The sequence below is a fragment of the Coturnix japonica genome, chromosome W (assembly GCF_054131305.1).
Source record: "Coturnix japonica strain WE chromosome W, WE-NBRP24, whole genome shotgun sequence".
Taxonomy (NCBI): domain Eukaryota; kingdom Metazoa; phylum Chordata; class Aves; order Galliformes; family Phasianidae; genus Coturnix; species Coturnix japonica.
Window position 1 is genome coordinate 7525313 of NC_140701.1, and position 68796 is coordinate 7594108.

Genomic DNA, 68796 nt, shown 5'->3' on the forward strand with positions numbered 1-68796 from the left:
CTAGCAGCAGTAGATTCCGAGTTGAGACGTAGCTGCAGTAGATTCCGAGTTGAGACGTAGCTGCAGTAGATTCCGAGTTGAGTCCTAGCCGCAGTAGATTCCGAGTTGAGACGTAGCCGCAGTAGATTCCGAGTTGAGACGTAGCTGCAGTAGATTCCGAGTTGAGACGTAGCCGCAGTAGATTCCGAGTTGAGACGTAGCTGCAGTAGATTCCGAGTTGAGTCCTAGCCGCAGTAGATTCCGAGTTGAGACGTAGCCGCAGTAGATTCCGTGTTGAGACGTAGCCGCAGTAGATTCCGATTGGAGACCTAGCCGCAGTAGATTCCGAGTTGAGTCGTTGCCGATGTTGATTCCGAGTTGAGACGTAGCCGCTGTAGATTCCGAGTTGAGACGTAGCCGCAGTAGATTCCGAGTTGAGTCGTTGCCGCTGTAGATTCTGAGTTGAGACGTAGCCGCAGTAGATTCGGAGTTGAGACGTAGCTGCAGTAGATTCCGAGTTGAGTCCTAGCCGCAGTAGATTCCGAGTTGAGACGTAGCCGCAGTAGATTCCGAGTTGAGACATAGCAGCAGTAGATTCCGAGTTGAGACGTAACCGCAGTAGATTCCGAGTTGAGTCGTTGCCGCAGTAGATTCCGAGTTGAGTCCTAGCCGCAGTAGATTCTGAGTTGATTCGTTGCCGAAGTAGATTCCGAGTTGAGTCCTAGCCGCAGTAGATTCCGAGTTGAGACGTAGCTGCAGTAGATTCCGAGTTGAGTCCTAGCAGCAGTAGATTCCGAGTTGAGACGTAGCTGCAGTAGATTCCGAGTTGAGACGTAGCTGCAGTAGATTCTGAGTTGAGTCCTAGCCGCAGTAGATTCCGAGTTGAGACGTAGCCGCAGTAGATTCCGAGTTGAGACGTAGCAGCAGTAGATTCCGAGTTGAGACGTAGCCGCAGTAGATTCCGAGTTGTGGCGTAGACGCAGTAGATTCCGAGTTGAGTCGTAGCTGCAGTAGATTCCGAGTTGAGACGTAGCCGCAGTAGATTCCGAGTTGAGACGTAGCCGCAGTAGATTCCGAGTTGAGTCGAGGCCGCAGTAGATTCCGAGTTGAGACTTAGCAGCAGTAGATTCCGAGTTGAGTCGTAGCTGCAGTCGATTCAGAGTGGAGACGTAGCCGCAGTAGATTCCGAGTTGAGACGTAGCAGCAGTAGATTCCGTTTTGAGTCGTAGCCGCAGTAGATTCCGAGTTGAGACGTAGCCGCAGTAGATTCCAAGTTGAGTCCTCGACGCACTAGATTCCGAGTTGAGACGTAGCCGCAGTAGATTCCGAGTTGAGACGTAGCTGCAGTAGATTCCGAGTTGAGACGTAGCTGCAGTAGATTCCGAGTTGAGTCCTAGTTGCAGTAGATTCCGAGTTGAGTCGTAGCCGCAGTAGATTCCGAGATGAGAATTAGCCGCAGTAGATTCCGAGTTGAGACATAGCAGCAGTAGATTCCGAGTTGAGACGTAGCCGCAGTAGATTCCGAGTTGAGTCCTTGCCGCAGTAGATTCCGAGTTGAGACGTAGCCGCAGTAGATTCCGAGTTGAGACGTAGCAGCAGTAGATTCCGAGTTGAGTCGTAGCCGCAGTAGATTCCGAGTTGAGACGTAGCTGCAGTAGATTCCGAGTTGAGATGTAGCCGCAGTAGATTCCGAGTTGAGTCGTTGCAGTAGTAGATTCCGTGTTTAGTCGTTGTCGCTGTAGATTCCGAGTTGAGACGTAGCCGCAGTAGATTCCGAGTTGAGACGTAGCCATAGTAGATTCCGAGTTGGGTCCTAGCTGCAGTAGATTCCGAGTTGAGACGTAGCCGCAGTAGATTCCGAGTTGAGACGTAGCTGCAGTAGATTCCGAGTTGAGTCCTAGCCGCAGTAGATTCCGAGTTGAGAGGTAGCTGCAGTAGATTCCGAGTTGAGACGTAGCCGCAGTAGATTCCGAGTTGAGTCCTAGCCGCAGTAGATTCCGAGTTGAGATGTAGCCGCAGTAGATTCCGAGTTGAGACGTAGCCGCAGTAGATTCCGAGTTGAGTCGAGGCCGCAGTAGATTCCGAGCTGAGACGTAGCCGCAGTAGATTCCGAGTTGAGTCGTTGCCGCAGTAGATTCCGAGTTGAGTCCTAGCCGCAGTAGATTCCGAGTTGAGACTTAGCCGCAGTAGATTCCGAGTTGAGACGTAGCCGCTGTAGATTCTGAGTTGAGTCGTAACCGCAGTAGATTCCGAGTTGAGTCGTTGCCGCAGTAGATTCTGAGTTGAGTCGTTGCCGCAGTAGATTCCGAGTTGAGTCTAGCCACAGAAGATTCTGAGTTGAGTCGTTGCCGCAGTAGATTCCGAGTTGAGACGTATCCGTAGTAGATTCCGAGACGTAGCAGCAGTAGATTCCGAGTTGAGACGTAGCCGCAGTAGATTCCGAGTTGAGTCCTAGCCGCAGTAGATTCTGAGTTGAGTCGTTGCCGCAGTAGATTCCGAGTTGAGACGTAGCCGCAGTAGATTCCGAGACGTAGCCGCAGTAGATTCCGAGCTGAGACGTAGCCGCAGTAGATTCCGAGTTGAGTCGTTGCCGCTGTAGATTCTGAGTTGAGACGTAGCCGCAGTAGATTCCGAGTTGAGACGTAGCCGCAGTACATTCCGAGTTGAGACGTAGCTGCAGTAGATTCCGAGTTGAGACGTAGCTGCAGTAGATTACGAGTTGAGTCCTAGCCACAGTAGATTCCGAGTTGAGACGTAGCCGCAGTAGATTCCGAGTTGAGACGTAGCAGCAGTAGATTCCGAGTTGAGACGTAGCCGCAGTAGATTCTGAGTTGAGTGGTTGCCGCAGTAGATTCTGAGTTTAGTCGTTGCCGCTGTAGATTCTGAGTTGAGACGTAGCCGCAGTAGATTCCGAGTTGAGACGTAGCCGCAGTAGATTCCGAGTTGATATGTAGTTGCAGTAGATTCCGAGTTGAGTCCTAGCCGCAGTAGATTCCGAGTTGAGACGTAGCTGCAGTAGATTCCGAGTTGAGACGTAGCCGCAGTAGATTCGGAGTTGAGACGTAGCTGCAGTAGATTTCGAGTTGAGTCCTAGCCGCAGTAGATTCCGAGTTTAGACGTAGCTGCAGTAGATTCCGAGTTGAGTCGTTGACGCAGTAGATTCCGAGTTGAGACGTAGCCGCAGTAGATTCCGAGTTGAGTCGTAGACGCAGTAGATTCCGAGTTGAGACGTAGCCGCAGTAGATTCGGAGTTGAGACGTAGCCGCAGTAGATTCCGAGTTGAGTCCTAGCCGCAGTAGATCCCAAGTTGAGCCGTAGCCGCAGTAGAGTCCGAGTTGAGACGTAGCCGTAGTAGTTTCCGAGTTGAGACGTAGCCGCAGTAGATTCCGAGTTGAGACGTAGCCGCAGTAGATTCCGAGTTGAGTCCTCGACGCAGTAGATTCCGAGTTGAGACGTAGCCGCAGTAGATTCCGAGCTGATACGTAGCCGCAGTAGATTCCGAGTTGAGTCGATGCCGCTGTAGATTCTGGGTTGAGTCGTTGCCGCAGTAGATTCCGAGTTGAGACGTAGCCGCAGTAGATTCCGAGTTGAGTCCTCGACGCAGTAGATTCCGAGTTGAGACGTAGCCGCAGTAGATTCCGAGTTGAGACGTAGCTGCAGTAGATTCCGAGTTGAGACGTAGCTGCAGTAGATTCCGAGTTGAGTCCTAGTTGCAGTAGATTCCGAGTTGAGTCGTAGCCGCAGTAGATTCCGAGTTGAGACGTAGCCGCAGTAGATTCCGAGTTGAGTCGAGGCCGCAGTAAATTCCGAGTTGAGACGTAGCAGCAGTAGATTCCGAGTTGAGTCGTAGCTGCAGTCGATTCCGAGTTGAGACGTAGCCGCAGTAGATTCCGAGTTGAGACGTAGCAGCAGTAGATTCCGAGTTGAGTCGTAGCCGCAGTAGATTCCGAGTTGAGACGTAGCTGCAGTAGATTCCGAGTTGAGATGTAGCCGCAGTAGATTCCGAGTTGAGTCGTTGCAGTAGTAGATTCCGTGTTTAGTCGTTGTCGCTGTAGATTCCGAGTTGAGACGTAGCCGCAGTAGATTCCGAGTTGAGACGTAGCCACAGTAGATTCCGAGATGGGTCCTAGCTGCAGTAGATTCCGAGTTGAGACGTAGCCGCAGTAGATTCCGAGTTGAGACGTAGCTGCAGTAGATTCCGAGTTGAGTCCTAGCCGCAGTAGATTCCGAGTTGAGAGGTAGCTGCAGTAGATTCCGAGTTGAGACGTAGCCGCAGTAGATTCCGAGTTGAGTCCTAGCCGCAGTAGATTCCGAGTTGAGATGTAGCCGCAGTAGATTCCGAGTTGAGACGTAGCAGAAGTAGATTCCGAGTTGAGACGTAGCCGCAGTAGATTCCGAGTTGAGTCGAGGCCGCAGTAGATTCCGAGCTGAGACGTAGCAGCAGTAGATTCCGAGTTGAGTCGTTGCCGCAGTAGATTCCGAGTTGAGTCCTAGCCGCAGTAGATTCCGAGTTGAGACTTAGCCGCAGTAGATTCCGAGTTGAGACGTAGCCGCTGTAGATTCTGAGTTGAGTCGTAACCGCAGTAGATTCCGAGTTGAGTCGTTGCCGCAGTAGATTCTGAGTTGAGTCGTTGCCGCAGTAGATTCCGAGTTGAGTCTAGCCACAGGAGGTTCTGAGTTGAGTCGTTGCCGCAGTAGATTCCGAGTTGAGACGTATCCGTAGTAGATTCCGAGACGTAGCAGCAGTAGATTCCGAGTTGAGACGTAGCCGCAGTAGATTCCGAGTTGAGACGTAGCTGCAGTAGATTCCGAGTTGAGTCCTAGCCGCAGTAGATTCTGAGTTGAGTCGTTGCCGCAGTAGATTCCGAGTTGAGACGTAGCCGCAGTAGATTCCGAGACGTAGCCGCAGTAGATTCCGAGCTGAGACGTAGCCGCAGTAGATTCCGAGTTGAGTCGTTGCCGCTGTAGATACTGAGTTGAGACGTAGCCGCAGTAGATTCCGAGTTGAGATGTAGCTGCAGTAGATTCCGAGTTGAGTCCTAGCCGCAGTAGATTCCGAGTTGAGACGTAGCTGCAGTAGATTCCCAGTTGAGACGTAGCCGCAGTAGATTCGGAGTTGAGACGTAGCTGCAGTAGATTTCGAGTTGAGTCCTAGCCGCAGTAGATTCCGAGTTTAGACGTAGCTGCAGTAGATTCCGAGTTGAGACGTAGCTGCAGTAGATTCCGAGTTGAGTCGTTGACGCAGTAGATTCTGAGTTGAGACGTAGCCTCAGTAGATTCCGAGTTGAGTCGTAGACGCAGTAGATTCCGAGTTGAGACGTAGCCGCAGTAGATTCGGAGTTGAGACGTAGCCGCAGTAGATTCCGAGTTGAGTCCTAGCCGCAGTAGATCCCAAGTTGAGCCGTAGCCGCAGTAGAGTCCGAGTTGAGACGTAGCCGTAGTAGTTTCCGAGTTGAGACGTAGCCGCAGTAGATTCCGAGTTGAGACGTAGCCGCAGTAGATTCCGAGTTGAGTCCTCGACGCAGTAGATTCCGAGTTGAGACGTAGCCGCAGTAGATTCCGAGCTGAGACGTAGCCGCAGTAGATTCCGAGTTGAGTCGATGCCGCTGTAGATTCTGAGTTGAGTCGTTGCCGCAGTAGATTCCGAGTTGAGACGTAGCCGCAGTAGATTCCGAGTTGAGATGTAGCCGCAGTAGATTCCGAGTGTAGACGTAGCCGCAGTAGATTCCGAGTTGAGACGTAGCTGCAGTAGATTCCGAGTTGAGACGTAGCTGCAGTAGATTCCGAGTTGAGTCCTAGTTGCAGTAGATTCCGAGTTGAGTCGTAGCCGCAGTAGATTCCGAGTTGAGACGTAGCAGCAGTAGATTCCGAGTTGAGTCGTAGCTGCAGTCGATTCCGAGTTGAGACGTAGCCGCAGTAGATTCCGAGTTGAGACGTAGCAGCAGTAGATTCCGAGTTGAGTCGTAGCCGCAGTAGTAGATTCCGTGTTTAGTCGTTGTCGCTGTAGATTCCGAGTTGAGACGTAGCCGCAGTAGATTCCGAGTTGAGACGTAGCCACAGTAGATTCCGAGTTGGGTCCTAGCTGCAGTAGATTCCGAGTTGAGACGTAGCCGCAGTAGATTCCGAGTTGAGACGTAGCTGCAGTAGATTCCGAGTTGAGTCCTAGCCGCAGTAGATTCCGAGTTGAGACGTAGCCGCAGTAGATTCCGAGTTGAGTCCTAGCCGCAGTAGATTCCGAGTTGAGACGTAGCTGCAGTAGATTCCGAGTTGAGACGTAGCCGCAGTAGATTCCGAGTTGAGTCGAGGCCGCAGTAGATTCCGAGCTGAGACGTAGCAGCAGTAGATTCCGAGTTGAGTCGTTGCCGCAGTAGATTCCGAGTTGAGTCCTAGCCGCAGTAGATTCCGAGTTGAGACTTAGCCGCAGTAGATTCCGAGTTGAGACGTAGCCGCTGTAGATTCTGAGTTGAGTCGTAACCGCAGTAGATTCCGAGTTGAGTCGTTGCCGCAGTAGATTCTGAGTTGAGTCGTTGCCGCAGTAGATTCCGAGTTGAGTGTAGCCCCATGAGATTCTGAGTTGAGTCGTTGCCGCAGTAGATTCCGAGTTGAGACGTATCCGTAGTAGATTCCGAGACGTAGCAGCAGTAGATTCCGAGTTGAGTCGTTGCCGCAGAAGATTCCGAGTTGAGACGTAGCCGCAGTAGATTCCGAGACGTAGCCGCAGTAGATTCCGAGCTGAGACGTAGCCGCAGTAGATTCCGAGTTGAGTCGTTGCCGCTGTAGATTCTGAGTTGAGACGTAGCCGCAGTAAATTCCGAGTTGAGACGTAGCCGCAGTACATTCCGAGTTGAGACGTAGCTGCAGTAGATTCCGAGTTGAGACGTAGCTGCAGTAGATTACGAGTTGAGTCCTAGCCGCAGTAGATTCCGAGTTGAGACGTAGCCGCAGTAGATTCCGAGTTGAGACGTAGCAGCAGTAGATTCCGAGTTGAGACGTAGCCGCAGTAGATTCTGAGTTGAGTCGTTGCCGCAGTAGATTCCGAGTTGAGTCGTTGCCGCTGTAGATTCTGAGTTGAGACGTAGCCGCAGTAGATTCAGAGTTGAGACGTAGCCGCAGTAGATTCCGAGTTGAGACGTAGCTGCAGTAGATTCCGAGTTGAGTCCTAGCCGCAGTAGATTCCGAGTTGAGACGTAGCTGCAGTAGATTCCGAGTTGAGACGTAGCCGCAGTAGATTCGGAGTTGAGACGTAGCTGCAGTAGATTTCGAGTTGAGTCCTAGCCGCAGTAGATTCCGAGTTTAGACGTAGCTGCAGTAGATTCCGAGTTGAGACGAAGCTGCAGTAGATTCCGAGTTGAGTCGTTGCCGCAGTAGATTCCGAGTTGAGACGTAGCCGCAGTAGATTCCGAGTTGAGTCGTAGACGCAGTAGATTCCGAGTTGAGACGTAGCCGCATTAGATTCGGAGTTGAGACGTAGCCGCAGTAGATTCCGAGTTGAGACCTAGCCGCAGTAGATCCCATGTTGAGCCGTAGCCGCAGTAGAGTCCGAGTTGAGACGTAGCCGTAGTAGTTTCCGAGTTGAGACGTAGCCGCAGTAGATTCCGAGTTGAGTCGTTGCCGCTGTAGATTCCGAGTTGAGACGTAGCCGCAGTAGATTCCGAGTTGAGACGTAGCTGCAGTAGATTCCGAGTAGAGTCCTAGCTGCAGTAGATTCTGAGTTGAGACGTAGCTGCAGTAGATTCCGAGTTGAGACGTAGCTGCAGTAGATTCCGAGTTGAGACGTAGCCGCAGTAGATTCCGAGTTGAGACGTAGCAGCAGTAGATTCCGAGTTGAGACGTAGCCGCAGTAGATTCCGAGTTGGGTCCTAGCAGCAATAGATTCCGAGTTGAGTCATAGCCGCAGTAGATTCCGAGTTGAGACGTAGCCGCAGTAGATTCCGAGTTGATACGTAGCCGCAGTAGGTTCCGAGTTTAGTCATAGCCGCAGTAGATTCCGAGTTGAGACGTAGCAGCAGTAGATTCTGAGTTGAGTCGTTGCCGCAGTAGATTCCGAGTTGAGTCCTAGCCGCAGTAGATCCCGAGTTGAGACGTAGACGCAGTAGATTCCGAGTTGAGACGTAGCAACTGTAGATTCCGAGTTGAGACGTAGCCGCTGCAGATTCCGAGTTGAGACGTAGACGCTGTAGATTCCGAGTTGAGATGTAGCCGCAGTAGATTCCGAGTTCAGACGTAGCCGCTGTAGATTCTGAGTTGAGTCCTAGCCGCAGTAGATTCCGAGTTGAGATGTAGCCGCAGTAGATTCCGAGTTGAGACGTAGCAGCAGTAGATTCCGAGTTGAGACGTAGCCGCAGTAGATTCCGAGTTGAGTCATTGCCGCAGTAGATTCTGAGTAGAGTCGTAGCCGCAGTAGATTCCGAGTTGAGACGTAGCCGCAGTAGATTCCGAGTTGAGACGTAGCCGCAGTAGATTCCGAGTTGAGATGTAGCCGCAGTAGATTCCGAGACGTAGCCGCAGTAGATTCCGAGTTGAGACGTAGCTGCAGTAGATTCCGAGTTGAGACGTAGCTGCAGTAGATTCCGAGTTAAGACGTAGCCGCAGTAGATTCCGAGTTGAGACGTAGCCGTAGTAGTTTCCGAGTTGAGACGTAGCCGCAGTAGATTCCGAGTTGAGACGTAGCTGCAGTAGATTCCGAGTAGAGTCCTAGCCGCAGTAGATTCTGAGTTGAGACGTAGCTGCAGTAGATTCCGAGTTGAGACGTAGCTGCAGTAGATTCCGAGTTGAGTCCTAGCCGCAGTAGATTCCGATTTGAGACGTAGCCGCAGTAGATTCCGAGTTGAGTCGTAGACGCAGTAGATTCCGAGTTGAGACGTAGCCGCAGTAGATTCGGAGTTGAGACGTAGCCGCAGTAGATTCCGAGTTGAGTCCTAGCCGCAGTAGATCCCAAGTTGAGCCGTAGCCGCAGTAGAGTCCGAGTTGAGACGTAGCCGTAGTAGTTTCCGAGTTGAGACGTAGCCGCAGTAGATTCCGAGTTGAGACGTAGCCGCAGTAGATTCCGAGTTGAGTCCTCGACGCAGTAGATTCCGAGTTGAGACGTAGCCGCAGTAGATTCCGAGCTGAGACGTAGCCGCAGTAGATTCCGAGTTGAGTCGATGCCGCTGTAGATTCTGAGTTGAGTCGTTGCCGCAGTAGATTCCGAGTTGAGACGTAGCCGCAGTAGATTCCGAGTTGAGTCCTCGACGCAGTAGATTCCGAGTTGAGACGTAGCCGCAGTAGATTCCGAGTTGAGACGTAGCTGCAGTAGATTCCGAGTTGAGACGTAGCTGCAGTAGATTCCGAGTTGAGTCCTAGTTGCAGTAGATTCCGAGTTGAGTCGTAGCCGCAGTAGATTCCGAGTTGAGACGTAGCCGCAGTAGATTCCGAGTTGAGTCGAGGCCGCAGTAGATTCCGAGTTGAGACGTAGCAGCAGTAGATTCCGAGTTGAGTCGTAGCTGCAGTCGATTCCGAGTTGAGACGTAGCCGCAGTAGATTCCGAGTTGAGACGTAGCAGCAGTAGATTCCGAGTTGACTCGTAGCCGCAGTAGTAGATTCCGTGTTTAGTCGTTGTCGCTGTAGATTCCGAGTTGAGACGTAGCCGCAGTAGATTCCGAGTTGAGACGTAGCCACAGTAGATTCCGAGTTGGGTCCTAGCTGCAGTAGATTCCGAGTTGAGACGTAGCCGCAGTAGATTCCGAGTTGAGACGTAGCTGCAGTAGATTCCGAGTTGAGTCCTAGCCGCAGTAGATTCCGAGTTGAGAGGTAGCTGCAGTAGATTCCGAGTTGAGACGTAGCCGCAGTAGATTCCGAGTTGAGTCCTAGCCGCAGTAGATTCCGAGTTGAGACGTAGCAGCAGTAGATTCCGAGTTGAGACGTAGCCGCAGTAGATTCCGAGTTGAGTCGAGGCCGCAGTAGATTCCGAGCTGAGACGTAGCAGCAGTAGATTCCGAGTTGAGTCGTTGCCGCAGTAGATTCCGAGTTGAGTCCTAGCCGCAGTAGATTCCGAGTTGAGACTTAGCCGCAGTAGATTCCGAGTTGAGACGTAGCCGCTGTAGATTCTGAGTTGAGTCGTAACCGCAGTAGATTCCGAGTTGAGTCGTTGCCGCAGTAGATTCTGAGTTGAGTCGTTGCCGCAGTAGATTCCGAGTTGAGTGTAGCCACATGAGATTCTGAGTTGAGTCGTTGCCGCAGTAGATTCCGAGTTGAGACGTATCCGTAGTAGATTCCGAGATGTAGCAGCAGTAGATTCCGAGTTGAGACGTAGCCGCAGTAGATTCCGAGTTGAGACGTAGCTGCAGTAGATTCCGAGTTGAGTCCTAGCCGCAGTAGATTCTGAGTTGAGTCGTTGCCGCAGTAGATTCCGAGTTGAGACGTAGCCGCAGTAGATTCCGAGACGTAGCCGCAGTAGATTCCGAGCTGAGACGTAGCCGCAGTAGATTCCGAGTTGAGTCGTTGCCGCTGTAGATTCTGAGTTGAGACGTAGCCGCAGTAGATTCCGAGTTGAGACGTAGCCGCAGTACATTCTGAGTTGAGACGTAGCTGCAGTAGATTCCGAGTTGAGACGTAGCTGCAGTAGATTACGAGTTGAGTCCTAGCCGCAGTAGATTCCGAGTTGAGAAGTAGCCGCAGTAGATTCCGAGTTGAGACGTAGCAGCAGTAGATTCCGAGTTGAGACGTAGCCGCAGTAGATTCTGAGTTGAGTCGTTGCCGCAGTAGATTCCGAGTTGAGTCGTTGCCGCTGTAGATTCTGAGTTGAGACGTAGCCGCAGTAGATTCAGAGTTGAGACGTAGCCGCAGTAGATTCCGAGTTGAGACGTAGCTGCAGTAGATTCCGAGTTGAGTCCTAGCCGCAGTAGATTCCGAGTTGAGACGTAGCTGCAGTAGATTACGAGTTGAGACGTAGCCGCAGTAGATTCGGAGTTGAGACGTAGCTGCAGTAGATTTCGAGTTGAGTCCTAGCCGCAGTAGATTCCGAGTTTAGACGTAGCTGCAGTAGATTCCGAGTTGAGACGTAGCTGCAGTAGATTCCGAGTTGAGTCGTTGCCGCAGTAGATTCCGAGTTGAGACGTAGCCGCAGTAGATTCCGAGTTGAGTCGTAGACGCAGTAGATTCCGAGTTGAGACGTAGCCGCAGTAGATTCGGAGTTGAGACGTAGCCGCAGTAGATTCTGAGTTGAGTCCTAGCCGCAGTAGATCCCATGTTGAGCCGTAGCCGCAGTAGAGTCCGAGTTGAGACGTAGCCGTAGTAGTTTCCGAGTTGAGACGTAGCCGCAGTAGATTCCGAGTTGAGTCGTTGCCGCTGTAGATTCCGAGTTGAGACGTAGCCGCAGTAGATTCCGAGTTGAGACGTAGCTGCAGTAGATTCCGAGTAGAGTCCTAGCTGCAGTAGATTCTGAGTTGAGACGTAGCTGCAGTAGATTCCGAGTTGAGACGTAGCTGCAGTAGATTCCGAGTTGAGACGTAGCCGCAGTAGATTCCGAGTTGAGACGTGGCCGCAGTAGATTCCGAGTTGAGACGTAGCAGCAGTAGATTCCGAGTTGAGACGTAGCCGCAGTAGATTCCGAGTTGGGTCCTAGCAGCAATAGATTCCGAGTTGAGTCATAGCCGCAGTAGATTCCGAGTTGAGACGTAGCCGCAGTAGATTCCGAGTTGATACGTAGCCGCAGTAGATTCCGAGTTTAGTCCTAGCCGCAGTAGATTCCGAGTTGAGACGTAGCAGCAGTAGATTCTGAGTTGAGTCGTTGCCGCAGTAGATTCCGAGTTGAGTCCTAGCCGCAGTAGATTTCGAGTTGAGACGTAGACGCAGTAGATTCCGAGTTGAGACGTAGCAACTGTAGATTCCGAGTTGAGACGTAGCCGCTGCAGATTCCGAGTTGAGATGTAGACGCTGTAGATTCCGAGTTGAGATGTAGCCGCAGTAGATTCCGAGTTCAGACGTAGCCGCTGTAGATTCTGAGTTGAGTCCTAGCCGCAGTAGATTCCGAGTTGAGATGTAGCCGCAGTAGATTCCGAGTTGAGACGTAGCAGCAGTAGATTCCGAGTTGAGACGTAGCCGCAGTAGATTCCGAGTTGAGTCATTGCCGCAGTAGATTCTGAGTAGGGTCGTAGCCGCAGTAGATTCGGAGTTGAGACGTAGCCGCAGTAGATTCCGAGTTGAGACGTAGCCGCAGTAGATTCCGAGTTGAGATGTAGCCGCAGTAGATTCCGAGACGTAGCCGCAGTAGATTCCGAGTTGAGACGTAGCTGCAGTAGATTCCGAGTTGAGACGTAGCTGCAGTAGATTCCGAGTTAAGACGTAGCCGCAGTAGATTCCGAGTTGAGACGTAGCCGTAGTAGTTTCCGAGTTGAGACGTAGCCGCAGTAGATTCCGAGTTGAGTCGTTGCCGCTGTAGATTCCGAGTTGAGACGTAGCCGCAGTAGATTCCGAGTTGAGACGTAGCTGCAGTAGATTCCGAGTAGAGTCCTAGCCGCAGTAGATTCTGAGTTGAGACGTAGCTGCAGTAGATTCCGAGTTGAGACGTAGCTGCAGTAGATTCCGAGTTGAGTCCTAGCCGCAGTAGATTCCGATTTGAGACGTAGCCGCAGTAGATTCCGAGTTGAGACGTAGCAACTGTAGATTCCGAGTTGAGACGTAGCCGCTGCAGATTCCGAGTTGAGACGTAGACGCTGTAGATTCCGAGTTGAGATGTAGCCGCAGTAGATTCCGAGTTCAGACGTAGCCGCTGTAGATTCTGAGTTGAGTCCTAGCCGCAGTAGATTCCGAGTTGAGATGTAGCCGCAGTAGATTCCGAGTTGAGACGTAGCAGCAGTAGATTCCGAGTTGAGACGTAGCCGCAGTAGATTCCGAGTTGAGTCATTGCCGCAGTAGATTCTGAGTAGAGTCGTAGCCGCAGTAGATTCCGAGTTGAGACGTAGCCGCAGTAGATTCCGAGCTGAAACGTAGCAACTGTAGATTCCGAGTTGAGACGTAGCCGCTGCAGATTCCGAGTTGAGACGTAGATGCTGTAGATTCCGAGTTGAGACGTAGCCGCAGTAGATTCCGAGTTCAGACGTAGCCGCAGTAGATTCCGAGTTGAGACGTAGCAGCAGTAGATTCCGAGTTGAGACGTAGCCGCAGTAGATTCCGAGTTGAGTCGTTGCCGCAGTAGATTCTGAGTAGAGTCGTAGCCGCAGTAGATTCGGAGTTGAGACGTAGCCGCAGTAGATTCCGAGTTGAGACGTAGCCGCAGTAGATTCCGAGTTGAGATGTAGCCGCAGTAGATTCCGAGACGTAGCCGCAGTAGATTCCGAGTTGAGACGTAGCTGCAGTAGATTCCGAGTTGAGACGTAGCTGCAGTAGATTCTGAGTTAAGACGTAGCCGCAGTAGATTCCGAGTTGAGACGTAGCTGCAGTAGATTCCGAGTTGAGACGTAGCAGCAGTAGATTCCGAGTTGAGACGTAGCCGCAGTAGATTCCGAGTTGAGTCGTTGCCGCAGTAGATTCTGAGTTGAGACGTAGCAGCAGTAGATTCTGAGTTGAGTCGTTGCCGCAGTAGATTCCGAGTTGAGACGTAGCAGCAGTAGATTCTGAGTTGAGTCGTAGCTGCAGTCGATTCCGAGTTGAGACGTAGCCGCAGTAGATTCCGAGTTGAGACGTAGCAGCAGTAGATTCCGATTTGAGTCGTAGCCGCAGTAGATTCCGATTTGAGTCGTAGCCGCAGTAGATTCCGAGTTGAGACGTAGCAGCAGTAGATTCTGAGTTGAGTCGTTGCCGCAGTAGATTCCGAGTTGAGACGTAGCCGCAGTAGATTCCGAGTTGAGTCCTAGACGCAGTAGATTCCGAGTTGAGTCCTAGACGCAGTAGGTTCCGAGTTTAGACGTAGCAGCAGTAGATTCCGAGTTGAGACGTAGCCGCCGTAGATTCCGAGTTGAGTCCTAGTTGCAGTAGTTTCCGAGTTGAGACGTAGCCGCAGTAGATTCCGAGTTGAGACGTAGCCGCAGTAGATTCCGAGTTGAGTCGTAGCCACAGTAGATTCCGAGTTGAGACGTAGCCGCAGTAGATTCCGAGTTGAGTCGAGGCCACAGTAGATTCCGAGTTGAGACGTAGCAGCAGTAGATTCCGAGTTGAGTCGTAGCTGCAGTCGATTCCGAGTTGAGACGTAGCCGCAGTAGATTCCGAGTTGAGACGTTGCAGCAGTAGATTCCGAGTTGAGTCGTAGCCGCAGTAGATTCCGAGTTGAGACGTAGCTGCAGTAGATTCCGAGTTGAGATGTAGCCGCTGTAGATTCCGAGTTGAGTCGTTGCAGCAGTAGATTCTGAGTTTAGTCGTTGTTGCTGTAGATTCCGAGTTGAGACGTAGCCGCAGTAGATTCCGAGTTGAGACGTAGCCACAGTAGATTCCGAGTTGGGTCCTATTTGCAGTAGATTCCGAGTTGAGACGTAGCCGCAGTAGATTCCGAGTTGAGACGTAGCTGCAGTAGATTCCGAGTTGAGTCCTAGCAGCAGTAGATTCCGAGTTGTGACGTAGCTGCAGTAGATTCCGAGTTGAGACGTAGCTGCAGTAGATTCCGAGTTGAGTCCTAGCCGCAGTAGATTCCGAGTTGAGACGTAGCCGCAGTAGATTCCGAGTTGAGACGTAGCAGCAGTAGATTCCGAGTTGAGACGTAGCCGCAGTAGATTCCGAGTTGAGTCGAGGCCGCAGTAGATTCCGAGTTGAGACGTAGCCGCAGTAGATTCCGAGTTGAGACGTAGCTGCAGTAGATTCCGAGTTGAGACGTAGCCGCAGTAGATTCCGAGTTGAGACGTAGCTGCAGTAGATTCCGAGTTGAGTCCTAGCCGCAGTAGATTCCGAGTTGAGACGTAGCCGCAGTAGATTCCGTGTTGAGACGTAGCCGCAGTAGATTCCGATTGGAGACCTAGCCGCAGTAGATTCCGAGTTGAGTCGTTGCCGATGTTGATTCCGAGTTGAGACGTAGCAGCTGTAGATTCCGAGTTGAGACGTAGCCGCAGTAGATTCCGAGTTGAGTCGTTGCCACTGTAGATTCCGAGTTGAGACGTAGCCGCAGTAGATTCGGAGTTGAGACGTAGCTGCAGTAGATTCCGAGTTGAGTCCTAGCCGCAGTAGATTCCGAGTTGAGACGTAGCCGCAGTAGATTCCGAGTTGAGACATAGCAGCAGTAGATTCCGAGTTGAGACGTAACCGCAGTAGATTCCGAGTTGAGTCGTTGCCGCAGTAGATTCCGAGTTGAGTCCAAGCCGCAGTAGATTCTGAGTTGATTCGTTGCCGAAGTAGATTCCGAGTTGAGTCCTAGCCGCAGTAGATTCCGAGTTGAGACGTAGCTGCAGTAGATTCCGAGTTGAGTCCTAGCAGCAGTAGATTCCGAGTTGAGACGTAGCTGCAGTAGATTCCGAGTTGAGACGTAGCTGCAGTAGATTCTGAGTTGAGTCCTAGCCGCAGTAGATTCCGAGTTGAGACGTAGCCGCAGTAGATTCCGAGTTGAGACGTAGCAGCAGTAGATTCCGAGTTGAGACGTAGCCGCAGTAGATTCCGAGTTGAGGCGTAGACGCAGTAGATTCCGAGTTGAGTCGTAGCTGCAGTAGATTCCGAGTTGAGACGTAGCCGCAGTAGATTCCGAGTTGAGACGTAGCCGCAGTAGATTCCGAGTTGAGTTGAGGCCGCAGTAGATTCCGAGTTGAGACTTAGCAGCAGTAGATTCCGAGTTGAGTCGTAGCTGCAGTCGACTCCGAGTGGAGACGTAGCCGCAGTAGATTCCGAGTTGAGACGTAGCAGCAGTAGATTCCGATTTGAGTCGTAGCCGCAGTAGATTCCGAGTTGAGACGTAGCAGCAGTAGATTCTGAGTTGATTCGTTGCCGAAGTAGATTCCGAGTTGAGTCCTAGCCGCAGTAGATTCCGAGTTGAGACGTAGCTGCAGTAGATTCCGAGTTGAGTCCTAGCAGCAGTAGATTCCGAGTTGAGACGTAGCTGCAGTAGATTCCGAGTTGAGACGTAGCTGCAGTAGATTCCTAGTTGAGACGTAGCTGCAGTAGATTCTGAGTTGAGTCCTAGCCGCAGTAGATTCCGAGTTGAGACGTAGCCGCAGTAGATTCCGAGTTGAGACGTAGCCGCAGTAGATTCCGAGTTGAGGCGTAGACGCAGTAGATTCCGAGTTGAGTCGTAGCTGCAGTAGATTCCGAGTTGAGACGTAGCCGCAGTAGATTCCGAGTTTAGATGTAGCCACAGTAGATTCCGAGTTGGGTCCTAGCCGCAGTAGATTCCGAGTTGAGACGTAGCCGCAGTAGATTCCGAGTTGAGACGTAGCTGCAGTAGATTCCGAGTTGAGTCCTAGCAGCAGTAGATTCCGAGTTGAGACGTAGCTGCAGTAGATTCCGAGTTGAGACGTAGCTGCAGTAGATTCCGAGTTGAGTCCTAGCCGCAGTAGATTCCGAGTTGAGACGTAGCCGCAGTAGATTCCGAGTTGAGACGTAGCAGCAGTAGATTCCGAGTTGAGACGTAGCCGCAGTAGATTCCGAGTTGAGTCGAGGCCGCAGTAGATTCCGAGTTGAGACGTAGCCGCAGTAGATTCCGAGTTGAGACGTAGCTGCAGTAGATTCCGAGTTGAGACGTAGCCGCAGTAGATTCCGAGTTGAGACGTAGCTGCAGTAGATTCCGAGTTGAGTCCTAGCCGCAGTAGATTCCGAGTTGAGACGTAGCCGCAGTAGATTCCGTGTTGAGACGTAGCCGCAGTAGATTCCGATTGGAGACCTAGCCGCAGTAGATTCCGAGTTGAGTCGTTGCCGATGTTGATTCCGAGTTGAGACGTAGCCGCTGTAGATTCCGAGTTGAGACGTAGCCGCAGTAGATTCCGAGTTGAGTCGTTGCCGCTGTAGATTCCGAGTTGAGACGTAGCCGCAGTAGATTCGGAGTTGAGACGTAGCTGCAGTAGATTCCGAGTTGAGTCCTAGCCGCAGTAGATTCCGAGTTGAGACGTAGCCGCAGTAGATTCCGAGTTGAGACATAGCAGCAGTAGATTCCGAGTTGAGACGTAACCGCAGTAGATTCCGAGTTGAGTCGTTGCCGCAGTAGATTCCGAGTTGAGTCCTAGCCGCAGTAGATTCTGAGTTGATTCGTTGCCGAAGTAGATTCCGAGTTGAGTCCTAGCCGCAGTAGATTCCGAGTTGAGACGTAGCTGCAGTAGATTCCGAGTTGAGTCCTAGCAGCAGTAGATTCCGAGTTGAGACGTAGCTGCAGTAGATTCCGAGTTGAGACGTAGCTGCAGTAGATTCTGAGTTGAGTCCTAGCCGCAGTAGATTCCGAGTTGAGACGTAGCCGCAGTAGATTCCGAGTTGAGACGTAGCAGCAGTAGATTCCGAGTTGAGACGTAGCCGCAGTAGATTCCGAGTTGAGGCGTAGACGCAGTAGATTCCGAGTTGAGTCGTAGCTGCAGTAGATTCCGAGTTGAGATGTAGCCGCAGTAGATTCCGAGTTGAGACGTAGCCGCAGTAGATTCCGAGTTGAGTCGAGGCCGCAGTAGATTCCGAGTTGAGACTTAGCAGCAGTAGATTCCGAGTTGAGTCGTAGCTGCAGTCGATTCCGAGTGGAGACGTAGCCGCAGTAGATTCCGAGTTGAGACGTAGCAGCAGTAGATTCCGATTTGAGTCGTAGCCGCAGTAGATTCCGAGTTGAGACGTAGCCGCAGTAGATTCCGAGTTGAGTCCTCGACGCACTAGATTCCGAGTTGAGACGTAGCCGCAGTAGATTCCGAGTTGAGACGTAGCTGCAGTAGATTCCGAGTTGAGACGTAGCTGCAGTAGATTCCGAGTTGAGTCCTAGTTGCAGTAGATTCCGAGTTGAGTCGTAGCCGCAGTAGATTCCGAGTTGAGACGTAGCCGCAGTAGATTCCGAGTTGAGTCGAGGCCGCAGTAGATTCTGAGGTGAGACGTAGCAGCAGTAGATTCCGAGTTGAGTCGTAGCTGCAGTCGATTCCGAGTTGAGACGTAGCCGCAGTAGATTCCGAGTTGAGACGTAGCAGCAGTAGATTCCGAGTTGAGTCGTAGCCGCAGTAGATTCCGAGTTGAGACGTAGCTGCAGTAGATTCCGAGTTGAGATGTAGCCGCAGTAGATTCCGAGTTGAGTCGTTGCAGTAGTAGATTCCGTGTTTAGTCGTTGTCGCTGTAGATTCCGAGTTGAGACGTAGCCGCAGTAGATTCCGAGTTGAGACGTAGCCATAGTAGATTCCGAGTTGGGTCCTAGCTGCAGTAGATTCCGAGTTGAGACGTAGCCGCAGTAGATTCCGAGTTGAGACGTAGCTGCAGTAGATTCCGAGTTGAGTCCTAGCCGCAGTAGATTCCGAGTTGAGAGGTAGCTGCAGTAGATTCCGAGTTGAGACGTAGCCGCAGTAGATTCCGAGTTGAGTCCTAGCCGCAGTAGATTCCGAGTTGAGATGTAGCCGCAGTAGATTCCGAGTTGAGACGTAGCCGCAGTAGATTCCGAGTTGAGTCGAGGCCGCAGTAGATTCCGAGCTGAGACGTAGCCGCAGTAGATTCCGAGTTGAGTCGTTGCCGCAGTAGATTCCGAGTTGAGTCCTAGCCGCAGTAGATTCCGAGTTGAGACTTAGCCGCAGTAGATTCCGAGTTGAGACGTAGCCGCTGTAGATTCTGAGTTGAGTCGTAACCGCAGTAGATTCCGAGTTGAATCGTTGCCGCAGTAGATTCTGAGTTGAGTCGTTGCCGCAGTAGATTCCGAGTTGAGTCTAGCCACAGGAGATTCTGAGTTGAGTCGTTGCCGCAGTAGATTCCGAGTTGAGACGTATCCGTAGTAGATTCCGAGACGTAGCAGCAGTAGATTCCGAGTTGAGACGTAGCCGCAGTAAATTCCGAGTTGAGTCCTAGCCGCAGTAGATTCTGAGTTGAGTCGTTGCCGCAGTAGATTCCGAGTTGAGACGTAGCCGCAGTAGATTCCGAGACGTAGCCGCAGTAGATTCCGAGCTGAGACGTAGCCGCAGTAGATTCCGAGTTGAGTCGTTGCCGCTGTAGATTCTGAGTTGAGACGTAGCCGCAGTAGATTCCGAGTTGAGACGTAGCTGCAGTACATTCCGAGTTGAGACGTAGCTGCAGTAGATTCCAAGTTGAGACGTAGCTGCAGTAGATTACGAGTTGAGTCCTCGACGCAGTAGATTCCGAGTTGAGACGTAGCCGCAGTAGATTCCGAGTTGAGACGTAGCAGCAGTAGATTCCGAGTTGAGACGTAGCCGCAGTAGATTCTGAGTTGAGTGGTTGCCGCAGTAGATTCTGAGTTTAGTCGTTGCCGCTGTAGATTCTGAGTTGAGACGTAGCCGCAGTAGATTCCGAGTTGAGACGTAGCCGCAGTAGATTCCGAGTTGAGATGTAGTTGCAGTAGATTCCGAGTTGAGTCCTAGCCGCAGTAGATTCCGAGTTGAGACGTAGCTGCAGTAGATTCCGAGTTGAGACGTAGCCGCAGTAGATTCGGAGTTGAGACGTAGCTGCAGTAGATTTCGAGTTGAGTCCTAGCCGCAGTAGATTCCGAGTTTAGACGTAGCTGCAGTAGATTCCGAGTTGAGACGTAGCTGCAGTAGATTCCGAGTTGAGTCGTTGACGCAGTAGATTCCGAGTTGAGACGTAGCCGCAGTAGATTCCGAGTTGAGTCGTAGACGCAGTAGATTCCGAGTTGAGACGTAGCCGCAGTAGATTCGGAGTTGAGACGTAGCCGCAGTAGATTCCGAGTTGAGTCCTAGCCGCAGTAGATCCCAAGTTGAGCCGTAGCCGCAGTAGAGTCCGAGTTGAGACGTAGCCGTAGTAGTTTCCGAGTTGAGACGTAGCCGCAGTAGATTCCGAGTTGAGACGTAGCCGCAGTAGATTCCGAGTTGAGTCCTCGACGCAGTAGATTCCGAGTTGAGACGTAGCCGCAGTAGATTCCGAGCTGAGACGTAGCCGCAGTAGATTCCGAGTTGAGTCGATGCCGCTGTAGATTCTGAGTTGAGTCGTTGCCGCAGTAGATTCCGAGTTGAGACGTAGCCGCAGTAGATTCCGAGTTGAGTCCTCGACGCAGTAGATTCCGAGTTGAGACGTAGCCGCAGTATATTCCGAGTTGAGACGTAGCTGCAGTAGATTCCGAGTTGAGACGTAGCTGCAGTAGATTCCGAGTTGAGTCCTAGTTGCAGTAGATTCCGAGTTGAGTCGTAGCCGCAGTAGATTCCGAGTTGAGACGTAGCCGCAGTAGATTCCGAGTTGAGTCGAGGCCGCAGTAGATTCCGAGTTGAGACGTAGCAGCAGTAGATTCCGAGTTGAGTCGTAGCTGCAGTCGATTCCGAGTTGAGACGTAGCCGCAGTAGATTCCGAGTTGAGACGTAGCAGCAGTAGATTCCGAGTTGAGTCGTAGCCGCAGTAGATTCCGAGTTGAGACGTAGCTGCAGTAGATTCCGAGTTGAGATGTAGCCGCAGTAGATTCCGAGTTGAGTCGTTGCAGTAGTAGATTCCGTGTTTAGTCGTTGTCGCTGTAGATTCCGAGTTGAGACGTAGCCGCAGTAGATTCCGAGTTGAGACGTAGCCACAGTAGATTCCGAGTTGGGTCCTAGCTGCAGTAGATTCCGAGTTGAGACGTAGCCGCAGTAGATTCCGAGTTGAGACGTAGCTGCAGTAGATTCCGAGTTGAGTCCTAGCCGCAGTAGATTCCGAGTTGAGAGGTAGCTGCAGTAGATTCCGAGTTGAGACGTAGCCGCAGTAGATTCCGAGTTGAGTCCTAGCCGCAGTAGATTCCGAGTTGAGATGTAGCCGCAGTAGATTCCGAGTTGAGACATAGCAGAAGTAGATTCCGAGTTGAGACGTAGCCGCAGTAGATTCCGAGTTGAGTCGAGGCCGCAGTAGATTCCGAGCTGAGACGTAGCAGCAGTAGATTCCGAGTTGAGTCGTTGCCGCAGTAGATTCCGAGTTGAGTCCTAGCCGCAGTAGATTCCGAGTTGAGACTTAGCCGCAGTAGATTCCGAGTTGAGACGTAGCCGCTGTAGATTCTGAGTTGAGTCGTAACCGCAGTAGATTCCGAGTTGAGTCGTTGCCGCAGTAGATTCTGAGTTGAGTCGTTGCCGCAGTAGATTCCGAGTTGAGTCTAGCCACAGGAGATTCTGAGTTGAGTCGTTGCCGCAGTAGATTCCGAGTTGAGACGTATCCGTAGTAGATTCCGAGACGTAGCAGCAGTAGATTCCGAGTTGAGACGTAGCCGCAGTAGATTCCGAGTTGAGACGTAGCTGCAGTAGATTCCGAGTTGAGTCCTAGCCGCAGTAGATTCTGAGTTGAGTCGTTGCCGCAGTAGATTCCGAGTTGAGACGTAGCCGCAGTAGATTCCGAGACGTAGCCGCAGTAGATTCCGAGCTGAGACGTAGCCGCAGTAGATTCCGAGTTGAGTCGTTGCCGCTGTAGATTCTGAGTTGAGACGTAGCCGCAGTAGATTCCGAGTTGAGATGTAGCTGCAGTAGATTCCGAGTTGAGTCCTAGCCGCAGTAGATTCCGAGTTGAGACGTAGCTGCAGTAGATTCCCAGTTGAGACGTAGCCGCAGTAGATTCGGAGTTGAGACGTAGCTGCAGTAGATTTCGAGTTGAGTCCTAGCCGCAGTAGATTCCGAGTTTAGACGTAGCTGCAGTAGATTCCGAGTTGAGTCCTAGCCGCAGTAGATTCTGAGTTGAGTCGTTGCCGCAGTAGATTCCGAGTTGAGACGTAGCCGCAGTAGATTCCGAGACGTAGCCGCAGTAGATTCCGAGCTGAGACGTAGCCGCAGTAGATTCCGAGTTGAGTCGTTGCCGCTGTAGATTCTGAGTTGAGACGTAGCCGCAGTAGATTCCGAGTTGAGATGTAGCTGCAGTAGATTCCGAGTTGAGTCCTAGCCGCAGTAGATTCCGAGTTGAGACGTAGCTGCAGTAGATTCCCAGTTGAGACGTAGCCGCAGTAGATTCGGAGTTGAGACGTAGCTGCAGTAGATTTCGAGTTGAGTCCTAGCCGCAGTAGATTCCGAGTTTAGACGTAGCTGCAGTAGATTCCGAGTTGAGACGTAGCTGCAGTAGATTCCGAGTTGAGTCGTTGACGCAGTAGATTCCGAGTTGAGACGTAGCCGCAGTAGATTCCGAGTTGAGTCGTAGACGCAGTAGATTCCGAGTTGAGACGTAGCCGCAGTAGATTCGGAGTTGAGACGTAGCCGCAGTAGATTCCGAGTTGAGTCCTAGCCGCAGTAGATCCCAAGTTGAGCCGTAGCCGCAGTAGAGTCCGAGTTGAGACGTAGCCGTAGTAGTTTCCGACTTGAGACGTAGCCGCAGTAGATTCCGAGTTGAGACGTAGCCGCAGTAGATTCCGAGTTGAGTCCTCGACGCAGTAGATTCCGAGTTGAGACGTAGCCGCAGTAGATTCCGAGCTGAGACGTAGCCGCAGTAGATTCCGAGTTGAGTCGATGCCGCTGTAGATTCTGAGTTGAGTCGTTGCCGCAGTAGATTCCGAGTTGAGACGTAGCCGCAGTAGATTCCGAGTTGAGTCCTCGACGCAGTAGATTCCGAGTTGAGACGTAGCCGCAGTAGACTCCGAGTTGAGACGTAGCTGCAGTAGATTCCGAGTTGAGACGTAGCTGCAGTAGATTCCGAGTTGAGTCCTAGTTGCAGTAGATTCCGAGTTGAGTCGTAGCCGCAGTAGATTCCGAGTTGAGACGTAGCCGCAGTAGATTCCGAGTTGAGTCGAGGCCGCAGTAGATTCCGAGTTGAGACGTAGCAGCAGTAGATTCCGAGTTGAGTCGTAGCCGCAGTAGTAGATTCCATGTTTAGTCGTTGTCGCTGTAGATTCCGAGTTGAGACGTAGCCGCAGTAGATTCCGAGTTGAGACGTAGCCACAGTAGATTCCGAGTTGGGTCCTAGCTGCAGTAGATTCCGAGTTGAGACGTAGCCGCAGTAGATTCCGAGTTGAGACGTAGCTGCAGTAGATTCCGAGTTGAGTCCTAGCCGCAGTAGATTCCGAGTTGAGAGGTAGCTGCAGTAGATTCCGAGTTGAGACGTAGCCGCAGTAGATTCCGAGTTGAGTCCTAGCCGCAGTAGATTCCGAGTTGAGACGTAGCAGCAGTAGATTCCGAGTTGAGACGTAGCCGCAGTAGATTCCGAGTTGAGTCGAGGCCGCAGTAGATTCCGAGCTGAGACGTAGCAGCAGTAGATTCCGAGTTGAGTCGTTGCCGCAGTAGATTCCGAGTTGAGTCCTAGCCGCAGTAGATTCCGAGTTGAGACTTAGCCGCAGTAGATTCCGAGTTGAGACGTAGCCGCTGTAGATTCTGAGTTGAGTCGTAACCGCAGTAGATTCCGAGTTGAGTCGTTGCCGCAGTAGATTCTGAGTTGAGTCGTTGCCGCAGTAGATTCCGAGTTGAGTGTAGCCACATGAGATTCTGAGTTGAGTCGTTGCCGCAGTAGATTCCGAGTTGAGACGTATCCGTAGTAGATTCCGAGACGTAGCAGCAGTAGATTCCGAGTTGAGACGTAGCCGCAGTAGATTCCGAGTTGAGACGTAGCTGCAGTAGATTCCGAGTTGAGTCCTAGCCGCAGTAGATTCTGAGTTGAGTCGTTGCCGCAGAAGATTCCGAGTTGAGACGTAGCCGCAGTAGATTCCGAGACGTAGCCGCAGTAGATTCCGAGCTGAGACGTAGCCGCAGTAGATTCCGAGTTGAGTCGTTGCCGCTGTAGATTCTGAGTTGAGACGTAGCCGCAGTAGATTCCGAGTTGAGACGTAGCCGCAGTACATTCCGAGTTGAGACGTAGCTGCAGTAGATTCCGAGTTGAGACGTAGCTGCAGTAGATTACGAGTTGAGTCCTAGCCGCAGTAGATTCCGAGTTGAGACGTAGCCGCAGTAGATTCCGAGTTGAGACGTAGCAGCAGTAGATTCCGAGTTGAGACGTAGCCGCAGTAGATTCTGAGTTGAGTCGTTGCCGCAGTAGATTCCGAGTTGAGTCGTTGCCGCTGTAGATTCTGAGTTGAGACGTAGCCGCAGTAGATTCAGAGTTGAGACGTAGCCGCAGTAGATTCCGAGTTGAGACGTAGCTGCAGTAGATTCCGAGTTGAGTCCTAGCCGCAGTAGATTCCGAGTTGAGACGTAGCTGCAGTAGATTCCGAGTTGAGACGTAGCCGCAGTAGATTCGGAGTTGAGACGTAGCTGCAGTAGATTTCGAGTTGAGTCCTAGCCGCAGTAGATTCCGAGTTTAGACGTAGCTGCAGTAGATTCCGAATTGAGACGTAGCTGCAGTAGATTCCGAGTTGAGTCGTTGCCGCAGTAGATTCCGAGTTGAGACGTAGCCGCAGTAGATTCCGAGTTGAGTCGTAGACGCAGTAGATTCCGAGTTGAGACGTAGCCGCAGTAGATTCGGAGTTGAGACGTAGCCGCAGTAGATTCCGAGTTGAGTCCTAGCCGCAGTAGATCCCATGTTGAGCCGTAGCCGCAGTAGAGTCCGAGTTGAGACGTAGCCGTAGTCGTTTCCGAGTTGAGACGTAGCCGCAGTAGATTCCGAGTTGAGTCGTTGCCGCTGTAGATTCCGAGTTGAGACGTAGCCGCAGTAGATTCCGAGTTGAGACGTAGCTGCAGTAGATTCCGAGTAGAGTCCTAGCTGCAGTAGATTCTGAGTTGAGACGTAGCTGCAGTAGATTCCGAGTTGAGACGTAGCTGCAGTAGATTCCGAGTTGAGACGTAGCCGCAGTAGATTCCGAGTTGAGACGTGGCCGCAGTAGATTCCGAGTTGAGACGTAGCAGCAGTAGATTCCGAGTTGAGACGTAGCCGCAGTAGATTCCGAGTTGGGTCCTAGCAGCAATAGATTCCGAGTTGAGTCATAGCCGCAGTAGATTCCGAGTTGAGACGTAGCCGCAGTAGATTCCGAGTTGATACGTAGCCGCAGTAGATTCCGAGTTTAGTCCTAGCCGCAGTAGATTCCGAGTTGAGACGTAGCAGCAGTAGATTCTGAGTTGAGTCGTTGCCGCAGTAGATTCCGAGTTGAGTCCTAGCCGCAGTAGATTCCGAGTTGAGACGTAGACGCAGTAGATTCCGAGTTGAGACGTACCAACTGTAGATTCCGAGTTGAAACGTAGCCGCTGCAGATTCCGAGTTGAGACGTAGACGCTGTAGATTCCGAGTTGAGATGTAGCCGCAGTAGATTCCGAGTTCAGACGTAGCCGCTGTAGATTCTGAGTTGAGTCCTAGCCGCAGTAGATTCCGAGTTGAGATGTAGCCGCAGTAGATTCCGAGTTGAGACGTAGCAGCAGTAGATTCCGAGTTGAGACGTAGCCGCAGTAGATTCCGAGTTGAGTCATTGCCGCAGTAGATTCTGAGTAGAGTCGTAGCCGCAGTAGATTCGGAGTTGAGACGTAGCCGCAGTAGATTCCGAGTTGAGACGTAGCCGCAGTAGATTCCGAGTTGAGATGTAGCCGCAGTAGATTCCGAGACGTAGCCGCAGTAGATTCCGAGTTGAGACGTAGCTGCAGTAGATTCCGAGTTGAGACGTAGCTGCAGTAGATTCCGAGTTAAGACGTAGCCGCAGTAGATTCCGAGTTGAGACGTAGCCATAGTAGTTTCCGAGTTGAGACGTAGCCGCAGTAGATTCCGAGTTGAGTCGTTGCCGCTGTAGATTCCGAGTTGAGACGTAGCCGCAGTAGATTCCGAGTTGAGACGTAGCTGCAGTAGATTCCGAGTAGAGTCCTAGCCGCAGTAGATTCTGAGTTGAGACGTAGCTGCAGTAGATTCCGAGTTGAGACGTAGCTGCAGTAGATTCCGAGTTGAGTCCTAGCCGCAGTAGATTCCGATTTGAGACGTAGCCGCAGTAGATTCCGAGTTGAGTCGTAGACGCAGTAGATTCCGAGTTGAGACGTAGCAGCAGTAGATTCGGAGTTGAGACGTAGCCGCAGTAGATTCCGAGTTGAGTCCTAGCCGCAGTAGATCCCAAGTTGAGCCGTAGCCGCAGTAGAGTCCGAGTTGAGACGTAGCCGTAGTAGTTTCCGAGTTGAGACGTAGCCGCAGTAGATTCCGAGTTGAGACGTAGCCGCAGTAGATTCCGAGTTGAGTCCTCGACGCAGTAGATTCCGAGTTGAGACGTAGCCGCAGTAGATTCCGAGCTGAGACGTAGCCGCAGTAGATTCCGAGTTGAGTCGATGCCGCTGTAGATTCTGAGTTGAGTCGTTGCCGCAGTAGATTCCGAGTTGAGACGTAGCCGCAGTAGATTCCGAGTTGAGTCCTCGACGCAGTAGATTCCGAGTTGAGACGTAGCCGCAGTAGATTCCGAGTTGAGACGTAGCTGCAGTAGATTCCGAGTTGAGTCCTAGTTGCAGTAGATTCCGAGTTGAGTCGTAGCCGCAGTAGATTCCGAGTTGAGACGTAGCCGCAGTAGATTCCGAGTTGAGTCGAGGCCGCAGTAGATTCCGAGTTGAGACGTAGCAGCAGTAGATTCCGAGTTGAGTCGTAGCTGCAGTCGATTCCGAGTTGAGACGTAGCCGCAGTAGATTCCGAGTTGAGACGTAGCAGCAGTAGATTCCGAGTTGAGTCGTAGCCGCAGTAGTAGATTCCGTGTTTAGTCGTTGTTGCTGTAGATTCCGAGTTGAGACGTAGCCGCAGTAGATTCCGAGTTGAGACGTAGCCACAGTAGATTCCGAGTTGGGTCCTAGCTGCAGTAGATTCCGAGTTGAGACGTAGCCGCAGTAGATTCCGAGTTGAGACGTAGCTGCAGTAGATTCCGAGTTGAGCTCTAGCCGCAGTAGATTCCGAGTTGAGAGGTAGCTGCAGTAGATTCCGAGTTGAGACGTAGCCGCAGTAGATTCCGAGTTGAGTCCTAGCCGCAGTAGATTCCGAGTTGAGACGTAGCAGCAGTAGATTCCGAGTTGAGACGTAGCCGCAGTAGATTCCGAGTTGAGTCGAGGCCGCAGTAGATTCCGAGCTGAGACGTAGCAGCAGTAGATTCCGAGTTGAGTCGTTGCCGCAGTAGATTCCGAGTTGAGTCCTAGCCGCAGTAGATTCCGAGTTGAGACTTAGCCGCAGTAGATTCCGAGTTGAGACGTAGCCGCTGTAGATTCTGAGTTGAGTCGTAACCGCAGTAGATTCCGAGTTGAGTCGTTGCCGCAGTAGATTCTGAGTTGAGTCGTTGCCGCAGTAGATTCCGAGTTGAGTGTAGCCACATGAGATTCTGAGTTGAGTCGTTGCCGCAGTAGATTCTGAGTTGAGACGTATCCGTAGTAGATTCCGAGACGTAGCAGCAGTAGATTCCGAGTTGAGACGTAGCCGCAGTAGATTCCGAGTTGAGACGTAGCTGCAGTAGATTCCGAGTTGAGTCCTAGCCGCAGTAGATTCTGAGTTGAGTCGTTGCCGCAGTAGATTCCGAGTTGAGACGTAGCCGCAGTAGATTCCGAGACGTAGCCGCAGTAGATTCCGAGCTGAGACGTAGCCGCAGTAGATTCCGAGTTGAGTCGTTGCCGCAGTAGATTCTGAGTTGAGACGTAGCCGCAGTAGATTCCGAGTTGAGACGTAGCCGCAGTACATTCTGAGTTGAGACGTAGATGCAGTAGATTCCGAGTTGAGACGTAGCTGCAGTAGATTACGAGTTGAGTCCTAGCCGCAGTAGATTCCGAGTTGAGACGTAGCCGCAGTAGATTCCGAGTTGAGACGTAGCAGCAGTAGATTCCGAGTTGAGACGTAGCCGCAGTAGATTCTGAGTTGAGTCGTTGCCGCAGTAGATTCCGAGTTGAGTCGTTGCCGCTGTAGATTCTGAGTTGAGACGTAGCCGCAGTAGATTCAGAGTTGAGACGTAGCCGCAGTAGATTCCGAGTTGAGACGTAGCTGCAGTAGATTCCGAGTTGAGTCCTAGCCGCAGTAGATTCCGAGTTGAGACGTAGCTGCAGTAGATTCCGAGTTGAGACGTAGCCGCAGTAGATTCGGAGTTGAGACGTAGCTGCAGTAGATTTCGAGTTGAGTCCTAGCCGCAGTAGATTCCGAGTTTAGACGTAGCTGCAGTAGATTCCGAGTTGAGACGTAGCTGCAGTAGATTCCGAGTTGAGTCGTTGCCGCAGTAGATTCCGAGTTGAGACGTAGCCGCAGTAGATTCCGAGTTGAGTCGTAGACGCAGTAGATTCCGAGTTGAGACGTAGCCGCAGTAGATTCGGAGTTGAGACGTAGCCGCAGTAGATTCCGAGTTGAGTCCTAGCCGCAGTAGATTCCGAGTTGAGACGTAGCCGCAGTAGATTCCGAGTTGAGTCGTAGACGCAGTAGATTCCGAGTTGAGACGTAGCCGCAGTAGATTCGGAGTTGAGACGTAGCCGCAGTAGATTCCGAGTTGAGTCCTAGCCGCAGTAGATCCCATGTTGAGCCGTAGCCGCAGTAGAGTCCGAGTTGAGACGTAGCCGTAGTAGTTTCCGAGTTGAGACGTAGCCGCAGTAGATTCCGAGTTGAGTCGTTGCCGCTGTAGATTCCGAGTTGAGACGTAGCCGCAGTAGATTCCGAGTTGAGACGTAGCTGCAGTAGATTCCGAGTAGAGTCCTAGCTGCAGTAGATTCTGAGTTGAGACGTAGCTGCAGTAGATTCCGAGTTGAGACGTAGCTGCAGTAGATTCCGAGTTGAGACGTAGCCGCAGTAGATTCCGAGTTGAGACGTGGCCGCAGTAGATTCCGAGTTGAGACGTAGCAGCAGTAGATTCCGAGTTGAGACGTAGCCGCAGTAGATTCCGAGTTGGGTCCTAGCAGCAATAGATTCCGAGTTGAGTCATAGCCGCAGTAGATTCCGAGTTGAGACGTAGCAGCAGTAGATTCTGAGTTGAGTCGTTGCCGCAGTAGATTCCGAGTTGAGTCCTAGCCGCAGTAGATTCCGAGTTGAGACGTAGACGCAGTAGATTCCGAGTTGAGACGTAGCAACTGTAGATTCCGAGTTGAGACGTAGCCGCTGCAGATTCCGAGTTGAGACGTAGACGCTGTAGATTCCGAGTTGAGATGTAGCCGCAGTAGATTCCGAGTTCAGACGTAGCCGCTGTAGATTCTGAGTTGAGTCCTAGCCGCAGTAGATTCCGAGTTGAGATGTAGCCGCAGTAGATTCCGAGTTGAGACGTAGCAGCAGTAGATTCCGAGTTGAGACGTAGCCGCAGTAGATTCCGAGTTGAGTCATTGCCGCAGTAGATTCTGAGTAGAGTCGTAGCCGCAGTAGATTCGGAGTTGAGACGTAGCCGCAGTAGATTCCGAGTTGAGACGTAGCCGCAGTAGATTCCGAGTTGAGATGTAGCTGCAGTAGATTCCGAGTTAAGACGTAGCCGCAGTAGATTCCGAGTTGAGACGTAGCCGTAGTAGTTTCCGAGTTGAGACGTAGCCGCAGTAGATTCCGAGTTGAGTCGTTGCCGCTGTAGATTCCGAGTTGAGACGTAGCCGCAGTAGATTCCGAGTTGAGACGTAGCTGCAGTAGATTCCGAGTAGAGTCCTAGCCGCAGTAGATTCTGAGTTGAGACGTAGCTGCAGTAGATTCCGAGTTGAGACGTAGCTGCAGTAGATTCCGAGTTGAGTCCTAGCCGCAGTAGATTCCGATTTGAGACGTAGCCGCAGTAGATTCCGAGTTGAGACGTAGCAGCAGTAGATTCCGAGTTGAGACGTAGCCGCAGTAGATTCCGAGTTGGGTCCTAGCAGCAATAGATTCCGAGTTGAGTCGTAGCCGCAGTAGATTCCGAGTTGAGATGTAGCCGCAGTAGATTCCGAGTTGAGACGTAGCCGCAGTAGATTCCGAGTTGAGACGTAGCAGCAGTAGATTCCGAGTTGAGTCGTAGCCGCAGTAGATTCCGAGTTGAGACGTAGCAGCAGTAGATTCTGAGTTGAGTCGTTGCCGCAGTAGATTCCGAGTTGAGTCCTAGCCGCAGTAGATTCCGAGTTGAGACGTAGCCGCAGTAGATTCCGAGCTGAGACGTAGCAACTGTAGATTCCGAGTTGAGACGTAGCCGCTGCAGATTCCGAGTTGAGACGTAGATGCTGTAGATTCCGAGTTGAGACGTAGCCGCAGTAGATTCCGAGTTCAGACGTAGCCGCAGTAGATTCCGAGTTGAGACGTAGCAGCAGTAGATTCCGAGTTGAGACGTAGCCGCAGTAGATTCCGAGTTGAGTCGTTGCCGCAGTAGATTCTGAGTAGAGTCGTAGCCGCAGTAGATTCGGAGTTGAGACGTAGCCGCAGTAGATTCCGAGTTGAGACGTAGCCGCAGTAGATTCCGAGTTGAGATGTAGCCGCAGTAGATTCCGAGACGTAGCCGCAGTAGATTCCGAGTTGAGACGTAGCTGCAGTAGATTCCGAGTTGAGACGTAGCTGCAGTAGATTCTGAGTTAAGACGTAGCCGCAGTAGATTCCGAGTTGAGACGTAGCTGCAGTAGATTCCGAGTTGAGTCCTAGCCGCAGTAGATTCCGAGTTGAGACGTAGCCGCAGTAGATTCCGAGTTGAGTCCTAGCCGCAGTAGATTCCGAGTTGAGACGTAGCCGCAGTAGATTCCGAGTTGAGACGTAGCCGCAGTAGATTCCGAGTTGAGACGTAGCAGCAGTAGATTCCGTGTTGAGTCGTAGCCGCAGTAGATTCCGAGTTGAGACGTAGCAGCAGTAGATTCTGAGTTGAGTCGTTGCCGCAGTAGATTCTGAGTTGAGTCCTAGCCGCAGTAGATTCCGAGTTAAGACGTAGCCGCAGTAGATTCCGAGTTGAGACGTAGCAACTGTAGATTCCGAGTTGAGACGTAGCCGCTGCAGATTCCGAGTTGAGACGTAGACGCTGTAGATTCCGAGTTGAGACGTAGCCGCAGTAGATTCCGAGTTGAGACGTAGCCGCTGTAGATTCTGAGTTGAGTCCTAGCCGCAGTAGATTCCAAGTTGAGACGTAGCCGCAGTAGATTCCGAGTTGAGACGTAGCAGCAGTAGATTCTGAGTTGAGACGTAGCCGCAGTAGATTCTGAGTAGAGTCGTAGCCGCAAGAGATTCGGAGTTGAGACGTAGCCGCAGTAGATTCCGAGTTGAGACGTAGCCGCAGTAGATTCCGAGTTGAGATGTAGCCGCAGTAGATTCCGAGACGTAGCCGCAGTAGATTCCGAGTTGAGACGTAGCTGCAGTAGATTCCGAGTTGAGACGTAGCTGCAGTAGATTCTGAGTTAAGACGTAGCCGCAGTAGATTCCGAGTTGAGACGTAGCTGCAGTAGATTCCGAGTTGAGTCCTAGCCGCAGTAGATTCCGAGTTGAGACGTAGCCGCAGTAGATTCCGAGTTGAGACGTAGCAGCAGTAGATTCCGAGTTGAGACGTAGCCGCAGTAGATTCCGAGTTGAGTCGTTGCCGCAGTAGATTCTGAGTTTAGTCGTTGTCACTGTAGATTCCGAGTTGAGACGTAGCCGCAGTAGATTCCGAGTTGAGACGTAGCCGCAGTAGATTCCGAGTTGAGTCCTAGCCGCAGTAGATTCCGAGTTGAGACGTAGCCGCAGTAGATTCCGAGTTGAGACGTAGCCGCAGTAGATTCCGAGTTGAGACGTAGCAGCAGTAGATTCCGTGTTGAGTCGTAGCCGCAGTAGATTCCGAGTTGAGACGTAGCAGCAGTAGATTCTGAGTTGAGTCGTTGCCGCAGTAGATTCTGAGTTGAGTCCTAGCCGCAGTAGATTCCGAGTTAAGACGTAGCCGCAGTAGATTCCGAGTTGAGACGTAGCAACTGTAGATTCCGAGTTGAGACGTAGCCGCTGCAGATTCCGAGTTGAGACGTAGACGCTGTAGATTCCGAGTTGAGACGTAGCCGCAGTAGATTCCGAGTTGAGACGTAGCCGCTGTAGATTCTGAGTTGAGTCCTAGCCGCAGTAGATTCCAAGTTGAGACGTAGCCGCAGTAGATTCCGAGTTGAGACGTAGCAGCAGTAGATTCCGAGTTGAGACGTAGCCGCAGTAGATTCTGAGTAGAGTCGTAGCCGCAAGAGATTCGGAGTTGAGACGTAGCCGCAGTTGATTCCGAGTTGAGACGTAGCCGCAGTAGATTCCGAGTTGAGACGTAGCCGCAGTAGATTCCGAGTTGAGACGTAGCCGTAGTAGATTCCGAGTTGAGTCCTAGCCGCAGTAGATTCCGAGTTGAGTCGTTGCCGATGTAGATTCCGAGTTGAGACGTAGCCGCTGTAGATTCCGAGTTGAGACGTAGCAGCAGTAGATTCCGAGTTGAGACGTAGCCGCAGTAGATTCCGAGTTGAGTCCTAGCCGCAGTAGATTCCGAGTTGAGTCCTAGCCGCAGTAGATTCCGAGTTGAGTCCTAGCCGCAGTAGATTCCGAGTTGAGACGTAGCCGCAGTAGATTCCGAGTTGAGACGTAGCAGCAGCAGATTCCGAGTTGAGTCTTAGCCGCAGTAGATTCCGAGTTGAGACGTAGCAGCAGTAGATTCTGAGTTGAGTCGTTGCCGCAGTAGATTCCGATTTCAGACGTAGCAACTGTAGCTTCCGAGTTGAGACGTAGCCGCTGTAGATTCCGAGTTGAGACGTCGCCGCAGTAGATTCCGAGTTGAGACGTAGCTGCAGTAGATTCCGAGTTGAGACGTAGCCGCAGTAGATTCCGAGTTGAGTCGTTGCCGCAGTAGATTCCGAGTTGAGTCGTTGCCGCTGTAGATTGTGAGTTGAGACGTAGCCGCAGTAGATTCCGAGTTGAGACGTAGCCGCAGTAGATTCCGAGTTGATACGTAGCCGCAGTAGATTCCGAGTTTAGTCCTAGCCGCAGTAGATTCCGAGTTGAGACGTAGCCGCAGTAGATTCCGAGTTGAGACATAGCAGCAGTAGATTCCGAGTTGAGACGTAGCCGCAGTAGATTCCGAGTTGAGTCCTTGCCGCAGTAGATTCCGAGTTGAGTCCTAGCCGCAGTGGATTCTGAGTTGAGTCGTTGCCGAAGTAGATTCCGAGTTGAGACGTAGCCGCAGTAGATTCCGAGACGTAGCCGCAGTAGATTCCGAGTTGAGACGTAGCCGCAGTAGATTCCGAGTTGAGACGTAGCTGCAGTAGATTCCGAGTTGAGTCCTAGCTGCAGTAGATTCTGAGTTGAGTCGTTGCCGCAGTAGATTCCGAGTTGAGACGTAGCTGCAGTAGATTCCGAGTTGAGTCCTAGCTGCAGTAGATTCTGAGTTGAGTCGTTGCCGCAGTAGATTCCGAGTTGAGACGTAGCCGCAGTAGATTCCGAGACGTAGCCGCAGTAGATTCCGAGCTGAGACGTAGCCGCAGTAGATTCCGAGTTGAGTCGTTGCCGCTGTAGATTCTGAGTTGAGACGTAGCCGCAGTAGATTCCGAGTGGAGACGTAGCCGCTGTAGATTCCGAGTTGAGTCGTTGCCGCAGTAGATTCTGAGTTTAGTCGTTGTCACTGTAGATTCCGAGTTGAGACGTAGCCGCAGTAGATTCCGAGTTGAGTCCTAGCCGCAGTAGATTCCGAGTTGAGACGTAGCCGCATTAGATTCCGAGTTGAGTCCTAGCCGCAGTGGATTCCGAGTTGAGACGTAGCCGCAGTAGATTCCGAGTTGAGACGTAGCCGCAGTAGATTCCGAGTTGAGACGTAGCAGCAGTAGATTCCGTGTTGAGTCGTAGCCGCAGTAGATTCCGAGTTGAGACGTAGCAGCAGTAGATTCTGAGTTGAGTCGTTGCCGCAGTAGATTCTGAGTTGAGTCCTAGCCGCAGTAGATTCCGAGTTGAGACGTAGCCGCAGTAGATTCCGAGTTGAGACGTAGCAACTGTAGATTCCGAGTTGAGACGTAGCCGCTGCAGATTCCGAGTTGAGACGTAGACGCTGTAGATTCTGAGTTGAGACGTAGCCGCAGTAGATTCCGAGTTGAGACGTAGCCGCTGTAGATTCTGAGTTGAGTCCTAGCCGCAGTAGATTCCGAGTTGAGACGTAGCCGCAGTAGATTCCGAGTTGAGACGTAGCAGCAGTAGATTCCGAGTTGAGACGTAGCCGCAGTAGATTCCGAGTTGAGTCGTTGCCGCAGTAGATTCTGAGTAGAGTCGTAGCCGCAGTAGATTCGGAGTTGAGACGTAGCCGCAGTAGATTCCGAGTTGAGACGTAGCCGCAGTTGATTCCGAGTTGAGACGTAGCCGTAGTAGATTCCGAGTTGAGTCCTAGCCTCAGTAGATTCCGAGTTGAGTCGTTGCCGATGTAGATTCCGAGTTGAGACGTAGCCGCTGTAGATTCCGAGTTGAGACGTAGCCGCAGTAGATTCCGAGTTGAGACGTAGCAGCAGTAGATTCCGAGTTGAGACGAAGCCGCAGTAGATTCCGAGTTGAGTCGTTGCCGCAGTAGATTCCGAGTTTAGTCGTTGTCACTGTAGATTCCGAGTTGAGACGTAGCCGCAGTAGATTCCGAGTTGAGTCCTAGCCGCAGTAGATTCCGAGTTGAGTCCTAGCCGCAGTAGATTCCGAGTTGAGACGTAGCCGCAGTAGATTCCGAGTTGAGACGTAGCAGCAACAGATTCCGAGTTGAGTCTTAGCCGCAGTAGATTCCGAGTTGAGACGTAGCAGCAGTAGATTCGGAGTTGAGTCGTTGCCGCAGTAGATTCCGATTTGAGACGTAGCAACTGTAGCTTCCGAGTTGAGACGTAGCCACTGTAGATTCCGAGTTGAGACGTAGCCGCAGTAGATTCCGAGTTGAGACGGAGCTGCAGTAGATTCCGAGTTGAGACGTAGCCGCAGTAGATTCCGAGTTGAGTCGTTGCCGCAGTAGATTCCGAGTTGAGTCGTTGCCGCTGTAGATTGTGAGTTGAGACGTAGCCGCAGTAGATTCCGAGTTGAGACGTAGCCGCAGTAGATTCCGAGTTGATACGTAGCCGCAGTAGATTCCGAGTTGAGTCCTAGCCGCAGTAGATTCCGAGTTGAGACGTAGCCGCAGTAGATTCCGAGTTGAGACATAGCAGCAGTAGATTCCGAGTTGAGACGTAGCCGCAGTAGATTCCGAGTTGAGTCCTTGCCGCAGTAGATTCCGAGTTGAGTCCTAGCCGCAGTGGATTCTGAGTTGAGTCGTTGCCGAAGTAGATTCCGAGTTGAGACGTAGCCGCAGTAGATTCCGAGACGTAGCCGCAGTAGATTCCGAGTTGAGACGTAGCCGCAGTAGATTCTGAGTTTAGACGTTGCAGCAGTAGATTCTGAGTTGAGTCGTTGCCGAAGTAGATTCTGAGTTGAGTCGTTGCCGCAGTAGATTCCGAGTTGAGACGTAGCTGCAGTAGATTCTGAGTTGAGTCCTAGCCGCAGTAGATTCTGAGTTGAGTCGTTGCCGCAGTAGATTCCGAGTGGAGACGTAGCCGCAGTAGATTCCGAGAAGTAGCCGCAGTAGATTCCGAGCTGAGACGTAGCCGCAGTAGATTCCGAGTTGAGTCGTTGCCGCTGTAGATTCTGAGTTGAGACGTAGCCGCAGTAGATTCCGAGTTGAGACGTAGCCGCAGTACATTCCGAGTTGAGATGTAGCTGCAGTAGATTCCGAGTTGAGACGTAGCTGCAGTAGATTACGAGTTGAGTCCTAGCCGCAGTAGATTCCGAGTTGAGACGTAGCCGCAGTAGATTCCGAGTTGAGACGTAGCAGCAGTAGATTCCGAGTTGAGACGTAGCCGCAGTAGATTCTGAGTTGAGTCGTTGCCGCAGTAGATTCTGAGTTTAGTCGTTGCCGCTGTAGATTCTGAGTTGAGACGTAGCTGCAGTAGATTCCGAGTTGAGACGTAGCCGCAGTAGATTCCGAGTTGAGACGTAGCTGCAGTAGATTCCGAGTTGAGTCCTAGCCGCAGTAGATTCCGAGTTGAGACGTAGCTGCAGTAGATTCCGAGTTGAGACGTAGCCGCAGTAGATTCGGAGTTGAGACGTAGCTGCAGTAGATTTCGAGTTGAGTCCTAGCCGCAGTAGATTCCGAGTTTAGACGTAGCTGCAGTTGATTCCGAGTTGAGACGTAGCTGCAGTAGATTCCGAGTTGAGTCGTTGCCGCAGTAGATTCCGAGTTGAGACGTAGCCGCAGTAGATTCCGAGTTGAGTCGTAGACGCAGTAGATTCCGAGTTGAGACGTAGCCGCAGTAGATTCGGAGTTGAGACGTAGCCGCAGTAGATTCCGAGTTGAGTCCTAGCCGCAGTAGATCCCAAGTTGAGCCGTAGCCGCAGTAGAGTCCGAGTTGAGACGTAGCCGTAGTAGTTTCCGAGTTGAGACGTAGCCGCAGTAGATTCCGAGTTGAGTCGTTGCCGCTGTAGATTCCGAGTTGAGACGTAGCCGCAGTAGATTCCGAGTTGAGACGTAGCTGCAGTAGATTCCGAGTAGAGTCCTAGCCGCAGTAGATTCTGAGTTGAGACGTAGCTGCAGTAGATTCCGAGTTGAGACGTAGCTGCAGTAGATTCCGAGTTGAGTCCTAGCCGCAGTAGATTCCGAGTTGAGACGTAGCCGCAGTAGATTCCGAGTTGAGACGTAGCAGCAGTAGATTCCGAGTTGAGACGTAGCCGCAGTAGATTCCGAGTTGGGTCCTAGCAGCAATAGATTCCGAGTTGAGTCGTAGCCGCAGTAGATTCCGAGTTGAAATGTAGCCGCAGTAGATTCCGAGTTGAGACGTAGCCGCAGTAGATTCCGAGTTGAGACGTAGCAGCAGTAGATTCCGAGTTGAGTCGTAGGCGCAGTAGATTCCGGGTTGAGACGTAGCAGCAGTAGATTCTGAGTTGAGTCGTTGCCGCAGTAGATTCCGAGTTGAGTCCTAGCCGCAGTAGATTCCGAGTTGAGACGTAGACGCAGTAGATTCCGAGTTGAGACGTAGCAACTGTAGATTCCGAGTTGAGACGTAGCCGCTGCAGATTCCGAGTTGAGACGAAGACGCTGTAGATTCCGAATTGAGACGTAGCCGCAGTAGATTCCGAGTTCAGACGTAGCCGCTGTAGATTCTGAGTTGAGTCCTAGCCGCAGTAGATTACGAGTTGAGACGTAGCCGCAGTAGATTCCGAGTTGAGACGTAGCAGCAGTAGATTCCGAGTTGAGACGTAGCCGCAGTAGATTCCGAGTTGAGTCGTTGCCGCAGTAGATTCTGAGTAGAGTCGTAGCCGCAGTAGATTCGGAGTTGAGACGTAGCCGCAGTAGATTCCGAGTTGAGACGTAGCCGCAGTAGATTCCGAGTTGAGATGTAGCCGCAGTAGATTCCGAGACGTAGCCGCAGTAGATTCCGAGTTGAGACGTAGCTGCAGTAGATTCCGAGTTGAGACGTAGCTGCAGAAGATTCCGAGTTAAGACGTAGCCGCAGTAGATTCCGAGTTGAGACGTAGCCGTAGTAGTTTCCGAGTTGAGACGTAGCCGCAGTAGATTCAGAGTTGAGTCGTTGCCGCTGTAGATTCCGAGTTGAGACGTAGCCGCAGTAGATTCCGAGTTGAGACGTAGCTGCAGTAGATTCCGAGTAGAGTCCTAGCCGCAGTAGATTCTGAGTTGAGACGTAGCTGCAGTAGATTCCGAGTTGAGACGTAGCCGCAGTAGATTCGGAGTTGAGACGTAGCTGCAGTAGATTTCGAGTTGAGTCCTAGCCGCAGTAGATTCCGAGTTTAGACTTAGCTGCAGTTGATTCCGAGTTGAGACGTAGCCGCAGTAGATTCCGAGTTGAGTCGTAGACGCAGTAGATTCCGAGTTGAGACGTAGCCGCAGTAGATTCGGAGTTGAGACGTAGCCGCAGTAGATTCCGAGTTGAGTCGTAGCCGCAGTAGATTCCGAGTTGAGACGTAGCAGCAGTAGATTCTGAGTTGAGTCGTTGCCGCAGTAGATTCCGAGTTGAGTCCTAGCCGCAGTAGATTCCGAGTTGAGTCCTAGCCGCAGTGGATTCTGAGTTGAGTCGTTGCCGAAGTAGATTCCGAGTTGAGACGTAGCCGCAGTAGATTCCGAGACGTAGCCGCAGTAGATTCCGAGTTGAGACGTAGCCGCAGTAGATTCTGAGTTTAGACGTTGCAGCAGTAGATTCTGAGTTGAGTCGTTGCCGAAGTAGATTCTGAGTTGAGTCGTTGCCGCAGTAGATTCCGAGTTGAGACGTAGCTGCAGTAGATTCTGAGTTGAGTCCTAGCCGCAGTAGATTCCGAGTTGAGTCGTTGCCGCAGTAGATTCCGAGTTGAGACGTAGCCGCAGTAGATTCCGAGAAGTAGCCGCAGTAGATTCCGAGCTGAGACGTAGCCGCAGTAGATTCCGAGTTGAGTCGTTGCCGCTGTAGATTCTGAGTTGAGACGTAGCCGCAGTAGATTCCGAGTTGAGACGTAGCCGCAGTACATTCCGAGTTGAGACGTAGCTGCAGTAGATTCCGAGTTGAGACGTAGCTGCAGTAGATTACGAGTTGAGTCCTAGCCGCAGTAGATTCCGAGTTGAGACGTAGCCGCAGTAGATTCCGAGTTGAGACGTAGCAGCAGTAGATTCCGAGTTGAGACGTAGCCGCAGTAGATTCTGAGTTGAGTCGTTGCCGCAGTAGATTCTGAGTTTAGTCGTTGCCGCTGTAGATTCTGAGTTGAGACGTAGCTGCAGTAGATTCCGAGTTGAGACGTAGCCGCAGTAGATTCCGAGTTGAGACGTAGCTGCAGTAGATTCCGAGTTGAGTCCTAGCCGCAGTAGATTCCGAGTTGAGACGTAGCTGCAGTAGATTCCGAGTTGAGACGTAGCCGCAGTAGATTCCGAGTTGAGACGTAGCTGCAGTAGATTTCGAGTTGAGTCCTAGCCGCAGTAGATTCCGAGTTTAGACGTAGCTGCAGTTGATTCTGAGTTGAGACGTAGCTGCAGTAGATTCCGAGTTGAGTCGTTGCCGCAGTAGATTCCGAGTTGAGACGTAGCCGCAGTAGATTCCGAGTTGAGTCGTAGACGCAGTAGATTCCGAGTTGAGACGTAGCCGCAGTAGATTCGGAGTTGAGACGTAGCCGCAGTAGATTCCGAGTTGAGTCCTAGCCGCAGTAGATCCCAAGTTGAGCCGTAGCCGCAGTAGAGTCCGAGTTGAGACGTAGCCGTAGTAGTTTCCGAGTTGAGACGTAGCCGCAGTAGATTCCGAGTTGAGACGTAGCTGCAGTAGATTCCGAGTAGAGTCCTAGCCGCAGTAGATTCTGAGTTGAGACGTAGCTGCAGTAGATTCCGAGTTGAGACGTAGCTGCAGTAGATTCCGAGTTGAGTCCTAGCCGCAGTAGATTCCGAGTTGAGACGTAGCCGCAGTAGATTCCGAGTTGAGACGTAGCAGCAGTAGATTCCGAGTTTAGACGTAGCCGCAGTAGATTCCGAGTTGGGTCCTAGCAGCAATAGATTCCGAGTTGAGTCGTAGCCGCAGTAGATTCCGAGTTGAAATGTAGCCGCAGTAGATTCCGAGTTGAGACGTAGCCGCAGTAGATTCCGAGTTGAGACGTAGCAGCAGTAGATTCCGAGTTGAGTCGTAGGCGCAGTAGATTCCGAGTTGAGACGTAGCAGCAGTAGATTCTGAGTTGAGTCGTTGCCGCAGTAGATTCCGAGTTGAGTCCTAGCCGCAGTAGATTCCGAGTTGAGACGTAGACGCAGTAGATTCCGAGTTGAGACGTAGCAACTGTAGATTCCGAGTTGAGACGTAGCCGCTGCAGATTCCGAGTTGAGACGAAGACGCTGTAGATTCCGAGTTGAGACGTAGCCGCAGTAGATTCCGAGTTGAGACGTAGCCGCTGTAGATTCTGAGTTGAGTCCTAGCCTCAGTAGATTACGAGTTGAGACGTAGCCGCAGTAGATTCCGAGTTGAGACGTAGCAGCAGTAGATTCCGAGTTGAGACGTAGCCGCAGTAGATTCCGAGTTGAGTCGTTGCCGCAGTAGATTCTGAGTAGAGTCGTAGCCGCAGTAGATTCGGAGTTGAGACGTAGCCGCAGTAGATTCCGAGTTGAGACGTAGCTGCAGTAGATTTCGAGTTGAGTCCTAGCCGCAGTAGATTCCGAGTTTAGACTTAGCTGCAGTTGATTCCGAGTTGAGACGTAGCTGCAGTAGATTCCGAGTTGAGTCGTTGCCGCAGTAGATTCCGAGTTGAGACGTAGCCGCAGTAGATTCCGAGTTGAGTCGTAGACGCAGTAGATTCCGAGTTGAGACGTAGCCGCAGTAGATTCGGAGTTGAGACGTAGCCGCAGTAGATTCCGAGTTGAGTCGTTGCCGCAGTAGATTCCGAGTTGAGACGTAGCAGCAGTAGATTCTGAGTTGAGTCGTTGCCGCAGTAGATTCCGAGTTGAGTCCTAGCCGCAGTAGATTCCGAGTTGAGACGTAGACGCAGTAGATTCCGAGTTGAGACGTAGCAACTGTAGATTCTGAGTTGAGACGTAGCCGCTGCAGATTCCGAGTTGAGACGAAGACGCTGTAGATTCCGAGTTGAGACGTAGCCGCAGTAGATTCCGAGTTCAGACGTAGCCGCTGTAGATTCTGAGTTGAGTCCTAGCCGCAGTAGATTACGAGTTGAGACGTAGCCGCAGTAGATTCCGAGTTGAGACGTAGCAGCAGTAGAATCTGAGTTGAGTCGTTGCCGCAGTAGATTCTGAGTAGAGTCGTAGCCGCAGTAGATTCGGAGTTGAGACTTAGCCGCAGTAGATTCCGAGTTGAGACGTAGCCGCAGTAGATTCCGAGTTGAGATGTAGCCGCAGTAGATTCCGAGACGTAGCCGCAGTAGATTCCGAGTTGAGACGTAGCTGCAGTAGATTCCGAGTTGAGACGTAGCTGCAGAAGATTCCGAGTTAAGACGTAGCCGCAGTAGATTCCGAGTTGAGACGTAGCCGTAGTAGTTTCCGAGTTGAGACGTAGCCGCAGTAGATTCCGAGTTGAGTCGTTGCCGCTGTAGATTCCGAGTTGAGACGTAGCCACAGTAGATTCCGAGTTGAGACGTAGCTGCAGTAGATTCCGAGTAGAGTCCAAGCCGCAGTAGATTCTGAGTTGAGACGTAGCTGCAGTAGATTCCGAGTTGAGACGTAGCCGCAGTAGATTCCGAGTTGAGACGTAGCTGCAGTAGATTCCGAGTTGAGTCCTAGCCGCAGTAGATTCCGAGTTGAGACGTAGCTGCAGTAGATTCCGAGTTGAGACGTAGCCGCAGTAGATTCGGAGTTGAGACGTAGCTGCAGTAGATTTCGAGTTGAGTCCTAGCCGCAGTAGATTCCGAGTTTAGACGTAGCTGCAGTTGATTCCGAGTTGAGACGTAGCTGCAGTAGATTCCGAGCTGAGTCGTTGCCGCAGTAGATTCCGAGTTGAGACGTAGCCGCAGTAGATTCCGAGTTGAGTTGTAGACGCAGTAGATTCCGAGTTGAGACGTAGCCGCAGTAGATTCCGAGAAGTAGCCGCAGTAGATTCCGAGCTGAGACGTAGCCGCAGTAGATTCCGAGTTGAGTCGTTGCCGCTGTAGATTCTGAGTTGAGACGTAGCCGCAGTAGATTCCGAGTTGAGACGTAGCCGCAGTACATTCCGAGTTGAGACGTAGCTGCAGTAGATTCCGAGTTGAGACGTAGCTGCAGTAGATTACGAGTTGAGTCCTAGCCGCAGTAGATTCCGAGTTGAGACGTAGCCGCAGTAGATTCCGAGTTGAGACGTAGCAGCAGTAGATTCCGAGTTGAGACGTAGCCGCAGTAGATTCTGAGTTGAGTCGTTGCCGCAGTAGATTCTGAGTTTAGTCGTTGCCGCTGTAGATTCTGAGTTGAGACGTAGCTGCAGTAGATTCCGAGTTGAGACGTAGCCGCAGTAGATTCCGAGTTGAGACGTAGCTGCAGTAGATTCCGAGTTGAGTCCTAGCCGCAGTAGATTCCGAGTTGAGACGTAGCTGCAGTAGATTCCGAGTTGAGACGTAGCCGCAGTAGATTCCGAGTTGAGACGTAGCTGCAGTAGATTTCGAGTTGAGTCCTAGCCGCAGTAGATTCCGAGTTTAGACGTAGCTGCAGTTGATTCTGAGTTGAGACGTAGCTGCAGTAGATTCCGAGTTGAGTCGTTGCCGCAGTAGATTCCGAGTTGAGACGTAGCCGCAGTAGATTCCGAGTTGAGTCGTAGACGCAGTAGATTCCGAGTTGAGACGTAGCCGCAGTAGATTCGGAGTTGAGACGTAGCCGCAGTAGATTCCGAGTTGAGTCCTAGCCGCAGTAGATCCCAAGTTGAGCCGTAGCCGCAGTAGAGTCCGAGTTGAGACGTAGCCGTAGTAGTTTCCGAGTTGAGACGTAGCCGCAGTAGATTCCGAGTTGAGACGTAGCTGCAGTAGATTCCGAGTAGAGTCCTAGCCGCAGTAGATTCTGAGTTGAGACGTAGCTGCAGTAGATTCCGAGTTGAGACGTAGCTGCAGTAGATTCCAAGTTGAGTCCTAGCCGCAGTAGATTCCGAGTTGAGACGTAGCCGCAGTAGATTCCGAGTTGAGACGTAGCAGCAGTAGATTCCGAGTTTAGACGTAGCCGCAGTAGATTCCGAGTTGGGTCCTAGCAGCAATAGATTCCGAGTTGAGTCGTAGCCGCAGTAGATTCCGAGTTGAAATGTAGCCGCAGTAGATTCCGAGTTGAGACGTAGCCGCAGTAGATTCCGAGTTGAGACGTAGCAGCAGTAGATTCCGAGTTGAGTCGTAGGCGCAGTAGATTCCGAGTTGAGACGTAGCAGCAGTAGATTCTGAGTTGAGTCGTTGCCGCAGTAGATTCCGAGTTGAGTCCTAGCCGCAGTAGATTCCGAGTTGAGACGTAGACGCAGTAGATTCCGAGTTGAGACGTAGCAACTGTAGATTCCGAGTTGAGACGTAGCCGCTGCAGATTCCGAGTTGAGACGAAGACGCTGTAGATTCTGAGTTGAGACGTAGCCGCAGTAGATTCCGAGTTGAGACGTAGCCGCTGTAGATTCTGAGTTGAGTCCTAGCCGCAGTAGATTACGAGTTGAGACGTAGCCGCAGTAGATTCCGAGTTGAGACGTAGCAGCAGTAGATTCCGAGTTGAGACGTAGCCGCAGTAGATTCCGAGTTGAGTCGTTGCCGCAGTAGATTCTGAGTAGAGTCGTAGCCGCAGTAGATTCGGAGTTGAGACGTAGCCGCAGTAGATTCCGAGTTGAGACGTAGCTGCAGTAGATTTCGAGTTGAGTCCTAGCCGCAGTAGATTCCGAGTTTAGACTTAGCTGCAGTTGATTCCGAGTTGAGACGTAGCTGCAGTAGATTCCGAGTTGAGTCGTTGCCGCAGTAGATTCCGAGTTGAGACGTAGCCGCAGTAGATTCCGAGTTGAGTCGTAGACGCAGTAGATTCCGAGTTGAGACGTAGCCGCAGTAGATTCGGAGTTGAGACGTAGCCGCAGTAGATTCCGAGTTGAGTCGTTGCCGCAGTAGATTCCGAGTTGAGACGTAGCAGCAGTAGATTCTGAGTTGAGTCGTTGCCGCAGTAGATTCCGAGTTGAGTCCTAGCCGCAGTAGATTCCGAGTTGAGACGTAGACGCAGTAGATTCCGAGTTGAGACGTAGCAACTGTAGATTCTGAGTTGAGACGTAGCCGCTGCAGATTCCGAGTTGAGACGAAGACGCTGTAGATTCCGAGTTGAGACGTAGCCGCAGTAGATTCCGAGTTCAGACGTAGCCGCTGTAGATTCTGAGTTGAGTCCTAGCCGCAGTAGATTACGAGTTGAGACGTAGCCGCAGTAGATTCCGAGTTGAGACGTAGCAGCAGTAGAATCTGAGTTGAGTCGTTGCCGCAGTAGATTCTGAGTAGAGTCGTAGCCGCAGTAGATTCGGAGTTGAGACTTAGCCGCAGTAGATTCCGAGTTGAGACGTAGCCGCAGTAGATTCCGAGTTGAGATGTAGCCGCAGTAGATTCCGAGACGTAGCCGCAGTAGATTCCGAGTTGAGACGTAGCTGCAGTAGATTCCGAGTTGAGACGTAGCTGCAGAAGATTCCGAGTTAAGACGTAGCCGCAGTAGATTCCGAGTTGAGACGTAGCCGTAGTAGTTTCCGAGTTGAGACGTAGCCGCAGTAGATTCCGAGTTGAGTCGTTGCCGCTGTAGATTCCGAGTTGAGACGTAGCCACAGTAGATTCCGAGTTGAGACGTAGCTGCAGTAGATTCCGAGTAGAGTCCAAGCCGCAGTAGATTCTGAGTTGAGACGTAGCTGCAGTAGATTCCGAGTTGAGACGTAGCCGCAGTAGATTCCGAGTTGAGACGTAGCTGCAGTAGATTCCGAGTTGAGTCCTAGCCGCAGTAGATTCCGAGTTGAGACGTAGCTGCAGTAGATTCCGAGTTGAGACGTAGCCGCAGTAGATTCGGAGTTGAGACGTAGCTGCAGTAGATTTCGAGTTGAGTCCTAGCCGCAGTAGATTCCGAGTTTAGACGTAGCTGCAGTTGATTCCGAGTTGAGACGTAGCTGCAGTAGATTCCGAGCTGAGTCGTTGCCGCAGTAGATTCCGAGTTGAGACGTAGCCGCAGTAGATTCCGAGTTGAGTTGTAGACGCAGTAGATTCCGAGTTGAGACGTAGCCGCAGTAGATTCGGAGTTGAGACGTAGCCGCAGTAGATTCCGAGTTGAGTCCTAGCCGCAGTAGATCCCAAGTTGAGCCGTAGCCGCAGTAGAGTCCGAGTTGAGACGTAGCCGTAGTAGTTTCCGAGTTGAGACGTAGCCGCAGTAGATTCCGAGTTGAGTCGTTGCCGCTGTAGATTCCGAGTTGAGACGTAGCCGCAGTAGATTCCGAGTTGAGACGTAGCTGCAGTAGATTCCGAGTAGAGTCCTAGCCGCAGTAGATTCTGAGTTGAGACGTAGCTGCAGTAGATTCCGAGTTGAGACGTAGCTGCAGTAGATTCCGAGTTGAGTCCTAGCCGCAGTAGATTCCGAGTTGAGATGTAGCCGCAGTAGATTCCGAGTTGAGTCGTAGCCGCAGTAGATTCCGAGTTGAAATGTAGCCGCAGTAGATTCCGAGTTGAGACGTAGCCGCAGTAGATTCCGAGTTGAGACGTAGCAGCAGTAGATTCCGAGTTGAGTCGTAGCCGCAGTAGATTCCGAGTTGAGACGTAGCAGCAGTAGATTCTGAGTTGAGTCCTAGCCGCAGTAGATTCCGAGTTGAGACGTAGCCGCAGTAGATTCCGAGTTGAGACGTAGCAGCAGTGGATTCCGAGTTGAGACGTAGCCGCAGTAGATTCCGAGTTGAGTCGTTGCCGCAGTAGATTCTGAGTAGAGTCGTAGCCGCAGTAGATTCGGAGTTGAGACGTAGCCGCAGTAGATTCCGAGTTGAGACGTAGCCGCAGTAGATTCCGAGTTGAGACGTAGCCGTAGTAGATTCCGAGTTGAGTCCTAGCCGCAGTAGATTCCGAGTTGAGTCGTTGCCGATGTAGATTCCGAGTTGAGACGTAGCCGCTGTAGATTCCGAGTTTAGACGTAGCCGCAGTAGATTCCGAGTTGAGACGTAGCAGCAGTAGATTCCGAGTTGAGACGAAGCCGCAGTAGATTCCGAGTTGAGTCGTTGCCGCAGTAGATTCCGAGTTTAGTCGTTGTCACTGTAGATTCCGAGTTGAGACGTAGCCGCAGTAGATTCCGAGTTGAGTCCTAGCCGCAGTAGATTCCGAGTTGAGTCCTAGCCGCAGTAGATTCCGAGTTGAGAAGTAGCCGCAGTAGATTCCGAGTTGAGACGTAGCCGCAGTAGATTCCGAGTTGAGACGTAGCAGCAACAGATTCCGAGTTGAGTCTTAGCCGCAGTAGATTCCGAGTTGAGACGTAGCAGCAGTAGATTCTGAGTTGAGTCGTTGCCGCAGTAGATTCCGATTTGAGACGTAGCAACTGTAGCTTCCGAGTTGAGACGTAGCCGCTGTAGATTCCGAGTTGAGACGTAGCCGCAGTAGATTCCGAGTTGAGACGGAGCTGCAGTAGATTCCGAGTTGAGACGTAGCCGCAGTAGATTCCGAGTTGAGTCGTTGCCGCAGTAGATTCCGAGTTGAGTCGTTGCCGCTGTAGATTGTGAGTTGAGACGTAGCCGCAGTAGATTCCGAGTTGAGACGTAGCCGCAGTAGATTCCGAGTTGATACGTAGCCGCAGTAGATTCCGAGTTGAGTCCTAGCCGCAGTAGATTCCGAGTTGAGACGTAGCCGCAGTAGATTCCGAGTTGAGACATAGCAGCAGTAGATTCCGAGTTGAGACGTAGCCGCAGTAGATTCCGAGTTGAGTCCTTGCCGCAGTAGATTCCGAGTTGAGTCCTAGCCGCAGTGGATTCTGAGTTGAGTCGTTGCCGAAGTAGATTCCGAGTTGAGACGTAGCCGCAGTAGATTCCGAGACGTAGCCGCAGTAGATTCCGAGTTGAGACGTAGCCGCAGTAGATTCTGAGTTGAGACGTAGCAGCAGTAGATTCTGAGTTGAGTCGTTGCCGAAGTAGATTCTGAGTTGAGTCGTTGCCGCAGTAGATTCCGAGTTGAGACGTAGCTGCAGTAGATTCTGAGTTGAGTCCTAGCCGCAGTAGATTCTGAGTTGAGTCATTGCCGCAGTAGATTCCGAGTTGAGACGTAGCCGCAGTAGATTCCGAGAAGTAGCCGCAGTAGATTCCGAGCTGAGACGTAGCCGCAGTAGATTCCGAGTTGAGTCGTTGCCGCTGTAGATTCTGAGTTGAGACGTAGCCGCAGTAGATTCCGAGTTGAGACGTAGCCGCAGTACATTCCGAGTTAAGACGTAGCTGCAGTAGATTCCGAGTTGAGACGTAGCTGCAGTAGATTACGAGTTGAGGCCTAGCCGCAGTAGATTCCGAGTTGAGACGTAGCCGCAGTAGATTCCGAGTGGAGACGTAGCAGCAGTAGATTCCGAGTTGAGATGTAGCCGCAGTAGATTCTGAGTTGAGTCGTTGCCGCAGTAGATTCTGAGTTTAGTCGTTGCCGCTGTAGATTCTGAGTTGAGACGTAGCTGCAGTAGATTCCGAGTTGAGACGTAGCCGCAGTAGATTCCGAGTTGAGACGTAGCTGCAGTAGATTCCGAGTTGAGTCCTAGCCGCAGTAGATTCCGAGTTGAGACGTAGCTGCAGTAGATTCCGAGTTGAGACGTAGCCGCAGTAGATTCGGAGTTGAGACGTAGCTGCAGTAGATTTCGAGTTGAGTCCTAGCCGCAGTATATTCCGAGTTTAGACGTAGCTGCAGTTGATTCCGAGTTGAGACGTAGCTGCAGTAGATTCCGAGTTGAGTCGTTGCCGCAGTAGATTCCGAGTTGAGACGTAGCCGCAGTAGATTCCGAGTTGAGTCGTAGACGCAGTAGATTCCGAGTTGCGACGTAGCCGCAGTAGATTCGGAGTTGAGACGTAGCCGCAGTAGATTCCGAGTTGAGTCCTAGCCGCAGTAGATCCCAAGTTGAGCCGTAGCCGCAGTAGAGTTCGAGTTGAGACGTAGCCTTAGTAGTTTCCGAGTTGAGACGTAGCCGCAGTAGATTCCGAGTTGAGTCGTTGCCGCTGTAGATTCCGAGTTGAGACGTAGCCGCAGTAGATTCCGAGTTGAGACGTAGCTGCAGTAGATTCCGAGTAGAGTCCTAGCCGCAGTAGATTCTGAGTTGAGACGTAGCTGCAGTAGATTCCGAGTTGAGACGTAGCTGCAGTAGATTCCGAGTTGAGTCCTAGCCGCAGTAGATTCCGAGTTGAGACGTAGCCGCAGTAGATTCCGAGTTGAGACGTAGCAGCAGTAGATTCCGAGTTGAGACGTAGCCGCAGTAGATTCCGAGTTGGGTCCTAGCAGCAATAGATTCCGAGTTGATTCGTAGCCGCAGTAGATTCCGAGTTGAAATGTAGCCGCAGTAGATTCCGAGTTGAGACGTAGCCGCAGTAGATTCCGAGTTGAGACGTAGCAGCAGTAGATTCCGAGTTGAGTCGTAGGCGCAGTAGATTCCGAGTTGAGACGTAGCAGTAGTAGATTCTGAGTTGAGTCGTTGCCGCAGTAGATTCCGAGTTGAGTCCTAGCCGCAGTAGATTCCGAGTTGAGACGTAGACGCAGTAGATTCCGAGTTGAGACGTAGCAACTGTAGATTCCGAGTTGAGACGTAGCCGCTGCAGATTCCGAGTTGAGACGAAGACGCTGTAGATTCCGAGTTGAGACGTAGCCGCAGTAGATTCCGAGTTCAGACGTAGCCGCTGTAGATTCTGAGTTGAGTCCTAGCCGCAGTAGATTCCGAGTTGAGACGTAGCCGCAGTAGATTCCGAGTTGAGACGTAGCAGCAGTAGATTCCGAGTTGAGACGTAGTCGCAGTAGATTCCGAGTTGAGTCGTTGCCGCAGTAGATTCTGAGTAGAGTCGTAGCCGCAGTAGATTCGGAGTTGAGACGTAGCCGCAGTAGATTCCGAGTTGAGACGTAGCCGCAGTAGATTCCGAGTTGAGATGTAGCCGCAGTAGATTCCGAGACGTAGCCGCAGTAGATTCCGAGTTGAGACGTAGCTGCAGTAGATTCCGAGTTGAGACGTAGCTGCAGAAGATTCCGAGTTAAGACGTAGCCGCAGTAGATTCCGAGTTGAGACGTAGCCGTAGTAGTTTCCGAGTTGAGACGTAGCCGCAGTAGATTCCGAGTTGAGTCGTTGCCGCTGTAGATTCCGAGTTGAGACGTAGCCGCAGTAGATTCCGAGTTGAGACGTAGCTGCAGTAGATTCCGAGTAGAGTCCTAGCCGCAGTAGATTCTGAGTTGAGACGTAGCTGCAGTAGATTCCGAGTTGAGACGTAGCCGCAGTAGATTCGGAGTTGAGACGTAGCTGCAGTAGATTTCGAGTTGAGTCCTAGCCGCAGTAAATTCCGAGTTTAGACTTAGCTGCAGTTGATTCCGAGTTGAGACGTAGCTGCAGTAGATTCCGAGTTGAGTCGTTGCCGCAGTAGATTCCGAGTTGAGACGTAGCCGCAGTAGATTCCGAGTTGAGTCGTAGACGCAGTAGATTCCGAGTTGAGACGTAGCCTCAGTAGATTCGGAGTTGAGACGTAGCCGCAGTAGATTCCGAGTTGAGTCGTAGCCGCAGTAGATTCAGAGTTGAGACGTAGCAGCAGTAGATTCTGAGTTGAGTCGTTGCCGCAGTAGATTCCGAGTTGAGTCCTAGCCGCAGTAGATTCCGAGTTGAGACGTAGACGCAGTAGATTCCGAGTTGAGACGTAGCAACTGTAGATTCCGAGTTGAGACGTAGCCGCTGCAGATTCCGAGTTGAGACGAAGACGCTGTAGATTCCGAGTTGAGACGTAGCCGCAGTAGATTCCGAGTTCAGACGTAGCCGCTGTAGATTCTGAGTTGAGTCCTAGCCGCAGTAGATTACGAGTTGAGACGTAGCCGCAGTAGATTCCGAGTTGAGACGTAGCAGCAGTAGATTCCGAGTTGAGACGTAGCCGCAGTAGATTCCGAGTTGAGTCGTTGCCGCAGTAGATTCTGAGTAGAGTCGTAGCCGCAGTAGATTCGGAGTTGAGACGTAGCCGCAGTAGATTCCGAGTTGAGACGTAGCCGCAGTAGATTCCGAGATGAGATGTAGCCGCAGTAGATTCCGAGACGTAGCCGCAGTAGATTCCGAGTTGAGACGTAGCTGCAGTAGATTCCGAGTTGAGACGTAGCTGCAGAAGATTCCGAGTTAAGATGTAGCCGCAGTAGATTCCGAGTTGAGACGTAGCCGTAGTAGTTTCCGAGTTGAGACGTAGCCGCAGTAGATTCCGAGTTGAGTCGTTGCCGCTGTAGATTCCGAGTTGAGACGTAGCCGCAGTAGATTCCGAGTTGAGACGTAGCTGCAGTAGATTCCGAGTAGAGTCCTAGCCGCAGTAGATTCTGAGTTGAGACGTAGCTGCAGTAGATTCCGAGTTGAGACGTAGCCGCAGTAGATTCCGAGTTGAGACGTAGCTGCAGTAGATTCCGAGTTGAGTCCTAGCCGCAGTAGATTCCGAGTTGAGACGTAGCTGCAGTAGATTCCGAGTTGAGACGTAGCCGCAGTAGATTCGGAGTTGAGACGTAGCTGCAGTAGATTTCGAGTTGAGTCCTAGCCGCAGTAGATTCCGAGTTTAGACGTAGCTGCAGTTGATTCCGAGTTGAGACGTAGCTGCAGTAGATTCCGAGTTGAGTCGTTGCCGCAGTAGATTCCGAGTTGAGACGTAGCCGCAGTAGATTCCGAGTTGAGTCGTAGACGCAGTAGATTCCGAGTTGAGACGTAGCCGCAGTAGATTCGGAGTTGAGACGTAGCCGCAGTAGATTCCGAGTTGAGTCCTAGCCGCAGTAGATCCCAAGTTGAGCCGTAGCCGCAGTAGAGTCCGAGTTGAGACGTAGCCGTAGTAGTTTCCGAGTTGAGACGTAGCCGCAGTAGATTCCGAGTTGAGTCGTTGCCGCTGTAGATTCCGAGTTGAGACGTAGCCGCAGTAGATTCCGAGTTGAGACGTAGCTGCAGTAGATTCCGAGTAGAGTCCTAGCCGCAGTAGATTCTGAGTTGAGACGTAGCTGCAGTAGATTCCGAGTTGAGACGTAGCTGCAGTAGATTCCGAGTTGAGTCCTAGCCGCAGTAGATTCCGAGTTGAGACGTAGCCGCAGTAGATTCCGAGTTGAGACGTAGCAGCAGTAGATTCCGAGTTGAGACGTAGCCGCAGTAGATTCCGAGTTGGGTCCTAGCAGCAATAGATTCCGAGTTGAGTCGTAGCCGCAGTAGATTCCGAGTTGAAATGTAGCCGCAGTAGATTCCGAGTTGAGACGTAGCCGCAGTAGATTCCGAGTTGAGACGTAGCAGCAGTAGATTCCGAGTTGAGTCGTAGCCGCAGTAGATTCCGAGTTGAGACGTAGCAGCAGTAGATTCTGAGTTGAGTCGTTGCCGCAGTAGATTCCGAGTTGAGTCCTAGCCGCAGTAGATTCCGAGTTGAGACGTAGACGCAGTAGATTCCGAGTTGAGAAGTAGCAACTGTAGATTCCGAGTTGAGACGTAGCCGCTGCAGATTCCGAGTTGAGACGAAGACGCTGTAGATTCCGAGTTGAGACGTAGCCGCAGTAGATTCCGAGTTCAGACGTAGCCGCTGTAGATTCTGAGTTGAGTCCTAGCCGCAGTAGATTACGAGTTGAGACGTAGCTGCAGAAAATTCCGAGTTAAGACGTAGCCGCAGTAGATTCCGAGTTGAGACGTAGCCGTAGTAGTTTCCGAGTTGAGACGTAGCCGCAGTAGATTCCGAGTTGAGTCGTTGCCGCTGTAGATTCCGAGTTGAGACGTAGCCGCAGTAGATTCCGAGTTGAGACGTAGCTGCAGTAGATTCCGAGTAGAGTCCTAGCCGCAGTAGATTCTGAGTTGAGACGTTACTGCAGTAGATTCCGAGTTGAGACGTAGCTGCAGTAGATTCTGAGTTGAGTCCTAGCCGCAGTAGATTCCGAGTTGAGACGTAGCCGCAGTAGATTCCGAGTTGAGACGTAGCAGCAGTAGATTCCGAGTTGAGACGTAGCCGCAGTAGATTCCGAGTTGGGTCCTAGCAGCAATAGATTCCGAGTTGAGTCGTAGCCGCAGTAGATTCCGAGTTGAGATGTAGCCGCAGTAGATTCCGAGTTGAGACGTAGCCGCAGTAGATTCCGAGTTGAGACGTAGCAGCAGTAGATTCCGAGTTGAGTCGTAGCCGCAGTAGATTCCGAGTTGAGTCCTAGCCGCAGTAGATTCCGAGTTGAGACGTAGACGCAGTAGATTCCGAGTTGAGACGTAGCAACTGTAGATTCCGAGTTGAGACGTAGCCGCTGCAGATTCCGAGTTGAGACGAAGACGCTGTAGATTCCGAGTTGAGACGTAGCCGCAGTAGATTCCGAGTTCAGACGTAGCCGCTGTAGATTCTGAGTTGAGTCCTAGCCGCAGTAGATTACGAGTTGAGACGTAGCTGCAGAAAATTCCGAGTTAAGACGTAGCCGCAGTAGATTCCGAGTTGAGACGTAGCCGTAGTAGTTTCCGAGTTGAGACGTAGCCGCAGTAGATTCCGAGTTGAGTCGTTGCCGCTGTAGATTCCGAGTTGAGACGTAGCCGCAGTAGATTCCGAGTTGAGACGTAGCTGCAGTAGATTCCGAGTAGAGTCCTAGCCGCAGTAGATTCTGAGTGTAGACGTTACTGCAGTAGATTCCGAGTTGAGACGTAGCTGCAGTAGATTCTGAGTTGAGTCCTAGCCGCAGTAGATTCCGAGTTGAGACGTAGCCGCAGTAGATTCCGAGTTGAGACGTAGCAGCAGTAGATTCCGAGTTGAGACGTAGCCGCAGTAGATTCCGAGTTGGGTCCTAGCAGCAATAGATTCCGAGTTGAGTCGTAGCCGCAGTAGATTCCGAGTTGAGATGTAGCCGCAGTAGATTCCGAGTTGAGACGTAGCCGCAGTAGATTCCGAGCTGAGACGTAGCAGCAGTAGATTCCGAGTTGAGTCGTAGCCGCAGTAGATTCCGAGTTGAGACGTAGCAGCAGTAGATTCTGAGTTGAGTCGTTGCCGCAGTAGATTCCGAGTTGAGTCCTAGCCGCAGTAGATTCCGAGTTGAGACGTAGCCGCAGTAGATTCCGAGCTGAGACGTAGCAACTGTAGATTCCGAGTTGAGACGTAGCCGCTGCAGATTCCGAGTGTAGACGTAGATGCTGTAGATTCCGAGTTGAGACGTAGCCGCAGTAGATTCCGAGTTGAGACGTAGCCGCAGTAGATTCCGAGTTGGGTCCTAGCAGCAATAGATTCCGAGTTGAGTCGTAGCCGCGGTAGATTCCGAGTTGAAATGTAGCCGCAGTAGATTCCGAGTTGAGACGTAGCCGCAGTAGATTCCGAGTTGAGACGTAGCAGCAGTAGATTCCGAGTTGAGTCGTAGCCGCAGTAGATTCCGAGTTGAGACGTAGCAGCAGTAGATTCTGAGTTGAGTCGTTGCCGCAGTAGATTCCGAGTTGAGTCCTAGCCGCAGTAGATTCCGAGTTGAGACGTAGCAGCAGTAGATTCTGAGTTGAGTCGTTGCCGCAGTAGATTCCGAGTTGAGTCCTAGCCGCAGTAGATTCCGAGTTGAGACGTAGCCGCAGTAGATTCCGAGCTGAGACGTAGCAACTGTAGATTCCGAGTTGAGACGTAGCCGCTGCAGATTCCGAGTTGAGACGAAGACGCTGTAGATTCCGAGTTGAGACGTAGCCGCAGTAGATTCCGAGTTCAGACGTAGCCGCTGTAGATTCTGAGTTGAGTCCTAGCCGCAGTAGATTACGAGTTGAGACGTAGCCGCAGTAGATTCCGAGTTGAGACGTAGCAGCAGTAGATTCCGAGTTGAGACGTAGCCGCAGTAGATTCCGAGTTGAGTCGTTGCCGCAGTAGATTCTGAGTAGAGTCGTAGCCGCAGTAGATTCGGAGTTGAGACGTAGCCGCAGTAGATTCCGAGTTGAGACGTAGCCGCAGTAGATTCCGAGATGAGATGTAGCCGCAGTAGATTCCGAGACGTAGCCGCAGTAGATTCCGAGTTGAGACGTAGCTGCAGTAGATTCCGAGTTGAGACGTAGCTGCAGAAGATTCCGAGTTAAGATGTAGCCGCAGTAGATTCCGAGTTGAGACGTAGCCGTAGTAGTTTCCGAGTTGAGACGTAGCCGCAGTAGATTCCGAGTTGAGTCGTTGCCGCTGTAGATTCCGAGTTGAGACGTAGCCGCAGTAGATTCCGAGTTGAGACGTAGCTGCAGTAGATTCCGAGTAGAGTCCTAGCCGCAGTAGATTCTGAGTTGAGACGTAGCTGCAGTAGATTCCGAGTTGAGACGTAGCCGCAGTAGATTCCGAGTTGAGACGTAGCTGCAGTAGATTCCGAGTTGAGTCCTAGCCGCAGTAGATTCCGAGTTGAGACGTAGCTGCAGTAGATTCCGAGTTGAGACGTAGCCGCAGTAGATTCGGAGTTGAGACGTAGCTGCAGTAGATTTCGAGTTGAGTCCTAGCCGCAGTAGATTCCGAGTTTAGACGTAGCTGCAGTTGATTCCGAGTTGAGACGTAGCTGCAGTAGATTCCGAGTTGAGTCGTTGCCGCAGTAGATTCCGAGTTGAGACGTAGCCGCAGTAGATTCCGAGTTGAGTCGTAGACGCAGTAGATTCCGAGTTGAGACATAGCCGCAGTAGATTCGGAGTTGAGACGTAGCCGCAGTAGATTCCGAGTTGAGTCCTAGCCGCAGTAGATCCCAAGTTGAGCCGTAGCCGCAGTAGAGTCCGAGTTGAGACGTAGCCGTAGTAGTTTCCGAGTTGAGACGTAGCCGCAGTAGATTCCGAGTTGAGTCGTTGCCGCTGTAGATTCCGAGTTGAGACGTAGCCGCAGTAGATTCCGAGTTGAGACGTAGCTGCAGTAGATTCCGAGTAGAGTCCTAGCCGCAGTAGATTCCGAGTTGAGACGTAGCTGCAGTAGATTCCGAGTTGAGACGTAGCTGCAGTAGATTCCGAGTTGAGTCCTAGCCGCAGTAGATTCCGAGTTGAGACGTAGCCGCAGTAGATTCCGAGTTGAGACGTAGCAGCAGTAGATTCCGAGTTGAGACGTAGCCGCAGTAGATTCCGAGTTGGGTCCTAGCAGCAATAGATTCCGAGTTGAGTCGTAGCCGCAGTAGATTCCGAGTTGAAATGTAGCCGCAGTAGATTCCGAGTTGAGACGTAGCCGCAGTAGATTCCGAGTTGAGACGTAGCAGCAGTAGATTCCGAGTTGAGTCGTAGCCGCAGTAGATTCCGAGTTGAGACGTAGCAGCAGTAGATTCTGAGTTGAGTCGTTGCCGCAGTAGATTCCGAGTTGAGTCCTAGCCGCAGTAGATTCCGAGTTGAGACGTAGACGCAGTAGATTCCGAGTTGAGAAGTAGCAACTGTAGATTCCGAGTTGAGACGTAGCCGCTGCAGATTCCGAGTTGAGACGAAGACGCTGTAGATTCCGAGTTGAGACGTAGCCGCAGTAGATTCCGAGTTCAGACGTAGCCGCTGTAGATTCTGAGTTGAGTCCTAGCCGCAGTAGATTACGAGTTGAGACGTAGCTGCAGAAAATTCCGAGTTAAGACGTAGCCGCAGTAGATTCCGAGTTGAGACGTAGCCGTAGTAGTTTCCGAGTTGAGACGTAGCCGCAGTAGATTCCGAGTTGAGTCGTTGCCGCTGTAGATTCCGAGTTGAGACGTAGCCGCAGTAGATTCCGAGTTGAGACGTAGCTGCAGTAGATTCCGAGTAGAGTCCTAGCCGCAGTAGATTCTGAGTTGAGACGTTACTGCAGTAGATTCCGAGTTGAGACGTAGCTGCAGTAGATTCTGAGTTGAGTCCTAGCCGCAGTAGATTCCGAGTTGAGACGTAGCCGCAGTAGATTCCGAGTTGAGACGTAGCAGCAGTAGATTCCGAGTTGAGACGTAGCCGCAGTAGATTCCGAGTTGGGTCCTAGCAGCAATAGATTCCGAGTTGAGTCGTAGCCGCAGTAGATTCCGAGTTGAGATGTAGCCGCAGTAGATTCCGAGTTGAGACGTAGCCGCAGTAGATTCCGAGTTGAGACGTAGCAGCAGTAGATTCCGAGTTGAGTCGTAGCCGCAGTAGATTCCGAGTTGAGTCCTAGCCGCAGTAGATTCCGAGTTGAGACGTAGACGCAGTAGATTCCGAGTTGAGACGTAGCAACTGTAGATTCCGAGTTGAGACGTAGCCGCTGCAGATTCCGAGTTGAGACGAAGACGCTGTAGATTCCGAGTTGAGACGTAGCCGCAGTAGATTCCGAGTTCAGACGTAGCCGCTGTAGATTCTGAGTTGAGTCCTAGCCGCAGTAGATTACGAGTTGAGACGTAGCTGCAGAAAATTCCGAGTTAAGACGTAGCCGCAGTAGATTCCGAGTTGAGACGTAGCCGTAGTAGTTTCCGAGTTGAGACGTAGCCGCAGTAGATTCCGAGTTGAGTCGTTGCCGCTGTAGATTCCGAGTTGAGACGTAGCCGCAGTAGATTCCGAGTTGAGACGTAGCTGCAGTAGATTCCGAGTAGAGTCCTAGCCGCAGTAGATTCTGAGTTGAGACGTTACTGCAGTAGATTCCGAGTTGAGACGTAGCTGCAGTAGATTCTGAGTTGAGTCCTAGCCGCAGTAGATTCCGAGTTGAGACGTAGCCGCAGTAGATTCCGAGTTGAGACGTAGCAGCAGTAGATTCCGAGTTGAGACGTAGCCGCAGTAGATTCCGAGTTGGGTCCTAGCAGCAATAGATTCCGAGTTGAGTCGTAGCCGCAGTAGATTCCGAGTTGAGATGTAGCCGCAGTAGATTCCGAGTTGAGACGTAGCCGCAGTAGATTCCGAGCTGAGACGTAGCAGCAGTAGATTCCGAGTTGAGTCGTAGCCGCAGTAGATTCCGAGTTGAGACGTAGCAGCAGTAGATTCTGAGTTGAGTCGTTGCCGCAGTAGATTCCGAGTTGAGTCCTAGCCGCAGTAGATTCCGAGTTGAGACGTAGCCGCAGTAGATTCCGAGCTGAGACGTAGCAACTGTAGATTCCGAGTTGAGACGTAGCCGCTGCAGATTCCGAGTTGAGACGTAGATGCTGTAGATTCCGAGTTGAGACGTAGCCGCAGTAGATTCCGAGTTGAGACGTAGCCGCAGTAGATTCCGAGTTGAGACGTAGCCGCAGTAGATTCCGAGTTGGGTCCTAGCAGCAATAGATTCCGAGTTGAGTCGTAGCCGCGGTAGATTCTGAGTTGAAATGTAGCCGCAGTAGATTCCGAGTTGAGACGTAGCCGCAGTAGATTCCGAGTTGAGACGTAGCAGCAGTAGATTCCGAGTTGAGTCGTAGCCGCAGTAGATTCCGAGTTGAGACGTAGCAGCAGTAGATTCTGAGTTGAGTCGTTGCCGCAGTAGATTCCGAGTTGAGTCCTAGCCGCAGTAGATTCCGAGTTGAGACGTAGACGCAGTAGATTCCGAGTTGAGACGTAGCAACTGTAGATTCCGAGTTGAGACGTAGCCGCTGCAGATTCCGAGTTGAGAAGAAGACGCTGTAGATTCCCAGTTGAGACGTAGCCGCAGTAGATTCCGAGTTCAGACGTAGCCGCTGTAGATTCTGAGTTGAGTCCTAGCCGCAGTAGATTACGAGTTGAGACGTAGCCGCAGTAGATTCCGAGTTGAGACGTAGCAGCAGTAGATTCCGAGTTGAGACGTAGCCGCAGTAGATTCCGAGTTGAGTCGTTGCCGCAGTAGATTCTGAGTAGAGTCGTAGCCGCAGTAGATTCTTAGTTGAGACGTAGCCGCAGTAGATTCCGAGTTGAGACGTAGCCGCAGTAGATTCCGAGTTGAGATGAAGCCGCAGTAGATTCCGAGACGTAGCCGCAGTAGATTCCGAGTTGAGACGTAGCTGCAGTAGATTCCGAGTTGAGACGTAGCTGCAGAAAATTCCGAGTTAAGACGTAGCCGCAGTAGATTCCGAGTTGAGACGTAGCCGTAGTAGTTTCCGAGTTGAGACGTAGCCGCAGTAGATTCCGAGTTGAGTCGTTGCCGCTGTAGATTCCGAGTTGAGACGTTGCCGCAGTAGATTCCGAGTTGAGACGTAGCTGCAGTAGATTCCGAGTAGAGTCCTAGCCGCAGTAGATTCTGAGTTGAGACGTTACTGCAGTAGATTCCGAGTTGAGACGTAGCTGCAGTAGATTCTGAGTTGAGTCCTAGCCGCAGTAGATTCCGAGTTGAGACGTAGCCGCAGTAGATTCCGAGTTGAGACGTAGCAGCAGTAGATTCCGAGTTGAGACGTAGCCGCAGTAGATTCCGAGTTGGGTCCTAGCAGCAATAGATTCCGAGTTGAGTCGTAGCCGCAGTAGATTCCGAGTTGAGATGTAGCCGCAGTAGATTCCGAGTTGAGACGTAGCCGCAGTAGATTCCGAGCTGAGACGTAGCAGCAGTAGATTCCGAGTTGAGTCGTAGCCGCAGTAGATTCCGAGTTGAGACGTAGCAGCAGTAGATTCTGAGTTGAGTCGTTGCCGCAGTTGATTCCGAGTTGAGTCCTAGCCGCAGTAGATTCCGAGTTGAGACGTAGCCGCAGTAGATTCCGAGCTGAGACGTAGCAACTGTAGATTCCGAGTTGAGACGTAGCCGCTGCAGATTCCGAGTTGAGACGTAGATGCTGTAGATTCCGAGTTGAGACGTAGCCGCAGTAGATTCCGAGTTCAGACGTAGCCGCAGTAGATTCCGAGTTGAGACGTAGCCGCAGTAGATTCCGAGTTGAGACGTAGCAGCAGTAGATTCCGAGTTGAGACGTAGCCGCAGTAGATTCCGAGTTGAGTCGTTGCCGCAGTAGATTCTGAGTAGAGTCGTAGCCGCAGTAGATTCGGAGTTGAGACGTAGCCGCTGTAGATTCCGAGTTAAGACGTAGCCGCAGTAGATTCCGAGTTGAGATGTAGCCGCAGTAGATTCCGAGACGTAGCCGCAGTAGATTCCGAGTTGAGACGTAGCTGCAGTAGATTCCGAGTTGAGACGTAGCTGCAGTAGATTCCGAGTTAAGACGTAGCCGCAGTAGATTCCGAGTTGAGACGTAGCTGCAGTAGATTCCGAGTTGAGCCCTAGCCGCAGTAGATTCCGAGTTGAGACGTAGCCGCAGTAGATTCCGAGTTGAGACGTAGCAGCAGTAGATTCCGAGTTGAGACGTAGCCGCAGTAGATTCCGAGTTGAGTCGTTGCCGCAGTAGATTCTGAGTTTAGTCGTTGTCACTGTAGATTCCGAGTTGAGACGTAGCCGCAGTAGATTCCGAGTTGAGACGTAGCCGCAGTAGATTCCGAGTTGAGTCCTAGCCGCAGTAGATTCCGAGTTGAGACGTAGCCGCAGTAGATTCCGAGTTGAGACGTAGCCGCAGTAGATTCCGAGTTGAGACGTAGCAGCAGTAGATTCCGTGTTGAGTCGTAGCCGCAGTAGATTCCAAGTTGAGACGTAGCAGCAGTAGATTCTGAGTTGAGTCGTTGCCGCAGTAGATTCTGAGTTGAGTCCTAGCCGCAGTAGATTCCGAGTTGAGACGTAGCCGCAGTAGATTCCGAGTTGAGACGTAGCAACTGTAGATTCCGAGTTGAGACGTAGCCGCTGCAGATTCCGAGTTGAGACGTAGACGCTGTAGATTCCGACTTGAGACGTAGCCGCAGTAGATTCCGAGTTTAGACGTAGCCGCTGTAGATTCTGAGTTGAGTCCTAGCCGCAGTAGATTCCGAGTTGAGACGTAGCCGCAGTAGATTCCGAGTTGAGACGTAGCTGCAGTAGATTCCGAGTTGAGACGTAGCCGCAGTAGATTCCGAGTTGAGTCGTTGCCGCAGTAGATTCCGAGTTGAGTCGTTGCCGCTGTAGATTGTGAGTTGAGACGTAGCCGCAGTAGATTCCGAGTTGAGACGTAGCCGCAGTAGATTCCGAGTTGAGACGTAGCTGCAGTAGATACCGAGTTGAGTCCTAGCCGCAGTAGATTCCGAGTTGAGACTTAGCCGCAGTAGATTCCGAGTTGAGACGTAGCCGCAGTAGATTCCGAGTTGAGACGTAGCCGCAGTAGATTCCGAGTTGAGTCGTTGCCGCAGTGGACTCCGAGTTTAGTCGTTATCGCTGTAGATTCCGAGTTGAGACGTAGCCGCAGTAGATTCCGTGTTGAGTCGTAGCCGCAGTAGATTCCAAGTTGAGACGTAGCAGCAGTAGATTCTGAGTTGAGTCGTTGCCGCAGTAGATTCTGAGTTGAGTCCTAGCCGCAGTAGATTCCGAGTTGAGACGTAGCCGCAGTAGATTCCGAGTTGAGACGTAGCAACTGTAGATTCCGAGTTGAGACGTAGCCGCTGCAGATTCCGAGTTGAGACGTAGACGCTGTAGATTCCGAGTTGAGACGTAGCCGCAGTAGATTCCGAGTTGAGACGTAGCCGCTGTAGATTCCGAGTTGAGACGTAGCAGCAGTAGATTCTGAGTTGAGTCGTTGCCGCAGTTGATTCCGAGTTGAGTCCTAGCCGCAGTAGATTCCGAGTTGAGACGTAGCCGCAGTAGATTCCGAGCTGAGACGTAGCAACTGTAGATTCCGAGTTGAGACGTAGCCGCTGCAGATTCCGAGTTGAGACGTAGATGCTGTAGATTCCGAGTTGAGACGTAGCCGCAGTAGATTCCGAGTTCAGACGTAGCCGCAGTAGATTCCGAGTTGAGACGTAGCCGCAGTAGATTCCGAGTTGAGACGTAGCAGCAGTAGATTCCGAGTTGAGACGTAGCCGCAGTAGATTCCGAGTTGAGTCGTTGCCGCAGTAGATTCTGAGTAGAGTCGTAGCCGCAGTAGATTCGGAGTTGAGACGTAGCCGCTGTAGATTCCGAGTTAAGACGTAGCCGCAGTAGATTCCGAGTTGAGATGTAGCCGCAGTAGATTCCGAGACGTAGCCGCAGTAGATTCCGAGTTGAGACGTAGCTGCAGTAGATTCCGAGTTGAGACGTAGCTGCAGTAGATTCCGAGTTAAGACGTAGCCGCAGTAGATTCCGAGTTGAGACGTAGCTGCAGTAGATTCCGAGTTGAGCCCTAGCCGCAGTAGATTCCGAGTTGAGACGTAGCCGCAGTAGATTCCGAGTTGAGACGTAGCAGCAGTAGATTCCGAGTTGAGACGTAGCCGCAGTAGATTCCGAGTTGAGTCGTTGCCGCAGTAGATTCTGAGTTTAGTCGTTGTCACTGTAGATTCCGAGTTGAGACGTAGCCGCAGTAGATTCCGAGTTGAGACGTAGCCGCAGTAGATTCCGAGTTGAGTCCTAGCCGCAGTAGATTCCGAGTTGAGACGTAGCCGCAGTAGATTCCGAGTTGAGACGTAGCCGCAGTAGATTCCGAGTTGAGACGTAGCAGCAGTAGATTCCGTGTTGAGTCGTAGCCGCAGTAGATTCCAAGTTGAGACGTAGCAGCAGTAGATTCTGAGTTGAGTCGTTGCCGCAGTAGATTCTGAGTTGAGTCCTAGCCGCAGTAGATTCCGAGTTGAGACGTAGCCGCAGTAGATTCCGAGTTGAGACGTAGCAACTGTAGATTCCGAGTTGAGACGTAGCCGCTGCAGATTCCGAGTTGAGACGTAGACGCTGTAGATTCCGACTTGAGACGTAGCCGCAGTAGATTCCGAGTTTAGACGTAGCCGCTGTAGATTCTGAGTTGAGTCCTAGCCGCAGTAGATTCCGAGTTGAGACGTAGCCGCAGTAGATTCCGAGTTGAGACGTAGCTGCAGTAGATTCCGAGTTGAGACGTAGCCGCAGTAGATTCCGAGTTGAGTCGTTGCCGCAGTAGATTCCGAGTTGAGTCGTTGCCGCTGTAGATTGTGAGTTGAGACGTAGCCGCAGTAGATTCCGAGTTGAGACGTAGCCGCAGTAGATTCCGAGTTGAGACGTAGCTGCAGTAGATACCGAGTTGAGTCCTAGCCGCAGTAGATTCCGAGTTGAGACTTAGCCGCAGTAGATTCCGAGTTGAGACGTAGCCGCAGTAGATTCCGAGTTGAGACGTAGCCGCAGTAGATTCCGAGTTGAGTCGTTGCCGCAGTGGACTCCGAGTTTAGTCGTTATCGCTGTAGATTCCGAGTTGAGACGTAGCCGCAGTAGATTCCGTGTTGAGTCGTAGCCGCAGTAGATTCCAAGTTGAGACGTAGCAGCAGTAGATTCTGAGTTGAGTCGTTGCCGCAGTAGATTCTGAGTTGAGTCCTAGCCGCAGTAGATTCCGAGTTGAGACGTAGCCGCAGTAGATTCCGAGTTGAGACGTAGCAACTGTAGATTCCGAGTTGAGACGTAGCCGCTGCAGATTCCGAGTTGAGACGTAGACGCTGTAGATTCCGAGTTGAGACGTAGCCGCAGTAGATTCCGAGTTGAGACGTAGCCGCTGTAGATTCTGAGTTGAGTCCTAGCCGCAGTAGATTCCGAGTTGAGACGTAGCCGCAGTAGATTCCGAGTTGAGACGTAGCAGCAGTAGATTCCGAGTTGAGACGTAGCCGCAGTAGATTCCGAGTTGAGTCGTTGCCGCAGTAGATTCTGAGTAGAGTCGTAGCCGCAGTAGATTCGGAGTTGAGACGTAGCCGCAGTAGATTCCGAGTTGAGACGTAGCCGCAGTAGATTCCGAGTTGAGACGTAGCCGCAGTAGATTCCGAGTTGAGACGTAGCCGTAGTAGATTCCGAGTTGAGTCCTAGCCGCAGTAGATTCCGAGTTGAGTCGTTGCCGATATAGATTCCGAGTTGAGACGTAGCCGCTGTAGATTCCGAGTTGAGACGTAGCCGCAGTAGATTCCGAGTTGAGACGTAGCAGCAGTAGATTCCGAGTTGACACGAAGCCACAGTAGATTCCGAGTTGAGTCGTTGCCGCAGTAGATTCCGAGTTTAGTCGTTGTCACTGTAGATTCCGAGTTGAGACGTAGCCGCAGTAGATTCCGAGTTGAGTCCTAGCCGCAGTAGATTCTGAGTTGAGTCCTAGCCGCAGTAGATTCCGAGTTGAGACGTAGCCGCAGTAGATTCCGAGTTGAGACGTAGCCGCAGTAGATTCCGAGTTGAGACGTAGCAGCAGCAGATTCCGAGTTGAGTCTTAGCCGCAGTAGATTCCGAGTTGAGACGTAGCAGCAGTAGATTCTGAGTTGAGTCGTTGCCGCAGTAGATTCCGATTTGAGACGTAGCAACTGTAGCTTCCGATTTGACACGTAGCCGCTGTAGATTCCGAGTTGAGACGTAGCCGCAGTAGATTCCGAGTTGAGACGTAGCCGCAGTAGATTCCGAGTTGAGTCGTTGCCGCTGTAGATTGTGAGTTGAGACGTAGCCGCAGTAGATTCCGAGTTGAGACGTAGCCGCAGTAGATTCCGAGTTGAGACGTAGCTGCAGTAGATTCCGAGTTGAGTCCTAGCCGCAGTAGATTCCGAGTTGAGACGTAGCCGCAGTAGATTCCGAGTTGAGTCCTAGCCGCAGTAGATTCCGAGTTGAGAATTAGCCGCAGTAGATTCCGAGTTGAGACGTAGCAGCAGTAGATTCTGAGTTGAGTCGTTGCCGCAGTTGATTCCGAGTTGAGTCCTAGCCGCAGTAGATTCCGAGTTGAGACGTAGCCGCAGTAGATTCCGAGCTGAGACGTAGCAACTGTAGATTCCGAGTTGAGACGTAGCCGCTGCAGATTCCGAGTTGAGACGTAGATGCTGTAGATTCCGAGTTGAGACGTAGCCGCAGTAGATTCCGAGTTCAGACGTAGCCGCAGTAGATTCCGAGTTGAGACGTAGCCGCAGTAGATTCCGAGTTGAGACGTAGCAGCAGTAGATTCCGAGTTGAGACGTAGCCGCAGTAGATTCCGAGTTGAGTCGTTGCCGCAGTAGATTCTGAGTAGAGTCGTAGCCGCAGTAGATTCGGAGTTGAGACGTAGCCGCTGTAGATTCCGAGTTAAGACGTAGCCGCAGTAGATTCCGAGTTGAGATGTAGCCGCAGTAGATTCCGAGACGTAGCCGCAGTAGATTCCGAGTTGAGACGTAGCTGCAGTAGATTCCGAGTTGAGACGTAGCTGCAGTAGATTCCGAGTTAAGACGTAGCCGCAGTAGATTCCGAGTTGAGACGTAGCTGCAGTAGATTCCGAGTTGAGCCCTAGCCGCAGTAGATTCCGAGTTGAGACGTAGCCGCAGTAGATTCCGAGTTGAGACGTAGCAGCAGTAGATTCCGAGTTGAGACGTAGCCGCAGTAGATTCCGAGTTGAGTCGTTGCCGCAGTAGATTCTGAGTTTAGTCGTTGTCACTGTAGATTCCGAGTTGAGACGTAGCCGCAGTAGATTCCGAGTTGAGACGTAGCCGCAGTAGATTCCGAGTTGAGTCCTAGCCGCAGTAGATTCCGAGTTGAGACGTAGCCGCAGTAGATTCCGAGTTGAGACGTAGCCGCAGTAGATTCCGAGTTGAGACGTAGCAGCAGTAGATTCCGTGTTGAGTCGTAGCCGCAGTAGATTCCAAGTTGAGACGTAGCAGCAGTAGATTCTGAGTTGAGTCGTTGCCGCAGTAGATTCTGAGTTGAGTCCTAGCCGCAGTAGATTCCGAGTTGAGACGTAGCCGCAGTAGATTCCGAGTTGAGACGTAGCAACTGTAGATTCCGAGTTGAGACGTAGCCGCTGCAGATTCCGAGTTGAGACGTAGACGCTGTAGATTCCGACTTGAGACGTAGCCGCAGTAGATTCCGAGTTTAGACGTAGCCGCTGTAGATTCTGAGTTGAGTCCTAGCCGCAGTAGATTCCGAGTTGAGACGTAGCCGCAGTAGATTCCGAGTTGAGACGTAGCTGCAGTAGATTCCGAGTTGAGACGTAGCCGCAGTAGATTCCGAGTTGAGTCGTTGCCGCAGTAGATTCCGAGTTGAGTCGTTGCCGCTGTAGATTGTGAGTTGAGACGTAGCCGCAGTAGATTCCGAGTTGAGACGTAGCCGCAGTAGATTCCGAGTTGAGACGTAGCTGCAGTAGATACCGAGTTGAGTCCTAGCCGCAGTAGATTCCGAGTTGAGACTTAGCCGCAGTAGATTCCGAGTTGAGACGTAGCCGCAGTAGATTCCGAGTTGAGACGTAGCCGCAGTAGATTCCGAGTTGAGTCGTTGCCGCAGTGGACTCCGAGTTTAGTCGTTATCGCTGTAGATTCCGAGTTGAGACGTAGCCGCAGTAGATTCCGTGTTGAGTCGTAGCCGCAGTAGATTCCAAGTTGAGACGTAGCAGCAGTAGATTCTGAGTTGAGTCGTTGCCGCAGTAGATTCTGAGTTGAGTCCTAGCCGCAGTAGATTCCGAGTTGAGACGTAGCCGCAGTAGATTCCGAGTTGAGACGTAGCAACTGTAGATTCCGAGTTGAGACGTAGCCGCTGCAGATTCCGAGTTGAGACGTAGACGCTGTAGATTCCGAGTTGAGACGTAGCCGCAGTAGATTCCGAGTTGAGACGTAGCCGCTGTAGATTCTGAGTTGAGTCCTAGCCGCAGTAGATTCCGAGTTGAGACGTAGCCGCAGTAGATTCCGAGTTGAGACGTAGCAGCAGTAGATTCCGAGTTGAGACGTAGCCGCAGTAGATTCCGAGTTGAGTCGTTGCCGCAGTAGATTCTGAGTAGAGTCGTAGCCGCAGTAGATTCGGAGTTGAGACGTAGCCGCAGTAGATTCCGAGTTGAGACGTAGCCGCAGTAGATTCCGAGTTGAGACGTAGCCGCAGTAGATTCCGAGTTGAGACGTAGCCGTAGTAGATTCCGAGTTGAGTCCTAGCCGCAGTAGATTCCGAGTTGAGTCGTTGCCGATATAGATTCCGAGTTGAGACGTAGCCGCTGTAGATTCCGAGTTGAGACGTAGCCGCAGTAGATTCCGAGTTGAGACGTAGCAGCAGTAGATTCCGAGTTGACACGAAGCCACAGTAGATTCCGAGTTGAGTCGTTGCCGCAGTAGATTCCGAGTTTAGTCGTTGTCACTGTAGATTCCGAGTTGAGACGTAGCCGCAGTAGATTCCGAGTTGAGTCCTAGCCGCAGTAGATTCTGAGTTGAGTCCTAGCCGCAGTAGATTCCGAGTTGAGACGTAGCCGCAGTAGATTCCGAGTTGAGACGTAGCCGCAGTAGATTCCGAGTTGAGACGTAGCAGCAGCAGATTCCGAGTTGAGTCTTAGCCGCAGTAGATTCCGAGTTGAGACGTAGCAGCAGTAGATTCTGAGTTGAGTCGTTGCCGCAGTAGATTCCGATTTGAGACGTAGCAACTGTAGCTTCCGATTTGACACGTAGCCGCTGTAGATTCCGAGTTGAGACGTAGCCGCAGTAGATTCCGAGTTGAGACGTAGCCGCAGTAGATTCCGAGTTGAGTCGTTGCCGCTGTAGATTGTGAGTTGAGACGTAGCCGCAGTAGATTCCGAGTTGAGACGTAGCCGCAGTAGATTCCGAGTTGAGACGTAGCTGCAGTAGATTCCGAGTTGAGTCCTAGCCGCAGTAGATTCCGAGTTGAGACGTAGCCGCAGTAGATTCCGAGTTGAGTCCTAGCCGCAGTAGATTCCGAGTTGAGAATTAGCCGCAGTAGATTCCGAGTTGAGACATAGCAGCAGTAGATTCCGAGTTGAGACGTAGCCGCAGTAGATTCCGAGTTGAGTCCTTGCCGCAGTAGATTCCGAGTTGAGTCCTAGCCGCAGTGGATTCTGAGTTGAGTCGTTGCCGAAGTAGATTCCGAGTTGAGACGTAGCCGCAGTAGATTCCGAGACGTAGCCGCAGTAGATTCCGAGTTGAGACGTAGCCGCAGTAGATTCTGAGTTTAGACGTAGCAGCAGTAGATTCTGAGTTGAGTCGTTGCCGAAGTAGATTCTGAGTTGAGTCGTTGCCGCAGTAGATTCCGAGTTGAGTCCTAGCCGCAGTAGATTCTGAGTTGAGTCGTTACCGCAGTAGATTCCGAGTTGAGATGTAGCCGCAGTAGATTCCGAGACGTAGCCACAGTAGATTCCGAGTTGAGTCGTTGCCGCAGTAGATTCCGAGTTTAGTCGTTGTCACTGTAGATTCCGAGTTGAGACGTAGCCGCAGTAGATTCCGAGTTGAGTCGTTGCCGCAGTAGATTCTGAGTAGAGTCGTAGCCGCAGTAGATTCGGAGTTGAGACGTAGCCGCAGTAGATTCCGAGTTGAGACGTAGCCGCAGTAGATTCCGAGTTGAGATGAAGCCGCAGTAGATTCCGAGACGTAGCCGCAGTAGATTCCGAGTTGAGACGTAGCTGCAGTAGATTCCGAGTTGAGACGTAGCTGCAGAAAATTCCGAGTTAAGACGTAGCCGCAGTAGATTCCGAGTTGAGACGTAGCCGTAGTAGTTTCCGAGTTGAGACGTAGCCGCAGTAGATTCCGAGTTGAGTCGTTGCCGCTGTAGATTCCGAGTTGAGACGTAGCCGCAGTAGATTCCGAGTTGAGACGTAGCTGCAGTAGATTCCGAGTAGAGTCCTAGACGCAGTAGATTCTGAGTTGAGACGTTACTGCAGTAGATTCCGAGTTGAGACGTAGCTGCAGTAGATTCTGAGTTGAGTCCTAGCCGCAGTAGATTCCGAGTTGAGACGTAGCCGCAGTAGATTCCGAGTTGAGACGTAGCAGCAGTAGATTCCGAGTTGAGACGTAGCCGCAGTAGATTCCGAGTTGGGTCCTAGCAGCAATAGATTCCGAGTTGAGTCGTAGCCGCAGTAGATTCCGAGTTGAGATGTAGCCGCAGTAGATTCCGAGTTGAGACGTAGCCGCAGTAGATTCCGAGCTGAGACGTAGCAGCAGTAGATTCCGAGTTGAGTCGTAGCCGCAGTAGATTCCGAGTTGAGACGTAGCAGCAGTAGATTCTGAGTTGAGTCGTTGCCGCAGTTGATTCCGAGTTGAGTCCTAGCCGCAGTAGATTCCGAGTTGAGACGTAGCCGCAGTAGATTCCGAGCTGAGACGTAGCAACTGTAGATTCCGAGTTGAGACGTAGCCGCTGCAGATTCCGAGTTGAGACGTAGATGCTGTAGATTCCGAGTTGAGACGTAGCCGCAGTAGATTCCGAGTTCAGACGTAGCCGCAGTAGATTCCGAGTTGAGACGTAGCCGCAGTAGATTCCGAGTTGAGACGTAGCAGCAGTAGATTCCGAGTTGAGACGTAGCCGCAGTAGATTCCGAGTTGAGTCGTTGCCGCAGTAGATTCTGAGTAGAGTCGTAGCCGCAGTAGATTCGGAGTTGAGACGTAGCCGCTGTAGATTCCGAGTTGAGACGTAGCCGCAGTAGATTCCGAGTTGAGATGTAGCCGCAGTAGATTCCGAGACGTAGCCGCAGTAGATTCCGAGTTGAGACGTAGCTGCAGTAGATTCCGAGTTGAGACGTAGCTGCAGTAGATTCCGAGTTAAGACGTAGCCGCAGTAGATTCCGAGTTGAGACGTAGCTGCAGTAGATTCCGAGTTGAGTCCTAGCCGCAGTAGATTCCGAGTTGAGACGTAGCCGCAGTAGATTCCGAGTTGAGACGTAGCAGCAGTAGATTCCGAGTTGAGACGTAGCCGCAGTAGATTCCGAGTTGAGTCGTTGCCGCAGTAGATTCTGAGTTTAGTCGTTGTCACTGTAGATTCCGAGTTGAGACGTAGCCGCAGTAGATTCCGAGTTGAGACGTAGCCGCAGTAGATTCCGAGTTGAGTCCTAGCCGCAGTAGATTCCGAGTTGAGACGTAGCCGCAGTAGATTCCGAGTTGAGATGTAGCAGCAGTAGATTCCGTGTTGAGTCGTAGCCGCAGTAGATTCCAAGTTGAGACGTAGCAGCAGTAGATTCTGAGTTGAGTCGTTGCCGCAGTAGATTCTGAGTTGAGTCCTAGCCGCAGTAGATTCCGAGTTGAGACGTAGCCGCAGTAGATTCCGAGTTGAGACGTAGCAACTGTAGATTCCGAGTTGAGACGTAGCCGCTGCAGATTCCGAGTTGAGACGTAGACGCTGTAGATTCCGAGTTGAGACGTAGCCGCAGTAGATTCCGAGTTGAGACGTAGCCGCTGTAGATTCTGAGTTGAGTCCTAGCCGCAGTAGATTCCGAGTTGAGACGTAGCCGCAGTAGATTCCGAGTTGAGACGTAGCAGCAGAAGATTCCGAGTTGAGACGTAGCCGCAGTAGATTCTGAGTTGAGTCGTTGCCGCAGTAGATTCTGAGTAGAGTCGTAGCCGCAGTAGATTCGGAGTTGAGACGTAGCCGTAGTAGATTCTGAGTTGAGTCCTAGCCGCAGTAGATTCCGAGTTGAGTCGTTGCAGATGTAGATTCCGAGTTGAGACGTAGCCGCTGTAGATTCCGAGTTGAGACGTAGCAGCAGTAGATTCCGAGTTGACACGAAGCCACAGTAGATTCCGAGTTGAGTCGTTGCCGCAGTAGATTCCGAGTTTAGTCGTTGTCACTGTAGATTCCGAGTTGAGACGTAGCCGCAGTAGATTCCGAGTTGAGTCCTAGCCGCAGTAGATTCCGAGTTGAGACGTAGCAGCAGCAGATTCCGAGTTGAGTCTTAGCCGCAGTAGATTCCGAGTTGAGACGTAGCAGCAGTAGATTCTGAGTTGAGTCGTTGCCGCAGTAGATTCCGATTTGAGACGTAGCAACTGTAGCTTCCGAGTTGAGACGT